The sequence below is a fragment of the Pelodiscus sinensis genome, chromosome 3, assembly GCF_052426305.1.
Source record: "Pelodiscus sinensis isolate ZL-2025 chromosome 3, ASM5242630v1, whole genome shotgun sequence".
Classification (NCBI taxonomy): Eukaryota; Metazoa; Chordata; order Testudines; family Trionychidae; genus Pelodiscus; species Pelodiscus sinensis.
The window spans coordinates 141,321,033-141,385,913 of NC_143054.1; the positions used below are offsets into that span (position 1 = coordinate 141,321,033).

The following is a 64,881-nucleotide window of genomic DNA, read 5'->3' on the forward strand; positions in this document are numbered from 1 at the left end:
TATTTGTCGACCACCCAGGTATACCTCATCCCAGGAGGCATACCTGGGTGGTCGACAAATACCTTTGATGTCGCCACCCACGCGTCCAGACTATAGCGCTGAGCCGACAAACAGCTGATCAGCTGTTGGTCAGCTCAGCGCGGCAGCCATGTAAATTTAAATGAAGTGGCGATTATTTAAATCGCCGCTTCATTTTCCTATGTCTGGTAGCCTAATCTACATGTCTCTTGTGACAGAGGCATGTAGTCTAGACGTACCCTTACTTTTGATGATAAAATTACCACTTTGTACAAACTCGGGGTGGGCAGGGAGTAGCCTGGTAGGCACTCAAAAGAACTCAGGAAAAGCCAGGGGTCAGAGAAGCCTTGGCAAAGGTGTATTTATCATTTCAGTACTGCAAACAACAAATTGCCTTGTCCACCAGCCTGAGTTTTCTTACTACGAGGGTGACTGTATATCCCCTATGATTCTATAATAGATGGATTGAATGTACATGCAACTTCCCCATCCTGGATGGGATACATTTGACCTGCTGTGTATATCAGTGCCGCCTTATCTGAACTGAGAAAGCTGTCTTCAGCTCATCAGCTGAGGTCCTGTATTTTTGTAGTTTAAATTGAGTTGTATTCCATGAATGCTGCCTTCCTCATGTTATGCATAGTTCAGTCAAATACAAGTGATTAGGCTCAATCAGTGCTTAAATTTAGCCAGAGTCATCTGGAGTGGAGCTCTGGTAAATATTTTCAAATCTGCAGAAGACTCAGAACCTCCTGCAGGTCTGAAAGCCTGAGCCCTTGAGTGGCCCCATGACACTGAAGCCCCAATATATCTTGTGGAACAGAATCCCAAACCCCTGAAGGTCCCATGGGGCAGAAGCCTCAAGATGTGATGGAGCCTCCTCTGTGGGTCTGAAATCCCTAACCCTGGTAGCCCATATATGGGGCTGATGTCCCGAATCTCATGCTTTCCCTGAGAGGCAAAAAGGCCCGGTGCCCCCCTTCACAGAGCTGAAGTGCCAAGATGTCTGTCCCACAGCTAATGCCTGGATCCTCAAAGGGGGGAAGGGAGCAAGAGAGAGAGACAAGGGAGGCTCGAGGAAATAATCTCTGGGAATTTAATCTCTAGGCTCATTACAGTGGTAACTGGAATAAATTCTCTGGCCTACTTATACTTGATTATCCTCATGGTCTTTTCTGGTCTTAAAATCTATGAATCTGACAACAGGTAATTGTGTATGAACATGACACTGTAGAGACAGATGTTGAGAAACAATTAAGATGAGGGGAGCAGGAGCAATATCTGGGAAATCTGTGAGGAAACTAATGGGATTTGGGGAAAAATTGTCTGATTTCTAGGTGTTTTTTCTGAGGGTGGGAGGGGAAGGAAGCCTGTATTTTTGTATATGCATCCAGTGTGCTAATTAGGCACATATTTAAAGAATTCAGATTCATTAAGATGCATACATTAAACCCTTTCCTCATAATTCAGCCTCTTAATGGCTGCGTCTAGACTGGCATGATTTTGCAGAAATACTTTTAACAGAAAAGTTTTTTCGTTAAAAGTATTTCCGCAAAAGTGCATCTAGATTGGCATGGATGCTTTTGTGCAAAAAGTGCTTTTGCACAAAAGCATCCATGGCCAGTCTAGACGCGATTTTGCACAAGAAAGCCCCGATAGCTAAAATGGCGAGCGGGGCTTTTTTGCGCAAAACAGTTCTTCCCTGTCTACACTAGCCCTCTTGTGCAAGTATTCTTGCGCAAGAGGGCTTTTTCCCGAGCGAGAGCATGAAAGTATTTGCACAAGAAGCACTGATTTTGTACATTACAAAGTCAGTGCTCTTGCGCAAATTCAAGTGGCCAGTGTAGACAGCTGGCACGTTTTTGCCAGTCTAGATGCACCCAATGTGTTTTGTTGGACTTATATGAATTCTGGTAAGGAGGTACCCAAAATGCCACAAAGTATTTCAGAAGCAGTTGCAATGGAGCTGTTTGGAGTGAGATTATCAATTCTCTACTCCAGGATATAACATTTTGTGTGCACCCCAACATTGCATTGACCTACTTAGTTGCTGTCATTTTGCCACACTATGTCTAATTGACTGTTCAATCAGCCATACATCCCTTTCAAACATTTCCACTTTCCAGGAATTCCAGGTTTCTCCTTCCAATTAAGAATCTGTTGCTCTTCTCCAGATATACTAATTGCATTTTAAAAACTCAGTTTCGTTTCTACCTCTTTTTATGTTTCCTCCTTTGTATTATATTTCTCTAACCTGACTAGCCAGTTGCAACACCTTCCAATGAAGCATCTGAAAATTGTATATTCTTTGGGATTGTTGTTTTGTGTTCTCAGAGTCCTAAATGCCAAAGCTCTCTGATTTTTATTGTTTATTATCTGCCTTGTTAATTTGATGTCTCTGTGTCTATTAACTTGATGGTATATCCTAGCAGGCACAGATTTCCTTAACTGATTATTAATGTATGCGATTACTTTGCATTGCTGGATGTTTATCTTCTGAATGCCTCCCGGGCTATGGGGAGACCAGATCCCTGTGGGTGGGCCCATCCATCCCCACAAAGCCCAGCTGAACTCAGGAGATCTCTGCACCAGCACAGGGGTCTGCTGCAGGGCCGGGGTTTCTCGTGGTCTGCACAAGGAATAACTTTTTGGAACCACCATTAACCCATAACAACTTGCCGGAGCTCACAGAGACCCGGTCTGCAAGAGGTCAGCCGCAGCGACAAGCGATCAGCACCTACCCACGCTGGGAGCCGGGGAAAGACCCCAGCGTGGGAAGCTGTGCATGGCGCATAGGTGCTTCCCCTCCTGCCCCATCACACCTCCTCACTGGGGACCCATCAGGCTCCGTGCTGGGACTGATACCGGAGCGGCTCAGAACGCAGCAGCGCCAAAGAGCCGGGTTTGTGCCTCTTGGCTCGCCGTCGCGAGGCCTCATAGCATGGGACGCGGCCGGGTGCAAATGGGAGCGGGCTCGTCCTCGCCAACCCAACAGAGGCGGGGACGCGCTCAGGTATCGCGGGGCCAAGCCTCAAAGTCCGCCGGCGGGAGGAGAGGGGAAACCGCAATCAATGACGTCATCCGAGCCCCTGGCTCGTGGGACTGGCGTGCCACAACCGGGTGACGAAAGCGCGTCCGCCCCCCCCCCCCCGCGAGCGTGTGAGGCTCCGCAGGGGACCCCTGGGTCACGTGTCCTTTTGGGCGCCCCTCCCTCAACAGCCTGTGGGGCCGGTGGAGCCCGGCCGCCCCTCGGGGGAGCGGGAAAGCGCCCGAGAAGGGCGGAAGGTGCGAGGCAGGGAGCGGGCCGGTGTGTGGTGGGAAGGGGCCTGTCGCTGCCAGATTAGCCCGTCTCACCCGGCCAGCAAGGGCCGCCCTGCTGCCCGCCCGCCCCCATTTATTGGTGGGTGCTTAGACCCGGCTAGTGACAGGGCTTTCCTCTGCCCCGAGGCCCTCCTGCCGCCCCTCCCCTGCCCGGAGCCCCGCCTTTGCCTCGCCCCTCTGAGGCCCCACCCGGCTCCTCCGGCCCCGTGTTCTCCCTCTTCCTCTCCCACGCCCTGGCTTACTTGCTCACAGGCATCGTTATCGCCTGGACGAGTGTTTTATGCTAAACTAGCTGGAGTTCCCCGGCATTGCTCGGGAAACCGGAGGAACCAAATGTAGAAAAGCAATAGTCCATTATCTTTTTCTGAATGGTAGAAAAGTTGCACTGATTTCTATAGGGATTCAAATATAGGTCCACGTCATCCCTGGCAGGGGGGGGGGGGGTGCGACCCCGGGTGGAGAGGAAGTTACACGTGGGAGGGGTACCCCAGCTTGCGCCTGGGGCTGCAGGTTCCGCAGGGGGCAGGGCGGGTGCCCAAGCCATTGTGCGCAGGGCCGGCCCAAGCCATTCGTGCGCTCAGGGCCCCGAGAGCATGGCCCCGCTCCCGGGTACCCAGCACGTGCGCAGTCCCGCCCCCGGGCGCTCGGAGCATGCATGGCGGTGCTTAGTGCATGCCTGGCCCTGCTCCAGGCACATAGTGCATGTGTAGCCCTGCCCCCAGGTGCGCAGTGCCCCCAGGTGCGCAGTGCCGCCAGGCACCCGACAAAGCACGGCGCCGCCCTGGGCGTGTGGAGCATGCACGGTGCTGCCTGGCCCGGCAGCCCTGCACGGCAGTCCTGCACAGCGTCCCCTACAATGGGCCACCCTGGGCAGTAGCCTGGTCAGCCGGTAGCTTGGGCCGGCTCTGATTGTGCGCGTGGGGGTCAGGGCACTGCGTGCTGGCACGGGGGGGGGGAGGGAGACGGGGAGAAAAGAGGGTTGCTTATGTAACCTCGCAGGCGGGAGGGGGCGAGTCCCGGACAGCACTGGGGGCTGCAGGCATCGGGCATGGGACCTAGGGTGGGCGGAGCGGCCCCTGCAGTGCAGCGCGGAGGGTTACTTTTTTATTTTTACAGTTTGAGCTCAGGCCATATCGGGTCCAAAAGTACCTTAAAACCTTCTTCTAGATGAAAGGTTATCCCATGCAAAGTTTGGTTGCGGTAGCTCTTATCTTGTCCAAGTTATTAGCGCACAAACATTCTCCTTTATATATTAGCTTTAGGTTTTATTTGTTACAGGATGCTACAGCTTGCAGCAAAATAGTCAAAGGGGTAACTTTAAAAAAATGAAATTTCACCAAGGTTTTCCTGTTTCTTTTGCTTCCTCTCCCTGTTTTTTGCAACCACCTCCTTGTATTTTGTTGGCTAAAGTTATTGTCATTTTATGTGTGGAATTAGGACTAGCTGCAGTGGATCCATTAAAGATCCGTTTCTGAAGCCCAGCTACAAATCTATATAGCACAATCACAGAGAAATGCACCTGTCTAAATACCTATATATCTAAAATCTGTAGAAACTGACTCCCACATCTCCATGCAGATACACATGAGTATTCATATGCACACATCTAGCATGCACTAGCACATATAGTTCCACATTATTATTACAAGAAGGGTGCGTCTAGACTGGCAAGATTTTGCGCAAAAGCAGGCACTTTTGTGCAAAATCTTGCCGCCTGTCTACACTGGCCGTGAGTATTTGCACAAGAACACTGACTTTGTACTGTACAAAATCAGTGGTTCTTGTGCATATACTTTGATGCTCCCGCTCAAGGATAAACCCTCTTGCGCAAGTATTCTTGCACAAGAGGGCCAGTGTAGACAGGGAGGTTAATTTTTTGCGCAAGAAAGCCCAATGGCTAAAATGGCCATCGGAGCTTTCTTGCACAAGAGAGCGCCTACACTGGCATGGATGCTTTTGCTCAAAAGATGTCTTTTGCGCAAAAGCATCTGTGCCAGTGTAGATGCTCTCTTGCGCAAATACTTTTAACGGAAAAACTTTTCCGTTAAAAGTATTGCGCGAAATCATGCCAGTCTAGACGCAGCCTAGGTGTTTAGTGCCTAGAGACCCCAACTAAGAAGAGGGTTCCAAGGTGGTAGGTGGTGGATGTGCACATAAAAAGAATGTTTGTCTGCAACAATACAATTATAGCTAATGTATAGCTACACAAAGATGGTAAGAAATTTACTATAAAATTGAAGTAAATCTAGAAAAACATTGTTGTGAATTGAAACATTCAACAAAATGTTTCATTTAAAAATATCAAAATAGAATGTTTTGATCTTTTGAGGATTTAAGGGAGAGAGAAGGGGGAATTTCAATCAAAACAATTTTACTTGACACAAATTCATTAACTGTTTCCATCAACCTGAATGTACACCTTTCAGGAAAAAAGTTTAATGTGAAAGATTTTACGTGGCTCTAGTCATGGTTGAAATTAACCCTGTGCATGACTTATCTACTTCACGGGGATGAGGGGATGTCTAAAGTGTAAATGTTAATAAAATTGTTTGAGATCCTTATAAAAAGGGACCTGCAGCATGGCCAGGAGTTTTATTAATAACGGAGGAACCTTCTTTTACTATCTTAAATTGTGTTTGATTTAGTTATGTGCCTAACTCATTCTCTTTCCTTTTTTTTCTCTAGGAGCTCATCACTGTTGCAGTTGGCTCCTAAAAGAAGATGGAAGAGATCCTGGCTGATCTGTGTGGTACCAGTCCGGAAGACCCACTTCCTGTGTGGATCCATGGTAGTGTTGGTCACTGCTTTAACCAGCTGATTTTGAATGTTGTCCCTCATGTGATCCTTGCATTAGTAAGTGCCTGCTACCTCGGCACTCCAAGGTATGATAGCCATCTGTGTCTCTTCTTCTTTGTAATGAAGAATGTGGGAAAAGTCTCCTGAATGATGGAAATAATTTCTCTTTGTGCCATGTGGCAGCTACCTGCAGGTAACATTCACAGTCTTGAGTTTACTTCCTTTTGGGCAGAGTGCTTGAGCACATGCAGAGTGAAAAGCACTATTAGGCTCTATTTAATCCATCCCTATCTCTGCCTCAGGGCCAGTGCAGAATCTGGCCCTACAGTTTATTCCCCAGGGTCCAGTTTCAGATACTCTAGCGTGTGAAGACTCTACTGTTTCCATTTAGGAAATGATTCCAAAGCTTAAAATTGTCCCTAATATTTCCTGATAGTCAGCTGACACATTCTCTTTTGAAAAAAGTTTTATTTATCCTGGATTGGTATTTTGTTACATTATACAAAATAGCTAAGCCAGTTGTACTATTTTCTCCTTCCTCCTACTTATATATTAGGTGCCACCCTAAACAATTCCTCATCTACCTTTCATAATTATAGGTGGTTATCATGTCCCTCCTGAGTCATTTCTTAACCAAGCACATATATTCTCTGTATCTCATTCCCTTTAGCCCCTTAAGTTGTATTATTATTTTTTAAAACAAGAGTAGTCCTAAATGTCACTTGGTTCTAAATTTACTGTAACCTCTCAAGAGAAATACTTGTTTATCACTGTAGACAGCTCACTGAAAACATCTGCTCAGTTTGCAGTAACAGGTAGTTAAACACATTCATAATTCTGCGTAAGGGACAAAATAGAGAAAAATACTATAATGCCATTACACAGAGCAATTTCCTCACCTGGAAATAGTGTATATAGCTGGATCACAATATCTCAAAAAAGATTTAGTAGAAATAGAGGGAGTTCAGAGGCTAATACAGTAATAAGAATGATTAGAGGCCTGGAAAAAAAAAACTTCTGAAGAGAGATTTAAAAGATTGAAAATATTTAGGTTATAGAGGATATAAATACAAGGTGACATTGAGACATTATATAAAATAATTTCTCTACATCATTTATTACATTAGTTTCTCCTATTTACTCTCATAATTAACAAATTACAATGTTCAATGAAATTGAAAGGCCATAAATATATTACTGATAAGGAAATTGTTATGCAGTGGATAATTAGCCAGTGAAATTCTTTGTCGCAAGACATTGCTGAGGTAAAACGTTTAGGAGGGATTAAGAAAAAATTGATATTTGTATGAAGAATGTGAACATCCAGAATTATATTAGGATAAAAATATATGTTTATCAGGGATTTAAACTATTATGGGTCAGGACTTAATTCAACCGTCAAGTACCACAGGTTAGGAAGAAGTTTCCTCATGGGAAGGTTCTTCCATAGTTGTTAACTGTGGGGTTTCTTGCATCTTTTTCTAAGGTATGCTCTATTGGCCACTGTGAGAAACAAGATACCAGAGTATATTAACATGATCTGAAAAGCAGTGGCAATTTTTGTCATCCTAAAAAGCTCTGGATAGGACAAAGAGCCTGTTGTTATCTGTATGGGCGAGAAATAGGAATGACTGGGTAATGGTGGGAAGAGCAGAGGGAGGAAGGAGAGAAGTGATCACAGCTGATGGAACAGTAGCTGGCTCACTGTGAAGCTTTCACCATCTTTCTCTCCACTAGATCTGTCCCAGGGGCTTCCCACAGACCTGGCTGGAAATGCAGAATCACTGCCTCCTTCATGCTCACCGTCCTGCCCATCCTTGGTATAATCTCAGCAGCCATCTCTCAACAGGAGTTGGGCACCCTGTACCTGACAGTGATGACAAATGGCATTGCCATGCTGGCATGGCTCACTCATAGCCTGGCACTCCTCATGCTTTATAGGTCCACATATGGCTCTTCCCGTGGCCCTGCAGCCATGGTGCTGCTAGCCCTCTTCCCTATCCCTGCCCTTATCATCACACTAGTATGGTGCTGCAAGAATGGGTTGGCCGGGCCCTACCTCCATGCTGCTCATATCTTCAGACTCTCCATCCTCTGCCTGCAGTTGGCCACTCTACTTATCTATGTGATTGGCTATATTACTCCTGTTGCCAGCAGGCAAGATTTTTGCTCCATCAATGACTTGGGGCAGCATGAACCTCTCATCACAGAATCAGGGATCCCAGTGTCTACCTGGCAGGGAGTGGCAGAAGATGGTGAAAGCTGGCTCTCACGCTTCTCTTATACTTGGATGAACCCTCTTATGAAACGTGGTTACCAGTGTATGCTGAATCGGCCACAGGATATCTATCTGCTACCTCGACGTCTCCAGGCTGCCAGGGTCCGTGACCACTTCTATTCGTGTTGGCAGGAAAAAGCAGCTCTCAGCCGAAAGGAGGAAGATGCAATGTCTTCCACTAGCCCAATTATCACCAGAAGTGATGGGACTGGGTATGCCTTCCCCTCTTCAAAGAGCCCTTGTGACACCCAGCAGGCTGTGCAACTCCTCTCAGTACTTCATGCAGCCTTTGGGCTCCGCTACTACTCCCTAGGGCTCCTCAAACTGGCTGGTAGCCTGTTGGGCTTCTCAGGTCCCCTGCTCCTGAACCTACTTGTTGGCTTCATGGAGTCACACCAGGAGCCTCTGAGCCATGGGGTGCTGTACGCCCTCGGCCTCTTTGCTGGTTCCTTTCTGGGTGCTCTCTTGCGGAACCAATTCAACTATGAGGTGAACAAGGTGATGCTGACAGTACGTGCAGCAGTCATCTCTGCCATTTATCGCAAGGCCCTGCGGGTTAGTGGCAGCAGTCTGGCTGACTTCACGATGGGTGAGATTGTCAATTTTATGAGCACAGACACTGATCGGCTGGTCAACTTCTGTGTCAGTTTCCATGAGGTATGGAGTCTCCCTGTGCAGTTTGCCATCACCCTCTTCCTGCTCTACCAGCAGGTGGGGGTGGCCTTCCTGGGAGGCCTGGCCCTGGCCCTGCTGCTTGTGCCAGTGAACAAGGTCATAGCAAACCGTATCATGGAGAACAACAAGGAGATGCTGAAGTACAAAGACACACGAGTTAAGGTGAGACCGCCTTTGGGTTTATTGCTGCATTTTCTTCCTGATCATTCTTAGAACTGTGGCTATGTACTTTGGAACCCAGTCAATGAGGAAAACCCTAATGGGAGTGCAGAAAGGTCAGATACCTGAGGGGTACAGCACAAAGCATTGTCATTATGATTCCACCTAGAAGGAAGCTGTTCTGTCATGTCATTTTATGGTGTTTATTGCTCCCCAGGCATGTCCAGTCTCTCCCATAGATGCCTGTCCTGTGTGTAGCAGTTACTGTGAAACCCGTGGTCCCATTCCCTCGAGACACTCTTCCCATTGATGCGTATTAATCTTGGGAACCCTGCCCACTGCTGATTCAAAGTGCCTATGTTTAACATTTTTATCGTGGTTATGTGTCTCTCTGATTTGGCACCCTCAGAATCCATATCATTCTGTCTCTTGCTTCTCCACTGACTCTTCTCCCTTGGGATTACTATCCAAGGGCACGTCTACAGAACAGAGCTAAAGCCGAAATAAGCTATGCAGCTTGAGCTACGTTAATTTTGGTGCTGTCTATATAGCAGGAAGTCCAAATTAGAGCACTCTTCCCATACATCTTGTATAATGAGGGTTACAGGAGTCGGAGTAAGAAGTCCTCCAGCTTGACCTTATTTTGACATTCTGTTGAAATAACTGCTTGTAGTGTAGACGTGGACTGCTGTGTAGACGTACCCTTAGTGTCCTGGGCTCCAGTATTATAAGATTGTATGGTAATGTTTTAACCTAGCATCTGCAGTGGTGACAGAGGTTTTTCCAGACCCACCAATTTTTTTGCAATTTTCCACCCATATTTTAGAAACATAAAAATGTAAGTCTCATTCCTATATGCATTGTACATCTATAAGAGCATTTGCAGTATGTTTCTGGAAGAAGTTATCTCTAGTTCTACCCTCCCCCTCCCGCCCCAGGATGGTCTTCTCTAGATAAGTCAGAACCACTCTGCCGGATGAATCTTCTGTGAGGATTCAGTTGTCTGGCTTAGATTTTAAATACTGAATGTTTAGTTTTACTTCAAACACCACAGAGCTCAAATAGGCAGGGGCAGCATCAGAGAAGATGGATCAAAGTTCTTGACTGTTGCTACTGCCAGTTGTAGACTAGAACATGTCTCTGTTTCTCCACCTTTTATCCCCCTCTGTCCAATCTGTTTTGGCTAGTGTCTGGTGTAACATGGCTCTGGAGGGCAGAAGAGACTGATCTGGGTCTGTTCTGCTTGCCTCTCTGCCCACAGCTAATGACAGAGTTCCTCTGTGGCATAAGAGTGATCAAGTTTTACACCTGGGAGCAGCACTTTGGTGCCCGGATAAATGCCTGCCGAGCCAAGGAGCTACAGAAGCTGCGAGCCATCAAGTATCTGGATGCCGTGTGTGTGTACTTGTGGGCAGCATTGCCAGTAGTCGTCTCCATTGTTATCTTCATCACCTATGTACTGCTGGGGCACCAGCTCACTGCCACCAAGGTGAATGACAGAGGACACTTGTGCAAACTCATTTCTCTCCTCAGACTGATGTGGGAGGAGAGTTTTCAGAATCATCCTAATTGGAATAACCATGGGGCTTCACTCCCTTATGGGATTCCATTGCTCTGAGATCTCCCCTGGGAACAGAGCTCAGCCCATACTGCTGAGTGCAGCTGTAGAATAAAGTTCAGTACCCATCTGTATGTTGTGACCCTTCCCCAGGTGCAAGGACATCTGTCCACGTGGTCTTCCTCCTCCCCATCATGATCTCTAATCTGGGAAATGTATGGAGGGGTGCCAGAGGCTTACTATCCCTCAGTTGTTTATTGTATCCCTCTCTGCCACAGGTGTTTACAGCCTTGGCGCTTGTTGGGATGCTGATTTTTCCCCTCAATAACTTCCCGTGGGTGTTGAATGGAGTCTTGGATGCCAAAGTGTCTCTGGATCGCATCCAGCGTTTCCTTGAACTCTCTGACCAGAACCTGCAGGCTTATTACACCATAGGTATGAAGACAGGAGCTGGGACACAAGCAGGAGTGGGTGCTGTGGGCCTTGGGGTGGAATTTCCATGTGTGGGGTGTGAAGAGAATGGAGAAGTCTGAATACTGAAAGTGCTTGTGCCAGAGGGCATAGGTCTAAAGGAAACGGGTTCGCTGACCCTAGTGCCGTTAGATAACTGCTCCGTAACTGAACTCCATAGGGTGCTGAGCAGTGCGCTGTGCTCCTTTCAGTCAATCTGAGGGAAGCACACGCTCTGGATCTGTGGAAGTGTCCCCATTAGAGAACAGGGCAACAGCATCGCTCTCCACCAGCACCAAACAGACCATTTCTGTGCCTGCTGATTCCTGCCTTTGTATATTCCCAAAGCAAAGGCTGTTTGCTCATTTCTACAAAATCTCCCTCAACACTGAAGCCATCAGCCCTGTTGGCTTTGGTTGGCAGAATGGGTGGAACCTCTGCACTCTCTTCTGTGATACTTCCCTCCGCCCCCTTCCCCTGTTGCCAGCTCCCTGCTGTTTCTTCCACCCGCAGACATAGGAAGTCCAGTTTGTTTTTAGAATGACTCCATGAGCTTCCTGCAGGGATTCAGAGACAGGTAGAAGAGAGAGGTTACAACAGGGTAGTGTCTCGGTGTCACACAGTGGCATTGTACAGCCGAGTGGAGCATGTCTGAGCTGTGTCCTTGTGTACTCTAGGAGTGGAGCTAATGGTGCTAGCAGCATCCAAGGTTGTCTGGGCTGCTATCCCTCAAAAACATGCTGCAGGAGTGGCGGAGCCAGCCTAGTGTCTCCGTTGCATTTTCTGACCCTTTTCTTTTGCCAGATGGCCCCACAGACCCATCCTCTGCACTGGAAATGCATCAGTCTGCCTTCTCCTGGTCATCGGCAAAGGAGGAGAGCACCAGGCAGCATCTGGCCAGAGGGTCTCTACAGATCTTCATTCAGGACCTGGCAGTGGCAAAGGTGAGTGGGGGTGCAGGGAATATAGAAGAGGGAGCCATCACTAGAAGGGTCAAGTGTTAATACATTACATCTGGCTTCTGCTTCTTTCCCTCTGCAGGGGGTGCTGGTGGGAGTTGTTGGGAAGGTTGGCTGTGGGAAAAGCTCTCTGCTTGCAGCAATTACTGGAGAACTCAACAGGTAAATAGCCATATAAGACATCTCAAACTCTCCTCCTGCCCCATCTCCTACCACCTCTGCTACAAAGGATTTTCCATGGGCTAGACCCATATACCAGGCATGCACTCCCTGTATTGTTTTTTCTCTTCCTTTGCTGCCTCCCTATTCTTTCCGGCTTTGGTGTGTTTGCAGACTTGGCGGACAAGTGTATGTCTGGGATCTGGAGCAAGGATTCGGCCTGGCCACCCAGGAGCCCTGGATCCAGTTTACTACTGTCCGTGAGAACATCCTCTTTGGAAGGGACTATGATGCCAGGCTCTACCAGGAGGTGCTTGAGGCTTGTGCACTTTCTGATGATCTGAACGTAAGTGCCCTGTGATGTGCACGTCCCACCAGCTTCCTCGGGTCCTGCCCTGAATCTGAGCCTGAATCTTAACTTCTCAGTCAGGGCATAGAACCTATTTCCCCAGCCTCTCCCTCCTTCCTAAGCCAAATGCACCCTTTGTTCATTTTCATTACCGGCATTGAGTCACTCCCTTCCCTTCCTTTGGGCTGAGGCAATGCTTATACTGTTTCTTCTAAGGCTTATCTTGAGCAGAAAGATCTGAATCCCAAGGAAGGGAGAGGTTGTTCAAAGCTGCCCTAGTATTCCCATTAATAAGCCGTCAGGTTCTGGCCATAGGGAAATGATCAGAAGCCAATACTTCATTGGAGCAGACAGCCCTTCCCTGGGATCTGGTGGGGCTACGCAGCAAGAAAAGAGTGTTGAATTTTCATCCTCTATGTGGGACTGCTGGTAGTATCAAGGCAGCAGCCCCAGATGTCCCAAGGAACTGCAGTGCAGACTCCTTTTGTAAAAGGAAGCAGAACATATCTCTGAATAGGCCTGATGATACCCCACATCTCAATCCTAAAGAGAGCTAAAAGGAAAGAATTTATCATCTAGGTTGATTCAAACTCTCACCCTTCTCCAATCAGTAATACACATCCCATCTAGGAAGCACATTAGACACATTAGTTCATGAACCCTCCTACAATCTCTGGGAGGGAAGGATTGTTCTTCCGTTACATAGACAGGGAAGCAAAAACACACAGAGGCTAATGGTCTGGTTTTTCCAAGATGGTGAGCACTTGCATCTCCCTTTGACTGCAGTGGGAGATGTGGGTGCTCAGAGTCTCTGAAAATCAGGCCACTTGTGTCTTGTCCAAAGTCTCTTAGGGTATGTCTACACTACCCCGCTAGTTCGAACTAGCGGGGTAATGTAGGCATACCGCACTTGCAAATGAAGCCCGGGATTTGAATTTTCCGGGCTTCATTTGCATAAGCGGGGAGCCGCCATTTTTAAAACCCCGCTGGTTCGAACCCCGTGCAGCGCAGCTACACGGGGCTCGAACTAGGTAGTTCGGACTAGGCTTCCTATTCCGAACTACCGGTACACCTCATTCCACGAGGCGGCTCCCCGCTTATGCAAATGAAGCCCGGGAAATTCAAATCCCGGGCTTCATTTGCAAGTGCGGTATGCCTACATTACCCTCCTAGTTCGAACTAGGAGGGTAGTGTAGACATACCCTTAGTGAGCTAGTGTTAGTGCCAGGAATAGAACTCAGGAGCCTTGATTCTGCATCCCTGATTTCACTTTGCCTCTGTGAAGCAACTTTGTAAATGGATCATCTTGTGTGTTTCACTTCTAGATCTTACCAGCAGGTGACCAGACAGAGGTGGGTGAGAATGGAGTGACACTCAGTGGGGGACAGAAGGCTCGAATCGCCCTCGCTAGAGCGGCTTATCAGGTAAATAGAAGAGTGACCCTACAGAGGGCCAGTTGTAGCAGGTGCATTGTCCAAGAGCCAAGGCTGGGCTAGAGAAGCAGGAAGTACCCAACTGCCAGAGCTCCTACAGCACAGTATCCAGCTCCTCCTGTCCATCTAGGCTGGGTCTAAAGGAGCTGAGAGTTTCCCTAAGCCAGTGCACTTGCACCATTCTCTACAGCACAACCTGCTGTGGAAGCTGGTACTGAAGCAACGTAGGAGATGTATATCTGTCTTTTCTTCCTCAGGAAAAGGAGATTTATCTGCTTGATGATCCACTGGCAGCTGTTGATGCTGATGTAGCCAATCATCTTATGCAAAAATGCATCCTGGGATTTCTCAAACACAAGACCAGAATCCTTTGCACACACAGGACGGAGTTTTTAGAGAATGCTGACACCTTGCTGCTCATGGACAATGGCAGAATAGTCAAGATAGGTACTGTGGCACACCTGCTTTGTTTCAGACTGTGTACCAGAGGGCTAAGAACTCCATCCCAGTCTTATTAGACAGACTGATGAGCTGTGAATTCAGATGGAAAATGGCCATATGGAATCAAAGCAGACAGTTGCAAAGAGGCTGGAGTAAATTAGTGAGAGCCCAAGGGAAGAGGCCTCTGGATAAGCTGGAAGAACTGGGACATGTTGAATGTACAATAGTATGAATAAAATAGACAGATTCAGAAGAGATGGGCATTGGGGTAAGATGGAATGGAGGGCCAGGAATCTGTGGAGCAATAGTTACAGGGTTGCGGGTACTAATAGAGGAATAGGAGGGCAGAGATAGAAGTAAATTGAGCCGTCTTGTACCTAATAACTGAAACTTCCACAGCTAGTATCTGCTCCTTAGGATCTCTGCAGTGTATAAAACACTCACACTCTCTCTTTCTAGGGACCCCATCTGAAATCCTGCCACTAGTGGAAGCCACCCCAAAAGTCAACGAGGAGAATAAAAGGAGGCAGAATAAAGGTCAATATATGGCGGTTTGAGTGGCATTGCTGAAAGTGGGTGGGGTCCCTGTGGCTTGGGATAAACATCCATGTGGAACTGCTTTCTGCCGTTATCTGATCTCCAAGCAGGAATTCAGGACAGTTGTACTAGTGGGGCAGGGTGGAGTAGGAAAACAACTAACGGAAATTGAGGGAGACAGAGGAAGGGACTTGCTCAACATCACAGAGTGAGTTGGGATTATTAAACTCCTGGTTCCCAGCTTTTTGCTTGGTCTGCTGACAAGGCCTTGCCTCCTTTTCATGGCAAAAATAGAGCATATGATATATGTGGAAAAGGTCTCCATATACAGGTGTCTCTGAGTCCCCCTGGCTCCTCAGTGCTAATTAAAAGCTGAAATGGGGATAATTAAATGGATAGCTTTGGAGCTTGGAAAAGAACTCCCATTCCCACACCTTTCACAGTGGGGTATTTTCCGTGCTTGGGATGAAGGGGACATTGGATACTGGCGAGGAAGCAGTGTACTGATGTGCATTCCCATGTGCCACAGGACTTCCTGATAGATGCCTATGGTAGAGGGTACAGCTTCATGAACTCTGTTGCAAAAGAAAGGAAAAAGGAACAAACCTTAGAAAGCCTTCTAAGAGTATGGCAAAGCTTTCCACTTGGCATATACCTGCCCTGTTTACAGTAAGGAGCTGGTCCTATCGATGCTGCGCTGACCTGTGCCTTTCCTCCTACAGTCTCTTCTGAGCAAGGCCAGGAGGAGGATATGGAAATACAGACAGAGGAACTGGGCCAAGCTAACTGCCTCCTCCAGCGGGAGGAAGAAAAAAAAAAGGGGGCAGTGGCTTTCCAGGTGTATAGGGCATATTGGCTGGCAGTGGGCAGTTGCCTAGCATTGTCCATCCTCTTCTCCCTATTTCTGATGCAAGGTAAGGCAGCAACTCGCACCACTCTCTGTTTGGGACATTCTCCATTCTTGTTCTCTTGCTGTGTTCCCCAGCTATATGAGGGGTCCTAAGGGTGGCAGACTAGGTTTACTCTCTCCATACCCCCTGCAGGAGGAAGACCCAGTCCTCCTAATCTTCCAGACAGGGTTCCTTCAGTACTTTCCTGCCCATGAAGTCGAAGGATTTGTCTGGCGCCCTTAGCCAATGTGAGAGCAAGACGTTGTGTCGTAATTTGTGCCCCTGCTATCATGGGGAACACTAAGGACTGTTTTTCCCCAGGGGAGCTGTTGTACCTGGCCTCCTTGGCTGCTGGCTATACTTTCTACTGCTCAAGTAACTGCAGTGGTTAACGTACTGATGGCAGGGTATAGATTAGGCCAGGTAGTGAAGTGGTAAGGCTAGTTCCTCGTTCTAGCCCCAGCTCAGCTCCATTTCCTGCTCTTCTCCCTCATGTTGCCTGAAGCAGAGTCTAACCCTCATCCTGCTCTGATTCTTGTGTATCTCTGCAGCATCCGGGAATGTCTCAGTTTGGTGGCTGTCACACTGGATTTCCAACCTGCCTCAGACAGCAAACATCTCCACAAGGCCCCTGTCAGCTTCTTTCCCTTCCCCACAGCTGCTGCTCTTCTCCCTTGCAGGGCTCATGTAAGTGTGCATAGATTAGCTCAGGCGCTGCTGTGGTCTGACTGTAGGAGGAGCAATGGTCTCCAGTCTTGCTCCTTAATGTCCCTTTTGCAAAGGCCTCTTCCTGTGAATAGAAGCTGGCTATTCCCCCCCCTCGCTCCCCATTGCACAGAGGCAGTATGGCTTTGAGAGCTAGATAGGATGAAAAGGCCAGCTGAGTACAAAGGGATAACGAAGAAGCACTGCTGGATTTGCTACCTGTGGCAGATGGGAATCCTCTTGGCTTCACAAGGGTCTCGGAGGAGTGGAGAGAACCTGCAGTTGGAATTGTAGGCAATTTGTCTGCCGCAGCTGGTGAACAGCAGGAAGAAGCTGGTATCCCACGCTGGGCTAAGGACTCCTGGCTTCTCCCCCACCCTGGCCTTGGTGTTTGCTGTCTCAAGGGCTCTGGGTGTCACCTTGGCATAGTGCACACAGTGGTTGAAGTACTTTGTCTCCTCTCTTCCAGCTCCCGCATCCAGGTGTTGGGCACAGCTCCAATCTATCCCAATAGCACACTGGATGTGAACTTCTACCTGACGGTGTATGGTGGCATAGCTGGAGCCAACTCATTCTTCACCCTCCTGCGGGCCTTCCTCTTTGCTTATGGCACCATCCGCGCTGCCACTGTCATTCACAGCCGGCTGCTCCAGAGAGTGATGAAGGTCATAAGGGTGGGGCAGGGTGAAGTCCCAGGGGCTCAGTTTAGGGAGAGAAATGGGGGCAACAAGGGGAACAGAGAGAGCCACAAATGGATTCACTGGAGTGCTGAACTGCTCAGCCAAGGAGGAGCATAGGTCAGTCGCCTACCCCTTGGCAGCAGTCATTATGTCTGTCTCTCAGCTCTCTGCAAAGGGGTACCTTGAAGCCACTTCATTATGAAGGTAGCTGGCTGTGTCCTATGAGCTGTGTGTTGCTGCTGGGATTGGGGATGCCTATTCCAGCAGGGCACCTCCAAACTGGGGAGAGGGGTTTGGAGTCTGGATGTGCTGGGCCAGTGCAAGCTGGGAATTCCTTCCTTGTCCTTATTCAGTTCTGCCCCTCTTCGGAGCACTATTCCAAATGGTGGCTGCTTGCTGGACCACCTGCCAGCCAAGCTATAGCTCCAGGACACTGCTCTCCCTTCAAGCTAGTCCTTGTCCCTGGCTCTTACCATCCGGTTTCTATGTTGACAGGCCATGGTGACCTTTTTTGACGTTACGCCGACGGGCCGGATCCTGAACCGCTTCTCTTCTGACCTATACTGTGTGGATGACAGCTTGCCCTTCATCCTCAACATTTTTCTGGCCAATGTCTTTGGGCTGCTAGGCATGCTGGTGATGATAACCTATGGGCTGCCCTGGATTGGCCTGATTTTGTTGCCATTGGCTGCCCTCTACTTTTCCATCCAGCGCTATTATCGGCGCACCTCCCGTGAGCTCAAGCGCCTCTACAGCCTCACCCTGTCCCCCATCTACACCCACTTCTCAGAGACACTGACTGGGCTGAGCACCATCCGAGCCACCCGGGCCACAGACAGGTGAGGGCTTTCACTCTTGTAAGGACCTATAGGTTCTGGCCCAGTGACAGATGAAGGGCAGTAGGCCCTAGGGCTGATTGTGATACTAACCACTGCATTATGTCTGGACCAGATTTGAGGCAGAGAATCAGCTACGATTGGAGCAGAACCAGCGTTGCCTCTTTGCCAGTAACACTGCCATGCAGTGGCTGGACATCCGCCTGCAGATGATCGGAGTTGCTGTGGTTACGGCTATAGCAGGAATCGCCATCATCCAGCACCAGAGGCAACTGGGAAACCCAGGTATGCTGTAAAACTTTGGAAGTTCACCCAGACCAGTAAAAGATTGTGTCACTGCCTGCCCAGTAACCCTGGATGCTTCTGTGCTATGCTGTTTTGGCTGAGAATACCGGCAGCCTGCTCACAGTGCAGTGATCTAGGTTGCCTCTGGCTTCCCCAGCCTGGTAACTCCTTGTAGAGAGGCACATTCCAGTCCCAGGTCTCCCCACAGTCATCTCCTCTGCAGTGCTCAGATCTACTCAGTGTAGTACTCTCAAAACTTGATCAAGTTCTCTGCTCCTTTAAAGAGACAGCACCAGCCTATTAGGTTGACTGAAGATTTTATTCATCAGTTGGAAACACTGCACTGAAATGGTTTGTAATGAAAACAAATTAGGTTTGTTAACAGGGAATAGATCCTTACTGTACGTGCAATATGCCTCGGGTGCCGTGTGACTTGAATTCATCACTGAATTGGGTCTGCAAGTTGGACCATTAGCTTGTCCAGGGCAGGTAGTGACAGGGAGTGCGAGATTAACACTAATTCATGGTCCAAACCCTTCTCTGCAGTATTTAAGTGATACCTAGTAGAAGGAATTGGGATAGAAATGGTTAAAAACAAAATATGCTTCTAAAACTACAAAGTAATTTAACAAATTTGAGTCTCTTGTTCAAAGTAGTTTTCTCACCACAGTCATTCTTCCTGCACAGCTGGCCAGTCCTTAGTGAGGATCCAGCACAGAGCCCAAGCACTTGGTTTCAGGCCACCCTGTTTCCTATCCCAGAGCTGCAGCTCTGTCTGTCTGTCCAAAAGGTAGCTAATCAGCCTTATCTCCTTGGAAGCTGTATCACTTCTCTTTGTCTCGCCACCCAGAACTAGGTTGCCAGTTTATATTCCTCTCCTGGTGCTTTGGCTCCTTCGAGAGAAAGAGATGTCCTCGTGGGTGCTCCATATTAGGTCAGTGCACTGCCGCCGAGCCATTTCTTCAGAGCAGCGTCCCTGGGGCCGTGCATGCGTGCACCTCAGGCCACACACTCCTACAGCGCAGGCATTGCGCATGCGCAAGCTCGCCCCCCCTCCGCCCCACAGTTCCTTCTCTACTGCCTCCAGTCACAGACAGAGAGTGCAGCGTGACACCTACACCTCAAGCTGATTTTACTTGAAAAATCGCTAAGACCAGCTTCAGATCTGGGTCAACAATCAGATAAGCCTTGAGCTCGAAAGGACAAAACATCTTCAAAGAAACACGCCTCCTCATTGCCTCAGGAGCCTCCAGCACCTAAACGCTCATCTCCAGTGCACATGGTACCGAGAGTGTCTCTGGCACCATGTCTGATTACCATGACGCACTGGGCATGTCCAGCACTGCCATGGGAGCGGGAAATGCAAAGCCCCACTCCGAGGCCACAGACTTGAAGTTGCCTGCCTCGAGTGTCGCTGCAACTACCAGCACCGACTTTTCATTGCTGGCACCACAACTGCCTTTGATGCCAAGCACAATATCCAGCACCAGTGTGGGCACTGACCCAGCACCAACCATTTCTCCTGGCAGCTCGGTGCCAAGATATCACACTGCATCGCAAGTAGCATTGGTGCAGCCAACAAATGGCATAATCTATGCCAGCGCAGCCATATACACAACATAGAGATCTCTTGGTCTCCTCAACTTTCAACTCACTCTTTCTTGGCACCAACATTTCTTCCAGTACCTCGGCACCAAGACCAGATGCATCGCTAGAAAGGTTTTCTAGTGACTCTGACAAGGAGGTGGATGTGATGATCTCACCTAACTCACTTTCTATTCTGTCTACTCGGCTAGGACCCATCCCCCACCCTTCAGACACCATTATATGCCCTCTTGGTATAAAAATCTATTGGTACCACCTCCCATGGCTTACCCACAATGCCAGTATTGGAGTCCTTGGCAGCCTTGCTGTAAACAGCACTATTCACGCAAACCTGTTTCTGTGCCTCAACACTCCCTTCCTCCGCACTACAATCTCCGTCTCCTCAACAGCAACGTGCTATACAAGGGGACCAGTCTGACCCCTCACCAGACACCTCACCTGACACTAATGAATTGTCCTCCCCAGATGAAGTGGTGGTGCCTCCTGCACCTAATTCCCTGGTGGTGGAGGCAGCACACCCAAGCATACATCTACACCGCAGTGGAAGATCAAAATTGCTGCTGTCAATCTTCCAGGGTTCGAATTAGCGGTTTAGTTAAGACAACTAATTCAAAGTGAGAGGGGCACTCCGGTCGATGCCAGTAACCCTGCTTTCACAAGGAGTAAGGGAAGTCAAAGGAAGAGAGTGTTCTTTCTTCGACTTCCTGCAGTCTGGACAGCGCCAAAAGGCGAGCTGAGCTACTGTGACTTCAGCTACGCAACTAATGTAGCTGAAGTTGTGTAATCTTAATTCCACACCCTATAATGTAGATATAACCTAAAAGACTAAGCTGCAGCACTCTATAGCCACCCCTCTGACTGTGACAACAAAAGGCTGGACCTCTGAATTGAAAGTCTACATGTCATCAACACTACAATTCCAAGTCACGATTATGCAGCGCTACTAAGCAAATACAACTATCGGAATTATTCCAATTTAAATGATTTTATTTCAGACATTGCTGAGGCCAAGAAGCAGCAGTTCAAAGCAGTGATTGTGTAGGGCCATACAATCTCAAGGACAGCCCTACAAGCCATTCTAGATGCAGCTGACACAGTGGCCCACTCCTCGTTACAGCTGTCGTGATGCAAAGAGCCTCATGGTTCAGTGTTGCTGCCTTCCCTAGATAAATCCAGTCCATGGTAATGGATCTTCCATTTGATGGGCAGAAGCTGTTTGCGGTAAACACTAACGAAGTGCTGCATTCTATGAAAGATTCTCGGGCAACTCTCAGATCTCTTGGCGTTCATAATCCTGCAACAGCAAGAAGGCGGCAATACAAGTCCCATCCGTACCCCAGGTGCAGATACCCCTAAAATACTCAACAATATAATTGGCAGGACCAACATCAACAAACCTGCAATAGAGGCAGGAGCCAATGACATTGTCAACCATCTAACAACTTGCAGCAATCACAGCAGTTCTCTAAGCAAACTGGAGAAATATGTCGAGGGTTGTGAAAACGTTTTGCCAATTTCAATGCCAACCATACCATGTAAACTATTCCAACATCATCTGTTAATGTTTTTTAACAATTGGAGAAGGATAACATCTGATAAATGGGTTCTCCAAATAATCATGATTGGATATGCCATTCCCTTTATATGAAGACCCCCACTCATCCCCTACTCAGTCCCTCTTCAGGAACCATCTCTAACAAGGAACTTCTCCAACAGAAGGTTGACTATTGCTTACAAGTGCAGGCAATTGAGTTAGTCCTCACTCATTAAAGGGGGAAAGGGTTTTACTTCCACTACTTCCCCATGGAGAAAAAGTTGGGACGATGGTGACCCATTCTTGATCTATGAGCGTTGAACAAATTTGTTAAGAAATACAAGTTTAAGATGGTAACACTCGCCACCATTATACTGGTGTTGGAATGAGGTGATTGGTTTTCGTGTCTTGACTTGCAAGATACGTATTTTCATATTTCCATCCATCCTGCTCACAGGCAGTTTTTTTCGATTCATTTTAGGTACCCAGCACTACTATACAAGGTCCTACCATTTGGCCTTTCTACAGCTCCAAGAATTTTTTCAAAGGTGCTTTCAGTCATTACAGCATATCTGCAGAAACAAGCCATTATCGTATTTCTACAGCTGTCTCCTCAAAGCGCGCTCCGATACTCATCACTCCATCTCAATCACAAGACACATCTTCCAACGTCTTGGTCTATGGATAAATGAAAGCAAGTCAAATCTGATACCCACTCAGAGAATTCAGTTTATTGGTGCTTGGCTAGATTCCACATCCGTTCTCGCTTCTCTTCCTACGGATGATTTTCACAGAATTGTGGACCTGATCAGGATGCTGTCATTCTCCCCTAGAACAGCGGCTCACAACTGCCTACAACTCTCAGGTTGCAGCTTTGTAGTCAGAAATGCACGTTTGTACATGAGATGTCAGCAGAGGTGGCTCAGGACAGTTTACAAACCCAACATTCACCCACTGTCAAAGTTACACCCTCCGTGAAGAAAACTTTTCTCTGGTAATTGACACCCACAAATCTCTGTTCTGGGTCCTGTTCCTTACCATAGAACCGTCCGTTTCATTGACAACCGATGCATCCTTCAGGGGCTGGGAAGCACACTTGCAGCATCCTATGGCTCGGGGACTGTGGTCCAACAAAGACACAGGTCTCCACATCAATGGAGAACTGCAGGCAGTAAGATATGCTTGTGAGCATTTCCTACCTTTAATCAGCATCACGTGAGACTATACATAGACAATGTTGCTGCAGTGTTTTATATAAATTGTCAGGGCAGAGCCCGATCACATGCCCTATGTACAGAAGCAGTTGTACTTTGGAATTGATACTTGAATCATTGCATATTTATCACTGCCATTCACCTTCCTGGCAACCTCAACACCATGGCCAATGCACTAAGGAGGGCATTGCATGAGTGGCAAATCAACCCAGATATCCTCTTGTGGGTTTTCCAACAATGGGGTCACTCCACCATAGACCTCTTTCCCACACAAAACAACAAGAAGTGTCTGCAGTTCTGTTCCAGAGCCAGAATGGGGAAGGGTTTCTTTGGAGATGCTTTCCTCATTAACTGGTCACATCATCTCCTATGCACCTTTCCCCTAATACTCCTCATAAACAGGGTCATAGTCAAAGTGCAGGCCGACAAAGCACACTTAATTCTCATAGCACCCTGGGTTCCCTTTCTGCTCAGAATGTCTTGAGTACCTCAGATCCCTCTGCCTCGCAATCAGGATGATCTCTATCAACCAGGAAATCAGACCATTCATCCCAATCTTCACATGATGAACCTGAATGTATGCACGCATTCTTACTAAGACGTTTATCAGTGTTTGTAAGGACTTTACCCAGATGTGGTCCCACCAGCACAACCATGGGACTGCCACCTGGTTTTAAATACTGTCACCACATCTCCAGTTGAGCCAATGGCTACATGCTCTCTTTTGCACCTTTCTATGAAAACAACTTTTCTTGTAGCTATTACCTTGGCAAGGCAGGTCAGAGAGATCGAAGCACTGATGGCAGATCCCCCACACACTACCTTTTTCAAGGACAAGGTCTCCTCATGAACTCATCCCAAGTTTTTACCTCTTTCCATCTGCATCAGACTATATCTCTGCCGACATTCTTCCTCAAACCGCACATTAGTGTGCTTGAATCAGTCACGCACACACTGGATTTATGCAGGGCTCTTTCCTTTTATTTACTGCTGACAGGACCTTTCAGGATCTCTCCTAGGCTGTTTTTCTGTTGCTAATCACAATGAAGGCCAAACCACCTCAGCCCAGCGACTCTCTCACTGAATTTCAGACCGTAAAAAACTTTGTTACTCTTTATCAGATGTTAACCCTGCTTACAACATAAGAGCACACTCAACTAGAGCCATGGCTATCTCTGTGGCCTTTCTCTGAATGGTCCCGATAGTGGCTGTGTTAAACGTCTGCTACCTGGTCATCAGCGCACACATTCACAAAGCATTAAGCACTTTCTCAGGGACTTTTCTCTAACTCAGATTCTCTAAGGCTGTCCTATCTACTGCATTCATGCCAGCTCCGAAGTCCCTACCTCCTTAAATGGATATAGCTTTGTAGTTACCTAATGTGGAGCACCCAAGGGGATATCTCGAAGATGAAGAAGAGGAGGCTACTCACCTGTGCAGTAGCTGATGTTCTTCGAGATGCGTGCCCCCCTTGGTGCTCCACAACCCTCCCTTCCTCCCCTCTACTTTGGAGTGCTGGCCTCCTTGACGGGCTATATGCTTCAGGGGTAGAGAAGGAAGTGAGGAGAGAGGGGGCTCCCACATGTGCTATGTTTGCACTGTAGGAGTGCGCAGCTTAAGGCATGTGCATGCATGGCCCCTGGGACCTACTATGAAGACTCTGGAGAAAGGGCTCGGCAGCAGCGCACTGACTTAACGCAGAGCACCCACAGGAACACTCCTCTCGAAGAGCATCTGTTACTGCATAGGTGAGTAACCTCCTCTTCCTTGTCCCCCTCAATCCACCCTGACTGGAGCTGCTTTCTCCACTCCTTCACATGCCTGCCATGATCTCTTATCATCTCAGGTCTTGTGGGCCTGGCCCTCTCGTATGCCCTGTCTGTCACAAACTTGCTGTCCAGCCTCATCTCCAGTTTCACGCAGACAGAGACCATGATGGTGAGTGTCGAGCGAGCAGAGGAGTACTCCACCGATATCCCCATAGAGCCCCAGGAGCAACTGATCCAGGTAAGATCTGCACTCAGCCCTCCAGGCCTGGCTTGCATCCTATCTCATGGATCTGTTCTTTGCACTGGGTCTCCTTTCTGTGCATTCTTCCCCTCTGCTCAGGTATCCCATAGGGTCCTGATGTACTGGTGACTGGTTACAGCCATCTAATGAGTGGGTGCTGAGGACTGCCAGTCAATCTACAAGAATTGCTCCGTGCCTTTCCTAATACCCCTTTCGCTCCCCCCTCAAGGTCATGTGCAGTGGGAGGAGGGGTGGGTGGAACAGGGCTGGGATGCAATTAGGTGCACAGGGATGGTCAGGAATTGAGAAGCCAGGCAAAGAGACAGGAAGCAAATGGGACAGATCCTGGTAGTTGATCCTGGTCACATTTCTGCCTCTTCTTCATTTGAGGTTGCCCCTGACTGGCCGAGCCAGGGCCTTGTGGAGTTCCAGCAGGTGGTTCTGGTATATCGGCCAGGACTGCCCAATGCTCTGGATGGGGTGACCTTCACCATATACCCGGGAGAGAAAGTGGGGATTGTGGGACGCACTGGATCCGGCAAATCCACCATCTTCTTGGCACTCTTCCGCATGGTGGAGCTGAGAGGGGGACACATCCTCCTGGACAATGTTGACAGCCGGCTGGTGGGCCTGGAGAGTCTGAGGTAAGGTGGGCAGAGCAAAGGTAGAAGCAAATGGCATTTAGGATTCAGCCAAGAGCCCTTCCACCAAACACAGGACTTTGGTTCTAATGGTTGCCAGCAAAGCAATAATGAGGGAGTTGGTTCTGGCCTCTTCTGGCAGTTTCCTATCTGATGCTCAAATATTTCTGAGTCCTCTCCCCTCCTTCCCCCTCCCCCCAGTTGTGTACGCTGAGGCTTTCCAGGCTGAGAAGAGCTCTGCCTGGTCCTTTGTGCATCTCAGATGCCTTGGTTACAGTGCCTGTGGCTGAGATCGGCCCAGTAGAGTCAGGACCAGCCTTGTTACCACTGGCTCCAAGGAAAAGCCTTTTGCTTCCATGCTGTTCCCACCTGCTAAACCTTCATCTCTCCACTCCCTGCAGATCCAAACTGGCCATAATCCCCCAGGACCCATTTCTGTTTAGTGGGACAATCCGGGAGAACTTGGACCCTCTGGGGCAACATACAGACTCTGACCTGTACCAGGTGCTGGAGCAGTGCCACCTACAGGAGGTGATTGCTCAGATGGGTGAGTCCAATGCCAGTAGGAGATGAGGAAGCTCCGGTAGCAGGCAGAGCCAGTGAGTTGGAGATGATAGTTATGGGCCTAAATGCAACAAGGTCTAGCATGGGAGGGTGAGATCCCAATGGGATCCAATGGATTGGCAGCTGAGGCCCAAGCAGAATCCTGTAACTTCCAGTGGAAGGACATGAGCACGTGAGGTATCTGGTGAGGGTGGTGGGCAAGGCTCTGGCAGGATCTGACTAAAGGAGGCCGGGCCCTAGGGGATTAGAGTGTGGGGGAAGGATAAGGGCTTCCCAGTCTCTCTCACCTGTCTCCATGATCCTAGCAGAGGGTACACCTATAGTGTTAGTGACAAATCTTGCTTCTCTGAGTCTAAAATCCCCAGGCTTTGGGCTGGGGCTGAGCAGAAATGAAGTTTTGAGTACCACCTGGAAGCTCCTGGTATAGGCAAGCTGTGCAGGGTTCTAACCAAAGATTTGCTGGGTGAGGGCTTATCCTTGTCTCCCTGCAGGTGGACTGGACTGTGAGCTGGGGGAGAGAGGAAAGAGTCTGTCAGTGGGACAGAGGCAGCTCATGTGTCTTGCAAGAGCCCTCCTGACCCAGGCCAAGGTGAGCGCTTCTAACTCCCACTGGAGTCTCCCTTCTCAAAGCAGGGCAGTTACTTGTTTGGAGAGTGGGTGCCTGTTCCTGACTCTGGGAGTAGTAGGGCAGGACCGGGAATCTGTGTCTGGAGGCCCTAATGAGGAAATGGAATGTCAAGTGGTTAAGACTCAGGGCTGTGAGCTGATTTATGCTGTCCTCTGAGGTGTATCTCAGGGCTGGGAGCAGAGATCTTTTCCCATGGCATGGAGATACCCTTCACTCAGTTGCTGTTTCACTGACAGGTGCTGTGCATCGATGAGGCTACAGCCAGTGTGGATCAGAAGACCGATCAGCTGCTACAGCAGACCATCCGCCAGCGTTTTACTGACAAGACTGTGCTCACAATTGCTCACAGGTATGGCCAGCTTCCCCTCAGGCCAAGGGCATGTCTCCTCTGCACTGGGGAGCAGCCTCTCCACTAGGGATGTAAAATCCTGTTTAATTGGAACCAGTTAAACCTTAAGTTAATCATTTAAATCTGGACGGGTGGAGGGAGTACTCCACCCCAGCTGTGGGAAGGGGCTGCTCTGGCCGGTCCTGAGTGCTCCCTGCCTATAATGAACCATGTGGGGTTGGAGCAGCCCCCCTGCCTCTGGCAGGCAGGAAACATCTCCAGCCCCACTCCTACTCTCAGCCCCACCCACAGATCTGTGCTAGAGGGGCTCAGGCTAGCCCTCTCAAAATACTTGTGTAGATGCTGCGGCTTGGTATAGAGCTCAGGTTCTTAAGCCAGAGTGTGGGGTCTTGAGACCCTGAGCTCCAGCCCAAACAATGGGAAACATCATCTGCACAGCTGTTTTTAGAGTACTAGCACAAGTCTTTCGCCCTTGGCTGGGAGACTGGCTGCCAGGGGCAGCGAAGAGCCTTCTACTTGCCTTATGGAGAGAGAAAGGGGCAACCCTCTGTTTTTAAACTCATTATGCCACACCTTCCCCCAGCCACACCCAGTGGCCACACCCACAGTCTCAGTAATGTGACTGCCCCCCACTTTGATATTAGCTCCATATGTGAGGTGAGTCACAAAATCAACATGACAGGATTTTTCAAGTGCAAACCTGTCTGTTTCCTTTTGCTGCTCCGGAAGGAGTAGGCATTTACCATCCCCCTTCAGCATCTGTCCCTGGGCCCCAGTCCGCCTGACTTCGTCTCCAGGAGCATCTGGATACTGTCCAAAAGTAAACTGTTCCCTTTCATAGGTGCCAGGTGGAACCCAGCATGTTCTGTGTGTCACTGGAAGCTGTCTGAAAGGGACTTGCTTTCCTACCAAATAGAACAGGGGTACTGCAGCTTCAGAAGGTGAAAAGGGGTTGAGAATGCAGAGAACTGATAGCCTGACAATTGTACTCAAAGCTCCCTGCCATCATGGAGAGCTGAGAGGTGCTGAACATGAAACAGAGCTGGTCTTGCCCAGTAGAGGGCACTGCAGGACAGCCAGAGGATGAAACTGAACAGCCATCTCTGGGCCAGAGATGGATGCCGTAGCTCTTCAGATGGGGGGCCATTACCACTAGGTTAAAAAGATCCCAGGGAAAGAAGAGACTGGTGGATAGGGAGAACACCTTGCAGCCAAGCCATCTTAGGCTGTAGACTAATCTGATCTGGTCACAATATCTCAAAAAAGATGCATTAGAATTATAACAGGTACTGAGAAGGGCAACAAAAGTAATTAAAAGCCACAAGGAGTCCAGTGGTACTTCAAAAACTAAGATATTGATTAGGGTATTTGAGCATAAGCTTTCATGAGTGCATGCTCTAATACCCTAATGCATTTGTTAGAATGTAAAGTGCCACCAGACTTTGTTGTTTTTGCTGAAACAGACTAACACAGCTTCCTCTCTGATAATAATAAGGGTATTGAGCAGCTCCCACCTAAAGAGAGATTAAAAGTCGGGAGGACTGTTCAGTTTGGAAAAGAAACAGCTAAGGAGGGTGTGATAGAGGTCCATAAAATCAGGAATGGTGTGGAGAAAGCAAATAAGAGGGTTATTTAAGCCTTCACATAACACAAGAACCAGGCATCATCCAGATAATGAGTAGGCAGCAGGTTTAAAATAAGGATGTAAGCGACTAGTTGTCTATCCCATAAGTATAAGCTTATGGGATAGTTGAGTAGTCACTTGATTAGTCGCTTCACCCTCCCCTTGCTGCCTCTATCAGAGAGAGGCAGCAAGGTGGGGAGCAGGAGCCGGTGCTGCGTGGGGGGCACGGGAGGCAGAGGCGTCCCTGCTGCTGCGCCTTTCCCTTTGAAGAGAGAGCCCGCAGTTCTTGTACATTTCAAAGAGAGAGGCGCAGTGAGATAGCAAGCACCCCCCCCCTTATCGAATAACCGAGTAGTCGATGGAAATTCCATCGACTACTTGATTTGATTATTCGAAATGTAACATCCCTAGTTTAAAACAATCCACAGGAAGTACTACTTTACACAACATACAGTCAGCTTGTGGAACTCCTTGCCTGGGGATGTTGTGAAGGCCAAAATTATAACTGGGGTCAAAAAAAATTAGGTAAGTTCAGTGATGATAGATCCATCAATGGTTATTAGACAGAATGGTCAGAGTTACATCCCCATGTTCTGTCTGTCCCAAGCCTCTGACTGCCAGGAGTTGGGAGTGGACAACAGGATGGATCACTTGATATTTGCCCTGTTCTGGTCATTCACTCTGAAGCACTTTTGAGATAGATGGGTTTTGGAATTTTTTGTTAGATGGATCTGATCCAATATGGCTAAGTCATTGCTTGGATGGGAGACCTTTAGGGAAATCCAGGAGATGCAAGAGTAGTTGGTACTTTTCTCTCCCAGTCAGAATTGATGCTTATACCCTAGCCTGGCCCCAACGGTTATGGGAGGTGCTGTCTTTTGCAGGAGATGTAAAACTGAGATCATGACCACCGGGGGCCCATATAAAAATCCACCGTTACTTTCCGTAGTGGTTGGGGCATTAATGTCTGTTCTGATCCAGTTGCATTCCTGTAACATCACACAGCTCCATGCAGTTTAATATTATACAAGTTGAACTTCTTTAGTCCAGCAATATCCATGGTGTGGCATAATTTTAGTTAGCTGGCTGTCCAGTTATCAGGGCTCTGGCCAAGTTTCTCATAGTCCCATGAAGTTTGTTTACAGCCACCAGTCCTGGCTCTCAGTCTTCTGTGCTTTATTTACCTTTAATTTACCCCTAAATGCCTTCTCAGAGCTCAGTAAGCAGTGGAAATGTTGGTAATGCTGCTAGACAATGCTGACCTTCCATGGCTCAGCAAATTTTCTGTTTTGGCACTGGTCAAGTCCTGAGGGTTCTGGACTAGAGAGGTTCAAGCCGTACCCATTAATAATACTATATCCTCCCACTGTATCTGTGTGCTTTAGACAGGAATGAATGTAGGCTTCTCACACCCTGAGAAGTGAGTATTACTAGTCCAATTTTACAGATAGGGAAACTGAGGCTCAAGCTGGAGAAGTGACTCACCCAAGTTCACATAGCCAGTTAGTGGAAAAGCCAGCAGGTGCCCCAGGAGCTCTGATTCCCAGCCTCCCTGCTGTCACCTGGAAATGCTATCTTACTGCGCTCTTGCCCTGTTTTAAAAGTTGTTGTGTAGTGTTCCTGTTAAACAGCTCCCAGATTCGTCCCCAGAGATGGCTGCATTTCAGCACTGAAGGAGTGATCCCTGTATGTAAGTGCTACCCCAGCAACTGCTATGAGGGGCTCTGTAGAAATGTGTGCTTGTGAGTGGGGGTGTCCCAGGCGTCTGTGCTGCTGAATTGATTTGGTATGTCTCTCTGCACAGACTATGGCACTCCTGCCCCTTATGTCTGTGGTTATATTTGCTCTTACCAGGCTGAATACCATCCTGGATTCGGACCGTGTGCTAGTGATGCATGCAGGGAAGGTGGCAGAGCTGGATTCACCTGCTGCCCTTAGCAAGAGGGAAGATTCCTTGTTTCAGCGACTCTTGACCAGTGGGCAGCAATGACTTCCCTGTGCAGAGAAAGCAACCAGTAACCAGCACCTCCTCGCTGCACATCTGCAAATCTCTTATGTGCTGGACCTCACAGGCTGGTGAGTGCAGGCACCCACTTCCTGCCAGGCCTAGAGCTGCCATATGGGATGCAGTAGCCTGCACAAAGGACAGCAGAGGGTGACACTGGCTCTTGGCTCAGAATTCTGCTCAGAGTGGACCATATTTCAAGTGGGAAGTCATAGGAGGATGAGGCGCTGTTTCCTGAGCAATGATGGAGCGAGACCAAGACTTACTAGTCTGCATCAAGAGTCCTAAGATGGGGAAACATGTTTCTAGCTTGTGGCAGCACCCCCTTTGGTGTAATGAGGGTTTAGTCTCTACTGTCAGGTAAATCGGTGGCTCCTAGTCAAAGACACGTGATTCTACAATAAAGGGCAAATGTTTTTCTTAAGCTGCTTGTTGTTACTGCTCCCCTTTCTCCAGAACCAGGCCTGCTCACAGGCTCCCTCCCAGACAGAAGATTCCCTCTCACACACGCTGTTTTCAGAGACAGTCTCCTCAAGGCAGCCCAGTGACTCTCCATACTGACCCCAGTGACAGGCAGGGGCTAGGAGCCATGGTTCCTCTCTCCCTACATCTGCTGAAGTAAGCCCTTATGCATGTTGTGAGCCCAGCACAGGCTGCAGATACCTCCTCCCATGAGCTCTGGTTTCCTTATGCTACAGCCTCACTGGACCGATTAGTAGGCATTGGCATCATTAATATGTAGAGGTATGCTAGTGCTCAGAGATAGTGTCAGTGTTGCATGTCGTGTTCATCATGGCTGCAAGGGGACACCACACCCTTCAGGTGTTTAAAAGTCCAAAGTTAATCTAGGGAGCACTGTTCCAAATGAGATGTCATAGCTCTCATCCCCAGCTCCATAGCCTCTTGGGGCAGGATGCTAGAGAACTCTTCTCAGCACAGCTCTGATTCTAGCATGACTATAGAGGACCTGTATTGAAGACTCGAGCCTGGGGGTCTCACATGGCAGGGTAGAGACTGCCAACCTGAGGATGTGGACAGGGAATGAGGGGGCAGCAGATCTAGGCTTTGAATCCATGTTTCCCACACAGTCAGATTGGCCTGTATAAGCTGAACCTCCCCATGGATGGGTGTTTGAGCAAATGTTGCCCAAATTACTTCCAGGTTCCCTCTCCCATCCCCCCGCTGCCAGTAGCCAGGCTAAACAGGTTCATAACCCATCTCACTCCCTCCTAGATTGTGGCTTGGGGAGCCTGCCATCACTGCACAGTCCAGCCCCTCTCCAGCACTCTGAGGATACCCATAGCAAAAGCAACCCTTTTTCCAGGCTGTCCTGAGATACAGATGCCACTTCCCTGCACCTGAGGCTGCAGGATCTAGCTGCATCCCTGCGGGGTGCCCTGGTTCCTCTGCCCATTGTGTTGTGTCTTTCTGTCTTGGGGTGATGGGGACTTCTTAGTCCTAATAGGCCCCATGGTTGAGAGGGTCTCTCTGGGGTGCAGCACAAGGATCAGGGATTGCAGAGCAGCTCCTCCAGCAGAGCTCGAGGGTGGACTTGACCGAGAGCAGCAGGGAGACCACCACCAGCAAAGGGCTCATTTAGCCGCTGAGCTGGTTCTAGTATTTTATTTGATAAAGGTACATCATCCATCGGTGTATTTAAAAAAAAAAATCTTGCTGGTGAAACCCTAATCCTCTCTCCCTCCAACCCTTTTGTCTGTTCTGCCTCATACCCAGGCCGGAGCCCTCCCTTCCACCTCGGGCTCTAGCTCCTTTAGCCTGCCTGGGGAGCGGCCTCTGTGGACCCTGCCTGAATCTAACATAAGGTTGCAGGGCAGTGGGGAGAAACAGGGAAACTCTCACCACCTTGTTTGTGGCGCTGTGTCTAGCCTTATGCAGGGTCAAAGGTGATGAGATTGTACCCGACAGGAGAGGACCTAGATTCATGATTAAATGTCCCATTCCCTCTTCTGTCCCATTCCCTTGTTGTAGGGATCAGGTGTGCTTCCGACTGCAAGGTGCACAATGGCTGCTGGGCAGGCAGGGCCACCTTTCTGTTCCTGGAGGGCGATCCAAAAGTTTAATCTGCCCCTGCATCCCCCAGAGAGAGCCTTGCCTGCACTTTGTATTTCAAAGCGCTATCAGGGCTGGTGATCGGCTACTCCCAGCTCTGTGCCTGGGGTTACTGGGGAAGACAGTTGAACTGGGACATGGACTACTACTGAACCAACCAGAGCTCACTTCCAGCCTCCTCCATATTCAATTCCTCCTACAGGGACACATGGTATAGGCCAGTCCCATCCTCCTCCACACATTGGGGAGCTGCCTCTGGCTCTCCCCCTTAGCGAGCGGGAAAGCGGAAGCATGTGCTATGGTTGGGAAAGAGCTTTTTGAATTACTATTAGAACACACACAAACCAGCCCAGACTCTTTGGTTAAGAGAAAAGAGACCCAGGGATCATTATCAGCAAGGTACAAAATATTCTTACAATCCCCAATCCAAGAAGAAGGGACATGGTATCAGACAGAAAAGGGCAAGATGGGCTCTCATGCCACCTCTGGAGTCACTCCTAACCAGCTCACAGCACCACAAGGCTATGGAGGGAGTCTGTCTGCTCAGTTCTTGGGCCTGTGCAGTTTGAAATGGGCATACTATGGCCACCAAAGAGCTGAGAAGCCCACAGTGTTACAGAAGGGCCACAACAGCTCCAGAAGCCCTAGCCCCAGTGTGAACAATAGGCCAAAGCTGGCAACAGTGGCCAGCACTAGGAATTACTCAGCATCCAGGAGCCTGGCAGAGTTTGTTTCACAGAGGATCATGCCTCTCTCCTGCTCTGGCACCATCAGTCTCATGTCTAGCCTGGGTTAGTATAAGTTGGTACCAATGTCTTCTGGTGCTAGCTGATGAAATCCATGTGCTGTCGCTTCCAGGAGTGGGCTGGTCTGACTCAGCCCTTGCTTTGGACTCCTAGGTACGCCTGGTTGATGAAGATGGATTGGATCCAGAACAGATTGGTCACGCCCTGTTTGAGAGCTGTGTCTTCAAATACAGATTTTCTGCCCTGTGGAAACCCCCACCCCACTGAATCACAGGCTAGGTTGCACCAAAGACCATTAGTACTTTGGAGATACTCAACCAGCATGGCTCCCGGGGCACAGTTTAAAGGGTTCATTGGCATGACTGCCTGCCAGGACCCCACTCAGAGTGCCAGAGTCCTCACAGCTCTGTTGTCTTCCTGGGCTCTACCATGACTGTATTTAACATGCCCATTTGACATTCTTGTTCCTGGAGCTTCCTTGCAGCCTGTGAGGGGCTTTGGCACCAGTTTGACCTCCGACGCCCTCTCTGCCAGTTCCGCAGCATTAACAGTATGGTCACCAGGACCAGTGCGGCTGTGAGTGTCCCAAAGACCAGCACGGTCACCAGCTGGGACTCACTCAACCCTGTGTCCCGCTGGGTCACCACCTCTTTCACAGAAATTTTCAACAGCCCTCCCCCACTGGCTTTCTCACTGTGGTTGGCAACCCGCTTTCCAGTAACCACAGTCCTGACTGGCTCGGGCTGCGTAACCCAGAGATACTCGCTGGTTGTGCTTTTCAGAGCATCATTGTTCTCCTTGTTAGCAGAAAGGTAGAAGGGGACCCAGGTCGGTTCCGGAGCAGAGGCCTCACACGTTTTGCCAGTAAAACCCTCAGGACACAAGCAGTCAAAATCATTGATGCGATCGTAACACTTTGCCCCATTTTTGCACGGGTGGCTGGCACAGTCGTTGATGTTGATGGTGCAAAAACGCCCCTCAAAGCCCACCTGGCACTGGCAGGAAAAGCGGTTGATACCGTCCTGGCAGATGGCACCATTGGCACAGGGTCGCATCAGGCAATCATCTACATCCTCCTCACAGAGGGCACCGACAAAGCCAGCCAGGCACCTGCAGGTGAAGTTCTTAGCAAAGCCGTTCTCGTCCTGGCACTGCCCACCATTCCTGCACGGAAACCTGCAGGCAGAGAGCAGGGACAGATCACAGGCCTGGACAGGACGTAGCTCTGGCCCCAGGTTGGCATGCGGTCTCAGGGTGACACATACACATGGGCTCAAGTGGTGCTCAGGCCATGTGCTTGCTTTCTGCACGAGGGGGAATTGCACCCTCAAGCAGGTGAGAGTAAAGGACAGATGTCTGGGTCCCTCCTACACAGAGGAGAGAAAAGCCTCCATGATGCCTGGATGGACATACATAGATACACCTGGAGCACAGGCCCCTCCCACCCTTCTACAGAGTGTGGCCAAGGTACTGGCCAATCCCACACCAGGGAAATCCTAAAGCCAAACTTTACAAAGGGGAAGGTTGGCTCCCAGTAAGTTTCCCTGAGGGCAAAGCCGAGGCAGTGTCATTGGCTCCGTCTACACTGTTTGGTTTTTGCAGAAGAGGAAATGCAAATGAAGTGCTCATTTGCAAATCTTGCACTCATTTGCATAGTCTCTGCCAATCCTTTTTGCGGAAGAGGTTTTTGCGAAAAAAACCCCACAGTGTAGATGGGGCCATTTTTCAGAAAAAGAACCTTTTGTGCAAGATCCCTTATTCCTCAAAAAATGAGGTTTACAGGATCTTGCGCAAAAGGGTCCCCTGGCATGCCCCCGGACGTGCGACCCCGCCCCCGGGCGCCCGGTGCGTGAGTGGCCCCCACCTCCCGGGCGCCCGGCGCGTGAATGGCCCCCACCTCCTGGGCGCCTGGGAGCCTCTAAAGGTTGGGGACCACTGAGCTAAACCAAAGCTTGCCTAAAGATTAGGAAGGTTTTGGCTCAATGCCATAGACATATGGAAATCCACAGCTAATGATCCAAGTTTGGCCATTGATTGGTAGAGTAGAAGCTGTAGCTAATGCCTTATGTAATCTCTGCCTGCCCGGCTGCTCTCACCCTGCCTTTTCACATGGCCCTGTCTTCCGCTCACAGTCCTTTCCATGAAAGCCCTCAGAACACAGGCAGGAATACTCCCCGTCCCCATCGTAGACGCATCCAGCCCCATTCTGGCAGGGGGGGTTGTGTTCGCAAATGTGTACATCTGAGGAGAGAGAAACAGGAGGCATTTGGTGAGCTGAGCTGATGCCAACAAGAACTGTCAAATCCACCCCAAAGGGAGGAAATGAAGCACGATCTGCAGCTTCTCCCAGCCTTTGCAGCCTAGCTTTTACACAGAGCGCCTCAGGGTACAACACAATCAATTCCCTGCCATCAGGGGAGCTTACGGAATTGCTTGGCCCCTGGGCAAGGTGGGGCGAGGTTGCTCTGTGCTCCTGGAAGGAGCAGGGCCTCAGGTGGAAGGGGCAGCCAGCCCTCAGAGCCAGTGGAGCGTACCGAATGGCACTCCAACTGCAGCAGCGTCTGGGAACCCTAGGCCCTTTTGAATCACTGGGCCCCTGGGCAGTTGCCTCCTTTGCCTCCCTCACCCCTTCCATCAGTGGGCCTGTCTGCCATTGTAGGGGCTGACCTCTCTGGCCCTCCTGTTCTCCACTTGTGGCACACGCTAGTTTAGCTTTCTGAGGGCTGCAAAATTTTGGTCTAATTCTGGTGGTTGGGCTTGAAGTCAGGGCAGCTGAGTAGTGTTTAGTGGCTTGTGGCACAGAGGGGTCAGATCATCAAGATGAGCTGGTTGTCCCGACTGGTATTAAATTCTAGAACTATGTCTACACTGGTGGCTTCTTGCGCAAGAACTCTTTTGCAGAAGAATTCTTGTGCAAAAAATCTTCCACAAGAGCACATCCACACTGCCACGTGCTTTTGCACAAGAGCATCCATGGCAGTGTGGACGCTCTCTTCCGCAAGAAAGCTCCGATGGCCATTTTAACCATAGGGGCTTCTTGCGCAAGAAATTCATGTTGCCTGTCATGGGAGAGCTTGCACAAGAGGGCTTATTCCTCGTGGGGAGAGGAATAACTCATCCGGAAGAAGCCCTGTTTTACAACGCTATACTGTAAATTTACTTGCGCAAGAATGCACATGCAGTGTAGACAGCAGGCAAGTTTTTGTGCAAAAACAGCTGTTCTTGCACAAGAAGCTGCCAGTGTAGACATAGCCTAGGACTCTTCAGCTGAAGCTCTCAGTGCATGTTTGCATTGTTCTGTAGTGGGGGAAACCTTTGCTGCTCTGCCTCTGAGCGCTGTGGAATTACTGTATGCTGTAGCCTGTACTAAGCATGTTATATAGCGTGAAATAGAATAGTCATGTAACCGCATCAAATGGTACATGACTATTCGATAGTCCCCAGGGGTGGGGCCGGTAGCCGGTGCTCTCCGAGCCTCCTGCTACCCTGCACTGCTGTCTCTCTTATCAGAGGCAGCAGCACAGGATGGCAAGTGGGAGCTGGTCCACAAGGGAATCCAGTTTAAAAACCAGCTTCCTGCATAGACTAGCTCCTGCCTGCTGCTCTGCTCTACTGCCTCTGATACAGCAGCGCAGAGTGGCAGCAGCCCCTGACTGCAGAGGGTCTAAACTCCCCACGGACAGGGGCTGCTGACGCTGAACAGCCTCTGTCCGTGGCAGGCCCAGGCTGTAGGAGGCAGCAAGGCAGGTGGGTCCATGGAGCCTGCATGCAGAGAGAGTTGTTTAAAAGCCAGCTTCCCACACGTCTCGGCACCTGCCTGCCCCTTTACCTTCTGTGCTGTTGCCTCCATGAGAGGCGGAGACCAGGTGGATCTGGTGCTTGTGGGGAGCCGGCTTAAAAGCCAACTCCCCATGGACATCAACTCCCGCCTCTCCCGCCTTGCTGCCTCTGACATAGAGGCAGCAAAGGGGAGGGGAAATGCATGTAGATGACAGGATTAACCAATAAACTCATGCGTATCAGTCAGTCGTGTAGTCATCTACACATAGACATCCCTAGTCTGTACTCTCTCCAACCTGAAGAGCAGAGCCCGAAGATCTCTGGCTGGAGGACAGATTAGCTACGCTGCCATGAAGCTGCTTCCTCACTCACTCCCATTTGAAACTGACTGAGTGGATCCCACCCAGCTGGCTTCCAAATGCAGGAAGTGCAGCTGGAAATAGGAAACAACTGTCAGCAGTCCCAACCGTGAGAGAAAGCCAGTGAATACTGTTAATGTCACAGCATCACTGGCCCTGCAAACAGGGATCAGAGTCCAGCCGCCTAACCACTTTCTGTAGAAAGGAAAAGAGAGGGGCCAAATCTCTGATGGAAAGATAAGACTCCAGCACACGTGTCACATGAGAAACAACTGGTCACCTAAACAGCTGCATCATCCTTCCCTTTAGGGGATGTGTGCTGGGCTTCGGCCCTACCCATAAAAGAGTAAAAAGTACAATTTCATGGGGATACACTCAGGCAGCTGGATTGACACCTGGTGCTTCTAATCCCTGTGCCCTCCACATTCCCCTCCTCCGCTCTGCAAGGCAGTTGGACTCTCCCCACACCACATTTTCCCCATCTGGAGTTCTTTCTTGTAAACAAGTTGCCTGTTGCTGAAGCAAGCTGATTCCTGTCCAGCTGGTGGAACTTACCTTTGTCACAGAACTTGCCAGCCCAGCCATTGTGACAGATGCATTGCCACGGCTGATGGCATGTACCATGGAGACAGCTCGGCATCCGCACACACTGCTCGCAATATTCTCCTTCCCAGCCTGGGTCACACCTGCAAGAGGTCAGTCTGAGCACAGCAGTCTTCCCCAACAGCAGCACAATACAGGCAAGAACTTAGTTATATAATGGCTCACACAATTCTGTTTTCACACAACATCCTGCACTTGCTAGAAGTGTGTGGGGGGGGGGGGAGGCTTGGAAAATCCGCTCTCAAAGCGCTCTCCCGAGGCAGAAAATTGTTTCTTCTGAAAGACCATCAAGGCCGACGAAGAAGCAGAAATGACAAATCCTGGACATGTCTACACTATGATCATGAGGTGTAATGGCAGCTGGTAGATGTACCCAAGCAAGCTTTATTGTAGCTAGCTTGGTACCAGCAGCAGTGAAGCTGGGAAGTACTAGTTGTAGAAGCTTTCGTGGAACCTTGGGTAATTCCTCTGTAGCTAGCAGGTGGTGCCACAGAATGACTGCTCCAGGACTCAAGCTAGCAAGATTAAAACTAGCTTTGCTAGATCTGCTCGGTTGCAATCACACTCACAACTACTGTGCAAATGTACATCTGGGCTGGTAACATGGCTGTAGTGGCTTTTTGTGCTTATACGACAAACACTGCTACTATGTTTATTTTCTCCCATAAAAGCTGGAATAGCAGCACTCGCTTTGCACTCTTCATTGTTAAAGGCCTTTTCCAACACTTAATGCCTTAATCCTCCCAAAGGGTGAAGGTAAGTATTATCCAAACTTTACAAATGTAGGAACTGAGGCAGAGAAGAAAAGGGATTTACCCTACAAGGCTACACAGGATGGCAGAGGCAGAGCTGGTAACAGAACCCCAGACATATGGCCAGCAGCCTTGATTTTAATTGCAAGTCCACATTATCCTCCTCTCAGTAATCTGCTCTGTATCCAAGTATCAAATTAGACAGAAAGAAAACGCCTGTATCTTTCCAGCCAAGTTAAAGGGCAGGTGGCAGGCACCATCAGGAAAGCAGAATTCCCCCAACGGCTTCACAGCTTTATGCATTTTATTGCCGTCTTTTACGAGTATAATTTGTCCATTTCCTTCCTGCAACAAAGTGCCATCTTAACACAACACGCCCCCTCCAGGCTGGCTCCTGTGCTAAACAACCCTTGCCTCAGTTTCCCCTACTGTCCTCTGGCCTACCTTAGCCATAAGATTATCCTTGCCCCCAGCCAGACCAATTTGCAAACTCCTGCCCTCACCTCAGTGGACAAAAGAAATATCAACAAAACCAAACCTTCAGATGGCCTCCTCTTCCTCACAAGTGTGCATCATCTCCTACAGATTGTTCTCATACCTTATCTCCGGCTCCCATGTCTTAAATAACCCACTGTCCAGGAGGTAACACATTCTTCCCCCAGCCCCTCAGAGGTTCAGGCAAGCTATAACTCCTCAGGGTCCCTGTCTCCAGTCCGGCTTCCAGCTCACTCCTGCAGTAGCTAGCTGGCCTGCCCCACTTCTCAGCCTCCTATCAGGCTGCTTCCTATAGAGGAAACATTCTACTTCCTCTCCTCTCCTCTCCTCTGGGTCTCTCCTCACTAAAGCTGTGCCTAGACTACACAGTTCTTCCAGAAAAGATATGCAAATTACGAACCGTCTACACTGGGCCAAATGTCGGGAAAAAAACCCTTTTTTGGAACATCCCTTCTTCCTCATAAAATGAGGTCTACAGGGATGCCGAAAAAACACGTCTGCTCTTCCAAAAATATTTCAGAAGAGCAGATGCATTCCTTGGATGCGGCAGAGTTTTTCCAGGATACTGTACCTTAACTGGGCTCACCCAGCTCTTTGTAGAAACAAGCCCTTTTCTTCCCCCAGTTGGGCTTTATCTCTAATTAGGCCTGGCTGCCTCTCCAGGTATGAGCAGGCAAGTTAATTGGTCCTTCAGGCCCATATGAATCCTTGATCAGCACATGTGGGATGGACACCCCATTACACTTCCTGAACTGTGGAACTCAAGAACCTGTACAATAATCCAGATGTGAAACAATGCACAGTACCCCCGATGGGGTCCCTGTGTTGTATCAACTTATTCCACAAGCTTCCCATAAGAGTGTGATGGAGAAACCAGTCACAGCAGTACACAGTAGCATTCTGGATCTCAAAGGATGAGGGGGGGCACTGATTGTAAGTGTTCCCTTATTGGACAGTGCCTGCCTCTCCCATGGGAGATTAGGTGTCCAAGAAATAGATCCCCTGGAAGAAAGCAAAACTGAGCTGAGGTCACAGAATGGGGGCTACAGCTACTCTTCCCTCTTTTGCACAAGAAAATATGCAAATGAGGCAAAGCCATGAATATCGCCGTGCCTCATTTGAATACTTAATGAGCCATCATTTTGCGCAAAACCCCCCTCTTGCACAAGAGCCGTTCTGCTGCTATTTTTCAGGAAGAACTGCTCTTGTGCAAGAGGGGGGTTTTGTGCAAGAAGGAGCAGCGTAGATGGCTCCTTTTTGCGCAAAAGCCCCTTGTGCAAAAATGGCAGCTCATTAAGTTTGCAAATGAGGCGTGATATTCACCACTTCACCTCATTTGCATATTTTCTTGCGCAAGAGAGGGCAGTGTAGCCGTAGCTGGAAGAAATAAGAATTGGACACTAAACGTACCACAGTATTAAACCTCACCAACTCAATGCAGTGCCTACAATTCCGAAAGATCCCTGCCGAGTTTTCAGCTTCTCCGCTTCTGTAGGAGGCTGAAGGAGCATGTGGGCAATGAAAGCTGGCAAAGCAGCATAGGCTAGCCAGACTCTCTGAGAATCAGAGGGTAGCAAGAAAGGGCTACCAAGCTGCAGAAGGATTCAAAGAACAAGTGGAGACCTGAAAATGGAGGCAAGAGCTACCACCTCTATGTCCACCACAACAACTCGCAGCAAGGTTCACAACCTGACTAGCACAGCACCCTTGTCTTGATCTTGCCTCCTCTCGCATCCCAAAGCAGCCACGTCACCATCTTAGATGCCATCCCCCAGTCCCAGCTGCAACAAGTAGCACAGACAGAGTACAGCTACTGTTACAACTGTACCCTCTGCCAATATTCAAGCCAGTGCTGCTCTTTCTGTTGTGGGCATCAAAGCTATTGTGTATATTATGTTTTCTGCAAGTGCCCATGTTGCACAGATGCAGGAAGACAGTCCCTGCCCCCAAAGAGCTCACAGTCTAATTTTAGCTGCTTACCGTTAACCTTTTGCTGCTGCTGCTGGGGTGGCTATCCACCACCATATAGCTAAGCCTTGAGGAGCCCTGAGGATCCTCTCACAAATTGCTGTGCTGCCTCTCAGACTGCTGTTGAGATTTTAGGGGCCACTTTGCCTCTGCAGAACTCTGCAAGTTAGTTGTCTTCAGGTAGGATCTAAACGCACTGAAGCAAAGCCCACAACAACGGACAGAGGGACCCACACTTTCCCACCAACAGCATGGTCTGTGCAAGCAGCTGTCGGAGTATGTGACTCTTGGAGCCTGGGGACTGAGATTTGGGTGAACTGAGGAGTAGAACGAGCCCTTCTGCATCCCTTGGCCTAGGAAAGGGTTTAGCTATCCTCCAGAAATAAGCTGTGATGCAAGAGAGCTGCTGTCCTAAGAACGTTTACTGTTCCCCACCAAACACTGTACCTGCACTTGCCGTCCTGGTCACAGGAGCCGTGGGCCAGGTTACAGTGCTCACTGCAGTCATCACCTGCAGTACAGGTCAGAGAAAGGCAGTTAGTGCACAAGGAGGTGAGAAAAGCAAGCCCTTGCTAACATACACCCGTGCATGAAAGCCCCAGGTTCCAGGTCTGCTCATGTCAAGGGCCTATATTAGGTCACCTTATCTATGGCACTTTCCTACGGCTCTTCTGGGAGGGAATGTGCATTACTTGTGGGTTTACAGCACCCAGGCCAAGAGGGCCCAGTCCTGACTGGTACTCCTAGAACATAATAAATGATAATGAGAGTGAAGTCTGGGACTAGCTTCTGAACAGTAATCGGAGGGGTTTAAGGCCCATTAGAATGTCTTCTATTCTAATGAGTCTAAATTTCTGTGTCCTTTGGGAAAAGCCGCATTGCCCTGGGATGTGAGGTGAGTGAAGCTGGACTGGCACCATCTCAGTCCCCAGCAATGCCTCCCCCCGTAGGGCTGCAGATGCTTTCAGAGTGCTACTCAGGTAGGCTGTGAGGCTCTGCCATGGCCAGGCTGTGAGCAACAATCTCACTCTTTGTTGCAGAGAAGGCAAGAGGGGGGCATTATAACCTGACGGGTGTCGAGTTCTGTTTATTTATTTAAAGGTCCCAACGGCTGTAACTGAGCCACGGTCTGGCCCTGCTGCTCCTCATCGAGTGTCTCCTCTCATCTCCTGCCCTCTTCCTTCCTGTTCGTTGCTCTCTGACTCCCTCTCTCTCTGGTAACCTTTTCTTTCCTTCCTGTTCACTGATTATCACTGAGACAAACTGGCTTTGCAGGGCTCAGGAGTGGCCATTAGGCCAAATTCAGAGCTCTCAGTCCCGCATGTGGGGGGTCTGGGACAGGCTGGGGGAGCGCCACTCCCAATCATGGTTAGTCTTCAGCTTCCAGCGCCATGGGTATTAAGAAAGCAGCTTCTCAACCTGCCCCTTGTCCAGCAGGTGTCACTGCACACCTGAAACATGGGGTAGAGGCAGACAGACCAGAGCAGGAAGGGAGACCTGCATGTGGTAGGAATAGGAGAGCAGAAGCAAATGTCAGCCCCTGTCTTGGAGATGGAGGACTGCACAGCGATGGAGTCCATCTCTACGGCCCGGTATAAGGTCTAGAGTCCCATCAGCAGAGCTTATGTCAGGCTGCCAGCAAAAGAGACTCTCTAAGCTATACCACGTGGAACATGAGAAATCAGAGGGGATGGTGTGTTCTCCTCACAGCATCCTTAATGGCCTTCACTGTAAGTGGGAGGCAGATGTCCTATGGCCCAGATCAGAACTAGAAACTCCCATAATGTGCCCTGGCTAATCTGGAGCAGCATGCGGGGCCAGGTCAGCCTGTGGCTGAGTACTGTCTTGTTGCACACCTATAAGCACGCAGCCACGGAAGGTGCTTTGTGGCCACTTAACTGGGGCATATTCAGGATCCAAGCTGGCCTGTTGCACTCTCCCTGCCTTTCTTTGCCTCTTGGAACTGCCCTGCAAAGACAACTTGTCTCAGCGATAATAGTGATAATCCAGGCTTTCTTACAGAAAGGGAGTGAGCTTTGTATACAGCCCAAGGGAGTCCTGCGTTCTATCCCCTTGGGCATTGCCTAGTGCTGCGCTGGTACGACACACTGGGAAAGCAGAGCGGGGAGCCCGTCTGATGGCAGCCAGTCATGCACAATATGCCTACTGGCTAAGCAGAACCTTTGCTCTCGTCCATCAGATCCGCTTCCTTTTCTTTGGACAGCAGGGATGTAATGAGACTTCAGCAGCGCCCTGGTGGGCTCAGAAGGATGGACACAGGAGGAAAAACACATTTCTACAGAGCCTTACCTTGGGCAAGATGATGATGGGCCAAGAGGATCCAAACCAAGGACATGAGCTGAAGACAGAAACTTCTGAGCATGGTCAATGTGGCCCCACCGAGATGAGCACCTACAGGGACATAAAGAGCATGGTCAAAAAATCCTCTCCACCCACCCCTCTGCAGCCTTGCTGGGTTTGGCTCAGACACCCCTTTCTCCCTGCCATCCTCTTTCTGTGAGTTCTGAGTTTACATGCTTTCTACAAGGGCTGTCCATTTGTCACAGTCTCACTACATCTCTTCACCTGGTCCTTCCGCACTCCCTCCTCTCCTGGGGACAACCAGAGCTACATGGTCCAAACAGCCTCCTTTAAAGGTATGTAACAGAACTATAAATTGGTGTCTAATGGCTAGGACTATTAACCTGCAGCCTATCCATGTATCTCAGCCTTCTCCTCAAGAAATCCCACTTCCCTAGCATAAGGGAACCATCCCCTTTTTATTCAATCCTGAAATCACCCACATGACTCTAGCAATGCATCATAACTGCATTCCAAATGGATGGGTCACATCCTGATTAAGGATTGGTCCTAGTTGGGGTTGATCTTGCTTTGGGCAGGGGGCTGGACTTGATGACCTTCTGAGGTCTCTGCCAGCACTAGGAATCTATGATTCTATGATCCTCTGAAGTGCTCAGTCTATGCTGAAGGGATTGCTTCTCAGTCCTCATACTGCTGTCAGTTGCACTTTGTGTCCTCTCACTAGACTCAGCTGCAGCTAGCAAACCTAATAAAGCTGAGGGCTACACAGGGAAACTGCTTCTATCTCTGCCAGACTCCAAGGAGAGGGGAGGAAAATAACTCTGTCCCACTCTGGCAGGTGGTCAGCACTGCCAGGAGTAACGTTTGCAGGAAGTAGGAGTGGGATAGAGGCCCTTAGACATGAGGTTAAAGCTTGAAGAAGCAAAAGCAAATGTTCCCTTTCTTAACTGATTGCTGTTCATTTTTCCTGTTTCTCCTGCCTTCCTGCACAGCCACTGGTGGTCCCAATGTTTCTGAGTCCATTTATTTTCCATCCGCTGCTTGTTCTCCTGGAGCAGCATTTTACTATTTCTCAAAAAGGCCTTGTTCTTTCACAGCTTTCTGAGGCATGTTAGGACTGTTGTGGGCAGGCAATTGTAGAGTGCCACCATAGGGACAGAAATACAATAAGATCAGAAGGGTCAGTCAATTTTCCTAGGAGAACAATGAGCATAAAGAAGGACTCTACCCAAGTGTGTGGATGAGAAGGACGGGCTGTTCTACCATAAGGATGGCTTGCAAGCTTTGCAGTATTGGGCTGAATTAATATGGATGGGAGATTTCCTAGGATTTGGGCAGCAAACTCTTTTCAGGAAGTAGCACTGATAGAAGGACTGGACTGTCCTGTTGTCTTAGGGGTATGATGCTGCTAGAACAAGAGCTGGCAAGATGCGGCCCGCAGGCTGGATCCATCCTACCAAGCCTTTGAATGCAGCTCACCCCACCTGGGCCTTCAGGTAAGGAGCAGCCCAAGGCCACTCAAAGCAGCTGGCTGCTCCATATGCCTCTCTGCACTGTGGTGGGAGGGGGGAGGTTTCATGGACTGCCCTGCCCCCAGCACAATCTCTCAGCTCCCATTTGGCCAATTCTGACCAATGGGAGCTGAGAGATTATGCTGGGGGTAGGGTAGCACAAAAAGCCTCTCCTTCCCCTCCTCCATGCATAGCGCAGAGAAACATATGGAGCAGCCAGCTGCTTTGAGTAGCCCTTGGCTGCAGCAGGCAGGGAGCCTGCCTAAAGGTCCCACTAGGCTGCTCTCTGTGAGCCACCTAGGTAAACGCCTCCTGGCCAAAGACTGCCTATGGCACCCCAGCCCCTCCCTTGCCTGGGTCACCACCCAAACCCTTTGAACAAACTCCTCCCTCGGGTCACAAATACTTTCCAGACCTTGCACCCCCTCCTACACCTTTCCCCCAGGACAGAATCCTTTCCTATATCTATATCCCCTCCCAGACCCTGCATCCCAATTCCCTGCCCCATGCCACAACCCCCTCCTTCACCCAAACTCCCTCTCAGAACCCACACCTTCTCCTGCACCTCAGTCTCCTACTCCAAGCTCCCTTCCTCAACCACCCTCCATCCCAGACCCCACCTAGAAAAGTACAGCCCTTGGCCACTTACTAAAATATTGGAGTTGGGCCCCCATCAAAAATTATTGCCCACCCCATGCTTAGAAGCATCTTTCAGCTGAGCAGAACCACGATTCTAACCACCTGTGATCATTAGTGGTCCCATGGCACTTCTGATTAGCCTGACCAAATTCCACCTCCCTGAATTCTCCTGCAGTTACATTTGGGCACTGGATTCCCCTTCACTTCCTGTCCCAAAATGCTGTGTAGTGCTAGTGTGTGCTGTTGAACAGCTGCTGCATTTCAGGAGAGGGGGAAGTGATTCCTGTGAATCTTATAAAATAATTTAGGGATTATGGCTGAACAGTTGGCAGCCTGCTCCTCCGGGGCCGTTAGGAGCTGAGCCTCACTCCACATGTCATTGAAAAGGTCATCTTCCCTTAGATTTCTCATGAAGTCTCCCAGTTTGAGGCATGACCTCTCATCTTAACCATAATGTGGGTATTACTCCCAACACTGTACCTGCAGTTAAGGCAGCACCTCCCAGCACTGGTGGGGAGGCAGCCTGCAAAGACTGTGGGATCCTTTGGAGCGAAAGGCTCTAAATAAACGTAAAGTGTTCTGACAATGCTGAAGGTGGTGTGAGCGGGATTGGGATGGGGCTAGGTCTTTATTCCAAGCCCTGGGTCACTCTCATGAGCTGAGGGAACTTTCTTATTTTGATACTCCTGTATTTATTAGGCTAGCTGAGTAGGGATTCTGAGGGCTAATAGACCAGGGGGTTCTGTGCCTGATGGGGGGTTGGTGTCTCAGGTTTACTGGATCTGCTATGGTCAAACCTCTAAAGCTCTGCTCTTCACCAAGAGCTGCCCTCCTGACCTTTCTGATCCCTTAGCATTGACTTCACAAACACACCAGTTTGATCTCCCAATTGTCCTACTTTCGGAGGGGGGGGAGGTCTCCACAGCTCTGTTTTAGGACAGGGGGTTAAGCCTAACCTAGCTGTAAATGAAGACAAAGCACCAAGTGGATCAGCTGAGAAAAGCAACCTCCTCAGAGACAAGAATTGTGCCCTGCCCCCAGAAGCTGTTGGAGGGGATGCCGCTGAATCTCAGACCTTGATATTGCTCTAGCTCCACATTCTGGCTTCCTGAGGCCAGGGCCTGACTCCCCCTGGCAGGATGGAGTGTGCAGGGGTGTTCCCCTCGCGGTTCAATGCCTACGTGGGGGGCACTGTCAGCCTCTGAATCCCCCATGACCTGCCTAGCTCCCCGGCGTCTCTGAATTCAGCCTGATCCTCAGCCAGCGAAGGGTAGGGCGCTGTCCCGCGGGGGATGGGGCTAAAAGAGATGGCCCTGGAGATCAGGTCTCCAGAACCGCTGCGGTCGCCTCCCCTCCAGCCCCCGGCTCCCGGGCCAGCTGCAGGGGGCTCGCGTAGTGCGGACACATGCTGCCCCCACCCCAGCTCAGCCATATCCCCCCCCCCCTTCCCGAGCGCCTGCTCGGCCCCGTAGGGGGCGCCCCCCGGCAAAGGCCGCCGGCACCGGGAGTCCGACGCCTGGACCCGTGCGGTGCGGTGGGGCAGCTGCAGCTCCGCCGGCTCCTGCCCCCACCCCAGCAGCTCCTCCGCAGGCAGCCGGATCCTCCCTCCCCTCGCGGCCCCCCACCCAGCCCCGCGCCCCCTGCGCCTTCCGCAGGCCGCCCCAGCCCCTGCGCCCCCCGGGGCCCCTGCCGCCTCCTCACCTCGGCGATCGCAGGGGCTCCTTTGGTCTAGCGCGGGGAGCGGCGGAGGGGGGCTGCCATGCCCGGCCCGGCCCGGCTGCGGGGGGTTCGGTCGGCGCAGGGCTGCGGAGCTGCTGCGAGGCTCCCCGCTCCGGCTGCTCCTCCCGCCGCTGCCGTGCGCTCAGGCCGGCTGCCAGGGGCTGCGTGTGGCTGCACATCCCCGCGCCCTCCCCGGGACATGCCGCCTCCCGCAGCTCGACTGCGAGCGGGAGCCAGGAAACCCAGCGCCCCCAGCCGCAGCCAGCCCCCCCGGCCCTGCCCCACTCACCTCTCACCTGCTCCGGCCCGGATGGTGGCGGGGAAGCTACCTCTGCCTGAGCCGAGAGCCGGGCTGACGCCTCCCTGCCCCCTCCTGGGAGATCTTTCCCCCTCTGGCCTCCACCGCAGAATCTGCCCCAAGGGCTGTCCCTGTTCCTGCTCACCTAGGAGATGGGGGCAGCTGCACACCAGAGCAGGGGAGGGGAGGAGGAAGGAAAGAGCCCCCTTACAGACTCAGAATCTGCCCCAGTCCTGGGGGAGGATCCCCTTGCACTGCAGCCCCCTCTGGTCTGCCCAGGAAACACTGAACGGGCGTGAGGGGGCTGAATAGCCAACCCTTCCCACCGCTGGGGTGCTAAGGTCCCCTAATGTATGAGAAAAACAAGGGGGAAGGATATACAAGGATTAAAAAGCTAAGGAGAAACCACTAGGTGCCAGGAACCGACCCCAAAGAGAAACATGGAGAAACATGTGAAAGAAGGAGAAACTCCCAGGCCAACTCTTGGGTTACCCCACGTCACAGGATGCTGCTGGTTGTGGAGATTTTAACTCCCCACCTAGTTCTTGGCAGGCAGCCTAAATCTGCTTCATGGAGACTGACCAACAGATTCTCAGGGATATCAACACAAGGTTCCTGCTGGGAATGAGGGATGAGAACCAAGCAGCTTCAGAGCCACATGGTGAATAGTGAGGGACTCCCATAATAAAACATAGTTTTGGCTGCTCTGACCCCTAGTGGCACTAGCACCAGTGTGGCTCCCGCACAGTCCTTGTGCGAACCACAGAATACCACATTTTAATCACTACATTATCTAGGTCTGCCTCCATCAATTATTTCTGCTCACGCTTGCTGCTTTTTTTCTACATGTACTTTCATTGATCAGTGCTCTTTCTCCCATTATTATCATCTTTTGAAGAACATCTCCATATTCTATTTTGATGTTTATATTGGACATTCATGCTGGATTGTCTGAGTTAAAGTTGAAAGCGCCTCCTTCACCCTTTCCTGTCTATTTTAAAGGCTGCCCTACAAGCTCTGCCAGTTTTCAGCTCAAGGGATTGCCCATTGCTTAATGTAGAGTGATCTTGACAGTCACCTTCCATCAGAAATCTGAATGCTCTGTGAATCCCAACCCCCTTCTTCATACCCATCCACAAGCCATTAACTGAGCTTCAGTAACTACCTTCTTCCCTGCCCACTCAAGATTGCAGGGCTCTCCAGGAAAGTTACTCATGTGGCAACCTTATCTTCAGTCAGCTGTTTGCTTGTGTCTGCATGTGTGCCTGTAACAAGGATCTTTCTGTGTGGTGACAAGGACCCCGGGGGAGCATCTGACTGTTTTAACTGCATCTTCAAGCCAACTTGCTCCTCTACAATCTCTGTTTCCTTGCTCCTCCAGAACCCTCCATTCCATTGAACCTTCCTAACCTCTTAAGACATCACCGGGGGAGGTGCTGATGTCCCAAAGCTCCACCAGAATTAGACAGAACAATTAGTCCTCTGCAAGGCCTCTCTCCCATCCAGGAATTTGCCTTCCTGCCTATTTCTGTGTAACTCCGAAGGCCTTTTCAGGTTTCACTCTTCAGCATTACCAGTCTGCTCCGCCACCTGCACACTTTCTCCTCTTCCCCTTATCTGCCACCCAGAGCTTGCCACTTCTTACCACTCCAGAATGGCATCAGTTAACAATAGCATCACAGCTACTAATGCTGCCCTCCTTGTTTAGCCTCCCCCAATACTCCTGACTCGCCATCTCCACTCTCATCATGTCTGATTGACTTCTCTAGGATCATGTCCTTGTCCCTATGCTGGCTCTGCCAGCACTATGATTACCCATTCATTTCTTTAAAAACAACAAATAGTCTGGTAGCACTTTAAAGACTAACATGAATGAATGGTACTATCTACATGTTTTGTTAGTCTTTAAAGTGCTACCAGACCATTTGTTGTTTTTTAAGTTTATCCTGTACTGACTAACTCAGCTACTTCCTGCAGCTTTCATTCATTTCTTGGCAGCTCTGTCCCTACTGCACTTGAAGCTGCAGCATGCCTCAAGAAATTCATGTTTGACCATAGTGCTGTCAAGCGTGGCCCCAGATCCACCGTACTCTTCAAAGCAAAATGCTATCAAAAATTATTTCAACAACCCCTTGCTGCTCTCACAGCATTTGTGGTCCATTTCAACTGGAAGTCCAGAACACTGAAAGCACTCTTCTCAGGGCCCAGATTTCTCCCCTTTTTCAGTTAGGCCTCCCACACACTTGACCTCAGGGTAGCATTTGACATGGGCTACACATCCCCCTTGCGCTTCAGGCTGGTATGTCTGCTCCCTAACTACCTGATATCAAACCTGACTTTATAACTGGCTCACTCGCTTCAAGATATCATTCTCTTCTCTGTCCATCTCTTCCCACTTGGCACATCAGTTCATGTACCTCAGATACTATCTTTGTACTAATCACCCTCAACTCCATCTCCTTGCACCTCCTTCCCTTTTTGCAACACCTGGCTTTTAACATGCTCCACTAAAACATCAATAAGACAGACATCCTTCCTCTTGGATGAAGAAGGACTCTTAGCTACAGTCACAATTCAATGACCTCTCTTTTCTCGTCTTGGACCTGAGCTCCCTTAGGGTATGTCTACACAGCAACATTATTTCGAAATAATGTTGAAATACTGTCAAGCTGGAGGATTTCTTACTCCGACTCCAGTAACTCTTATTGCACGAGTGAGGGAAGTCAGAGGAAGAGTGCTCTATTTTGAAATAAGTGCTATGTAGACACTCCCAATTTTGAAATGAGCTCTTTCAAAATAAGCTACGCAATTGATGTAGCTCAATTTGCATAGCTTATTTCGAGTTAAGCCCTGCTGTATAGACAGAGCCTTAGACTCTGAGCAAACCTTTGCACTCCAGTCTATCTCCTAGACCAATGGTCACCAACCAGTCGATCGGGATCTACAGGTAGATCTTGGAGCCTCTGACAGGTGATTCTGTCTGGTTTGGCCAAGAGGCTATTATAAAGCGCAGCACTTCAGCTTCCTCCCCACACTGCTGCGTATCTCCTGCCCTTTCCCTTGGAGCTGCCCCTCCCCGGGAGCCTCCTGCTTGCTGTGCAGAGTAGGGAAGGCAGAGGAGGATGCTGATGTCAAGGTGCCCCCTCTCCCATCCTGTATCCTATCTCCACAGAGCAGAGTGGGGGGCACAACAGGGTTTGGAATGGAGGGAGTTTGCTGACTGCTTTGGAGGGTGGTGCAGGGCAAGGGCAGGGGTAAGCCTGCCTTAACCTCACTGTACCACCACCCAGGACCCACCTGAGGTAAGCAGTGTCCAGCTGGAGCCAGCTCTGATCCCCTGCCCCACCCACTCTTGCACCCCAAGTCCTTGCCCCAGGCTCAGCTCAGAGCCCTTCTTACATTCCGAATCCCTTAGCCCAAGACCAGAGCCTGTGCCCTAATCCTCTGCCCCTTCCTGGTGAAAGGGAGGGAGGATGGAGAAGGGAGGGAGGATGGAGTGAGCAGGTGCAGGACCTTGGAGAAGGCAGGGGAGGATGAGAGTGCCACGGGGCCCCGGGCAGCGAAATTTCACGCCCCCCCCTTTGACATGGTGCATGCGCCGTGGCGCCACGGCGCATGCGCGGGGCCTTGGGAAGCGCGGGGCCCAGGGCAGCCGCCCCGCTTTCCCTGTCCTAAATCCGCCGCTGGGAGAAGGGGCATGAAGGAGCAAGGCAAGATTATTTGGGTTTGAGGTAGATCCTGGATTGCTCTTAAATTCAAAAAAGTGTTCTTGTGCTTAAAAAGGTTGGAGACCACGGCTCTAGACCACTGCTGAATTGCTCCCTTCACAAATCAGGTGTATGAGCACCCATTTCCATGGTCTCCAGAGGCCCTCAGATCCAAACCTCAGTCTCTTGGATGCTTCAGCCATCTTCTCAGATGTTCATGGAGCAGAACTGCTCCATCTCTATCCTGGGATGCCTTCGCTGGTTCTCCATTTTCTATAAAGTGACTAGCTTCATCTCTGTTTCATCAGTAGTAGCATAGCGCCTAGGAGATCTAGTCATGTCCCAACTCAGTTGACAGCTGTGACACTCTTCTCTTGATTCCAGGCATAACAGTAAAGAGAAGCAGAGAGGAGAAGAGCACATCTCTTCTTCTGCTAAAAGCAGGAGAGCTCCCCCCTCCGTGGCTGGTGCTTAGGCTGCTCACCTTCCTTCCTCATCCTTCAAACAGTACTACTTGTACCAGCTTCCTTGGGTGCTTCTCTAGTGAAGCAGGCACTTGCTATTGCTCACCCTTCATATTTCTCCCAGTTCCCCGTCCTCACCTGCACTTCTAAATTCTTACTGTGATATTGCCCTGGGATTAGCTACTGGGCATTGCAAGGCTGCTGTGGGAACAGTGTCCCATACAATCAAACTGTATTTTTCTTAGTTAGAGTTCCAGTGCCATTGTGTATGCTGGTGGACCAAATGTGTGTGCTGTGTATTTGTGTAGCCATGGTGGTGTCAATGTATGTGTGTGCTAGGACAGAGTGTGAGTATGTGTGTGTACCTGTATAATGAGAAGCACTTCTTGTTAAAATGAGTGTCTGCATGTACATACAACTGCCCAGGGTCCGCAGGAGGGAGAGACAGCCTTAAAAGTGCTGCAAGGAATACAGTACCTAGAGTTTTTCATTCTGTTCCTTTCAAAGGTGAGTGAGAGTTGTAGCACTGAGTGAGTGTCATCAGGGTATAGGAGGTGACACTTGATCACTAGAGACATAAAATTGCAGGCAGTAGGGTTGGGAACAGAAATTTCAATATCTGAGGGTGGACAAAATGGGTGAATTTAAACATGTGACTTTTCCTTTCACTTTTTAACCATGGTCCTTGTGTGATTCTTTAAGAGATGGGGAAAGGGAAGTAAAGGAAGCGAAGGAAGGGAACAGAAATTAAAAGGAGTGGGAGAATACTTGCAGCTTCTTGTCTAGCACTAGGGGCTCAGGATGAACATGCAGGAGTGAAGGGCTCTCATCCAGTCCCTGCAAAATCCTAGGTCTTGGACTTGCTATAATGATGCCCAGGCTTTTTGAGAACCAGTCTGGAAAAACAGCACTTTCTATAGCCCCTGAGATTGGGAATAAGGATTCCTTCACCCTGCTGCAAGCTTGGACGCTGCTCCGCTCTCCTCTGATCTCTGCCACTTGCATTGAACAGCTGCTAGGTCAGAATTAGGAAGGATTTTTTCTGGCCATAAGAATCTGTTCGGAGATTTTCCCTTTTCAAGGAAATCCCACAAAGTGGGAACATGGGGTTGGAATGAAGTGACCTGTCACCTGTCTGCTGTATTCGTGTTTTACTCCCTTAGCGCAAGTCAGCCTAAAAGCCCCTCCCCAGCCACTCTTTCAAAGTGCTGTCACCACTCGCATACAGCCAGAAAAATTACCTGTCAAAACCAGCTGGACCTGCTTCCCTTTCTTTCGCAGTCTGGAGCCTGCTCCTTGGAAGCAGCTGGACATCAGTGGCATGAGGCAGATGCTGGGCTAAGGGAATAGGTGATGCTGTCACTTCCCCTCCACTGGGGGAATTTTCCCTAAAGCAAAGAGAGAAAGAAACACTTTTCTGTGCAGAAGCCCAGGGAGACTCTTCCCTTCCTCCTGCCCCCTCTAATCTCTCCAGGGTGACAGGGGAGTAGAGGAAACCAGCTGGAGAGAGACCACAAAAACCACTGAGCTGCCAACTCAATTTAACGTCCCATAGCTTGGCTCTTGCTCCAGGTTTTTTACACACACACACACACACACACACTACACAGCATAGCACAGCACAGCACAGCACCAGGCAGCGGTTTATATATTAAAACAAATGTTCTCTCCCTCCCCCTCGTTTTTCCCATTCCATCCTGGCTCACAACAAACACCCTCAGCCCACTGGCCCTGCAGCAATGTAACCCAACCTCCTACCATTGTTCCCCCTTCCCCAAGGTCTATATTTGACTCTGCTGCAGCAGCACGTGTCTGTGTCTGTGTGTGTGCGTGCACACGCACGCTCCGATATTTGTTCAGAGTCTCATTCCCCAGATGCCCGGGATTGCTTAGAAATAGCTTCCATGGGCAGCAGAGATATGTGTGCGTGTGTGCACTGAGGAGATGGGGGTGGCAGAGAGAGGGTTAAGGGCAAAGGTGAAAGAGCTTCTGGCTCTTCCTGTGTAATTTTCACCATTGCAATGATCTGTCACCCTGTGGAGAGTGCCTGTGTTGAAATACAACTATGCACACACTCGACAAGTGTGGTTCAGACCTGGAGCAGATCCTGGGAAGAAGAAGAATGGAAAAGGCTTCGGGGGTAGTACAAACTCCTTCATATGGCCCACATTTCCTCAGCTGCTCTGAAAGCTGGCCTCTGATGGAATAAATTCAGTCTCCAAGGCACTTTTAGTTCTTCCTTGGCCTCTCTGCAGAGGCTTCCATGGAGGACAAGCAAAGGGCAACTAATGTCATTAGCAATAGTTTGTAATATGTGCACTGGCATAAGAGGAACTGGGCTGGGACACCTGCTGATTCAGCGCTGCATTACCTGCTAGCTTAAAACTTCCAGACCAAATAATGATATAATGATACGTGGTCTGAGGTAAATAGGATGAAGTTCAATAACAGCAAATGCAAAGTGCTCCACTTAGGAAGGAACAATCCATTTCACACATACAGAATAGGAAGCAACTGTCTAGGAAGGAATACTGCAGAAAAGCATTTAGGGTCATAGTCAACCACAAACTAAATATGAGTCAACAGTGTGACACTGTTACAAAAAAAGTAAACATCATTCTGGGATGTATTATCAGGAGTGTTGTGAGCAAGACTTGAGAAGTAATCCTTTTTACTCCGTGATGACTAGGCCTCAGTTGGAGTATTGTGCCCGGTTCTGGGAGCCACATTTCAGGAAAGATGTGGACAAATTGGAGAAAGTCCAGAGAAGAACAACAAACATGATTGTCCATGGAGGTCTAGAAAACTTGACCTATGAGGGAAGATTGAAACAACTGAATTTGTTTAGTCTGGAAAAGAGAAGACTGAGAGGGGACATGATAACAGCTCTCAATACCTAAAGAGGGGCAGAAAAATTATTCTCCTTAACCTCTGGTGATAAGACAAGAAGCAATGGGCTTAAATGCAGCATGGGAAGTTTAGGTTGGACATTAAGAAAAACTTTTTTTAACTGTCAGGATAGTTAAGTTCTGGAATAAATTGCCTAGGGAGGTTGTGGAATCTCCATCATTGGAGATTTTTAAGAACAGGTTAAATAAACACCTGTCAGGGATGGTCTAGATGGTGCTTGGTCCTGCCATGAGTGCAGGGGTCTGTATTTAATGACCTCTCAAGGTTCCTTCCAGTCCTATGATTCTCTGTATCCCAAAACCTTTGTGGATGTGATTTGAATCTGGCACTAGTGCCAGATTCTCTCTGATTTTAGGCGATGTCTTCATGGACTTCAAACTCAGCACTGGAATCAATAGCTCATGGGTCTTCACATCACTTCACATCACTGCTAGATTTCTAGTTACCCTCTTATGCCATACAAAAATAAAGGGATATTCCTGTTAAAGGCAGTATATTAATAAAAAGTAATTCTTTTTCACACTCAACACAAACAACCTATTAGGTGTCTATTACAAGAGTGGGTGAGGTTCTATGGCCTGCAATGTTCTGTAAGTCAGACTACATGATCACAATGGTTCCTTACAATCTTAAAGTTGTTAAGTCTATCGCCCCTGGAACTCACTGCCACAAGATCTCAAGGCAAGAAGTATAGTGGGACTCAGAAAAGGATTAAACATTTACATAGATAAAGAGAGCAAGCAGAGTGATTATAAGGTTTTAAAAAATATTTCTAGGAGGGATACAAACCCTTCAGTTCCTGGGCTCTTAAGCCACTCTCTAGCTCAGAGAGATTAGGAGGAAGCTGCCCATATAAGTAGGTTATTCATAACTGATCAGTAGGTGATTCTTGTACCTTTCCCAGAAGCATGAGGCACTGGCCACTGTCAGAGACAGGATTCTGGACTTGGAGCAAATTCATCCATATGCTTGCATAGGTGCCAGGGTCTGAATGATGGGGAGGCAACTTGCAGTTCTTATATTCAGAGGTCGTTTGGACCAGTGGTGATTAAATTACATCCCTGCTTCAGTGTCCCCATATAGCTTTGCAGGGGTGTAGAATGACAAGTGCAGATCTGTTCAAGTTATATCTAATCTTCCCTCCTCTGGCCTGCCCATACCCATGTTCCTCTCCCTTATATCAGCCACAGGGGTCTCCTCTGCTAGGGGGATTCCTTCTGGGGATTTATGTCTGTTCTCTGGATTCTATGGCTGGCAGAATCCAGGTGACAATTAACAGTGCCCTAGATGGACCTCTGGGTAGATCCCATATGACAGTTCCTACATGCCTGGGGAGGATACCTGTCAATAGTGCAATGGACCTGCTTGCTCAATACTGGGTAACACCAACTCCTACTAGAATGAGCTGTAGTGAAAGGATTGGGTCATAAGTCATTCTGAGAGGGGCAGAGGCAAGGCCCTAGATTCACTCTAGCCAGGAGAGTGGGCAAAAAACAAAGAGGAAGTGTGGGGCCCAGAGGCTCTGGCTCTAGGGCTACGTCTACATTGGCCCCTTCTCCGGAAGAGGCATGTTAATTTCCAACTTCAGAATAGGGAAATCCGCGGGGGATTTAAATATCCCCCACGGGATTTAAATAAACATGGCCGCCGCTTTTTTTCCGGCTTGGGGAAAAGCCGGAAAAAAGCGTCTAGACTGGCGCGATCCTCCGGAATAAAACCCTTTTCCGGAGGATCTCTTATTCCTACTTTGAAGTGGAGAAGGGGCCAATGTAGACGTAGCCTAGGAGTGAGGCAGAGGGTCATAGGAAGCCTGGGAGCTGACAGGGAAGGGAAGCAGTATTTCTCAGCCCAAATATGAAAAAAAAAATCACACATCCAACTGAAAAAAAATCACAAGATTTGCCCAAAATTAAGGAGTTTTTTAAAAAAATATCATATTGTGGTTTTTGCTTTGTCTTTTTCTTTTTGAGTTCCCTCTGTCCACCCACAGTGTGTGTGGGAGACATTGCTCTTGCTGCCACTTTCCCAAAGGTACAAAAGCTTCAGAGGGAGAGCCAACTTAGTCTGTAATTGGAAAAACTTCAAAAACAACAGATAGTCTTGCAGCACCTCATGAACTAACAAAACATAGATTCCCTCCTCCCCTTCTGTGAATAAGGGTGTGTCTACACTACACTACAAAGTTAACAGCCGTTAGTTCGAATTAACTTTCATAGGCGCTACACATGCAAACCGCTAGTTCGAACTTAATTCGAACTAGCAGAGTGCTTAATTCGAACTAGGTAAACCTCATTCTACGAGGACTAATGCCTAGTTCGAATTAAGTAGTTCGAATTAAGGGCTGTATAGCCACTTAATTTGAACTAGTGGGAGGCTAGCCCTTCCCAGCTTGCCCTGGTGGCTACTCTGGGACAAACCAGGGAAACTTTAAAGGGACACAGTCTGGCTACGGTGCTTGTGCCAGGTGCAAGCTTGCCAGCACCCAGCCAGCAGACCCTGCACCTGGCACGGCATGAGCCAGCCACCCGCTGCCACCCAGCCCTCCGCCTCTTCCTGGGACCAGGCTGGCGGCTCCCAGGAGCCAGCCCGGGGCCGCAAGAGGCGGGCGCCCACCTGGTCTAGTGCGGAGATCGTGGACCTCATCCAGGTTTGGGGAAAGGCCTCCAACGTGCACAACCTCTGCACTAGGCACAGGAAAGCGGCTGTCTAGGGCAGGATAGCTGCCAGCCTGGCCACCAAAGGCCACATGCGACCCCAGGAGCAGGTCTGCATGAAAATCAAAGTGGTCCGGTGAGAACCCCGACCCTGAGCCCTGAGCTTAGAACATAAGAACATAAGAACAGCCGTACGGGGTCAGACTAAAGGTCCATCTAGCCCAGTAGCCTGTCTGCTGACAGCGGCCAACACCAGCTACCCTGGAGGGGATGGACCGAAGACAATGACCAAGCCATTTGTCTCGTGCCATCCATCTCCAGCCTTCCACAAACAGAGGCCAGGGACACCATTCCTATCCCCTGGCTAATAGCACTCCATGGACCCAACCTCCATGACTTTATCTAACTTCTCTTTAAACTCTGATCTAGTTCTAGCCTTCACAGCCTCCTGCGGCAAGGAGTTCCACAGGTTAACTATTTGGATCGTGAAGAAGAACTTTATTTTATTAGTTTGAAGCCTGCTACCCATTCATTTCATTTGGTGTCCTCTAGTCCTTCTATTATGGAACTAATGTAGAACTTTTCTTTATGCACCCTCTCCACGCCACTCATGCTTTTATAGACCTCTATCATATCCCCCCAGTCTCCTCTTTTCTAAGCTGAAAAGTCCCAGTCTCTTTAGCCTCTCTTCATATGGGACCTGTTCCAAACCCCTAATCATTTTAGTTGCTCTTTTCTGAACCCTTTCCAAGGCCAAAACATCTCTTTTGAGGTGAGGAGACCACATCTGAACACAGTACTGAAGATATGGCGTACCACAGTTTTATACTTCCCCTCCTCCTTCTTCCCCTGGCTTCCCCCTTCCAGCTCCCTCCTCCCAGGTTTCCCCCTCCCCTCTCCCACCCTCTCTCTTCCCCTCTACCACCTCCTTTTCCCAGTTCCCCAGAGGTTAATCCCTCCCCCCCAGTTTTGTTAAACAAAGAGAGTTTCTATTTTTGAACACACGTGTCCTTTATTTTTTACATCAGGAAGGGGGGCTAGGGAGGGGTAAGTGGAAGGAGGTGAGGGAGGAATGGGGTACGAGCCCCCGATGGGGAGGACTGGGGTGGCTCTGCGGGCTCCTCGGGCTGGAAGTTTTCCTGCAGGGTCTCCTGGATCCTGACAGCCCCCCGATTGACCTCCCCAGATGGCAGCCTGCGGCAAGTGCAGCCGGGCTGATGGCCGAGTGCTGTGATGTGTTGAGTGTCCCATTCCTCCCTCACCTCCTTCCACTTACCCCTGGCTAAGAAAGGGGTTTGCCTGGATGGTGATCTGGTGCCTCCCTGCCACCACTGGACTTTTGCTACTGACCAGACACTGGTAGGTCCCCTTTTCAATTGGACTTTCTGATTGAGAACCAGACATCCTAAGTGTAGCCCATCTCCGCCGTGAGGGCTGGTAGGAGCGTCAGCTACAGTAGTAGATGCCATGGTCTCTTCCTCCAATTGCAGCTTCTGCATAGAAGGGCTCAGAACAGACACTGCGAGCAATAAGGAGGAGCCCATCATTTCCAGCCAATGTTCTAGGGGTGCCCAGGCCTCGGGGGGTGGAGGTGGGGAGGAAGGCAGGAAGCTGATTCCAGACTGACTGGCTCCTTGGCCGCAAGAGCTCTTGCAAAGCAGGGAAGAAGCACACTCAGCCACGCGCCAAGTGTGTCCTAAGGAAAGGTAATTCCTTCTTGGCCTGCCTGGGCCCGTCCCTATAAACAAGCAGAGGGCTCCACAGGGAAAGCAGTGTTGCAGATTTCATAAGAAACATCTCTTCCAAGCAGGAGGAGTGAGCTAGGGATGGATTAAAATTAACACAGATTCTGTTTCCTCAGAGGCCTAGGTAGCCACATACCCTTGTCTGATAGATGCTCAGGATAGATAAGGACCAGAGCAACCTCTGGACCCCTGGGTCTATGCAGGGATGAGTGTATGGATTGCCCACTTTGCAGAATAAAATCATCATGAAAGATGAGCAGCATCCCCCCTCTTTCTGAGCCCTCCTCTCTCCCTGTACACAGAGGGAAAGCACCCCATCTTCCTGTACCCACAGATGAGGCTGTTCCTGCTCTACATATCCCCAATACACAAACATATGTAGGAGATGGCCTCCCCCATCTTTGCACACCCACAGTGAATCCTCTGCTCCACCTAGAGGTGCAGCCACCTTGTGTATGCGTACTAGTGAGTCCCACCCCCATACCCATACCTCAGCCATCTCCCCACACACTCAGGGGAGAACCCCCGTGTGCTGTGAAACCAGTTCATTGCAAACACTTTATTAGCAGGAGAAGCTAAACAAGTTTTCACAAAAAGTAACAAATTCAGAACCCCTGAATGCTCTGTCTGAGGCAGACACAATCTCTCCTGTCTCTGCCCAAAGCAGGTCTTCACACTGTAGTTGAGGCTTAATACCCTGAAACCATATTCTGTGCCCTGTGTTCTTTATTCAGTGGCAGGTTACCACATATTACTTTAGTGTTACTATTTGCATTGTAAAAGCACCCAGAACCCCATCTGAAATCAGAGCCCTATTGTGCTGGGGCTGTACAAACATAGAGTAACACAAAGTTCCTTCACTGAAAAATTAACAAGTACCACAACTGTACTTGTGTGGGTAGACCGCTAAGTCCTATTGACTCCAACAGGGCTCTGCGTAGGTGGAGGAGTCCAACTATGCAGAGCTCATTGCAAGATCGCAGCCTCATTAAAGGCAAGATGGAACAAGTGAATGTAACCAACAAGCAGAGTGGTGGGGAGGCAGGATATGGGGGATGGTAACAAGATCACATGGTTACAGAAGGCCTGGTTTTCTGTTGCCCCACACCTGGTGGAATGATGCACACCAGCACAGAGTCGGTGTAAAAAGCAGCCCTTCAGACCTGATAAGGTTTTGCACTCACTGTGTTGTAGTTACTATTTATGCAGGGTATCACCATCATGCTCAGTTATCTACAAGTTCCTTTATTAAATCCTAGGGTTGCCAATGGTCCGGTTTTGAACTGGACAGTCCAGTATTTGAGCTTTATGTTCGGGAAACAAATTGAGAAAATATAAATGAGAAAAGATAAATGTCTGGTATTTTCTAAATAAGATATAATGTAGATTGTGATGTAATGTCAAGTGCGTCCGGTACTTTTGTTGAAACCATCTGGAAACTGTACTAAATCCAGAGGCCAAATGCTATTTGTACAAGTGCTCAATAATAAGCCTAAATAAAAAGCAATTTATTACATCCAAACAAAAATAAAACATTTATAAACATTTGATCAATATACTTACAAACAGGCTAAAGCCAAGGATGTTCAGACCCGTATTAGTCATCTCCAGTTTGGTCAGGCAGGTATTTGCAATGCACCCTTTAAGAAATTACTTTTTTACCCTCTTTAACAAACAAGTGATGTAATTTCCAATTATTGGAACTTAGTTAAGGCCAAGTTGAAGAAATTTCTTATATAGCCAATTATTTACTGCACCTTATAACCCAATTAACGGTGTTTTATTTCTATTACAATTTTTTTTACTATTTTTACTTTACTAGTTTATTTTTTATTTCTATTACTTTACATTCAGACCTTAAATAAGATAACACTGGTATGCTGAAGGGTCACTAAAAGCTTAATATAGCAACTCTTCTTTCTCATTGATTTAATTATTTCTGGCTACATGTTTTGGGCCTATTTTTCAAGCTAATGTTCCACTCAATTTAAAACCATAGTTCATCCAAATCTAATGGGGGCCTATATTCCTGCATTCCCCACCCTAAAAACCTATGCACTAATATGGGTTTTACTATATGAAGCATTTCAAACAGACTTCTGCAATTTTGCAAACTGTTAATATAACTGCTAAATTCTGCAATATAGCATCAACACACTAATCACCACAATAATATTGATAATTACCAAACCTTCTAATGATAACCTTCACCATAGACATAATCCCACATTATAAGATTGCTCTGCTTTTAAAGCACCTTTCTGCAATTTTAATTTTACCTATATTTCAATTACATTATGAAAAACTAGTACAAAACATGTTTTTCTATTTATTGCCATGGGAAGTTCTGGTGTGAAACTGAACTTAGGGCAATTAAAATAATATTTGCAGGTTCCATATAGGAAGAGGTCCTTTCTAGTCAATAGACGATATTTGCCATTCCCAGCATATTTCCAGATATTACCTCACCCACCTTGTCTCTTTAATTCCTAGTATTGGTAATTCTTACTTCACCAGCTTCCCAGTATTTCAACCGCACTCTGCAATTTGGAGACTGTTCTCCCATAGTAAAGCTAAATACGGGCAACACTGCAAGACATTACATCTGCAAGTGTGAGTAAAAAAGCGTCCATCCATTAGATGCAAACAGCCGTACAAGTCTGGGGCTGTCCAGACCTTGTTATTCTTTGCAACAGTATGTGAGATGGCAAAACAAATTATTTCCACACCATATTGGTTGCAGTGCTATCAAGTATTTCACTTGTAATACTCTGACCAAAGCTTATTTGATAAACTTCATGGTATTGGACCCTTGTTAATTTATTACCCTGTACCAATTAGCATTACCTCCCTTGTACCAAATTTGTAATTTTTCTCTGTCATTTAAGACTGATTTCACAGTATATAGCATGTTTGTATCACATGCTATTCATGTGTATTATTTTTCCTTTTTTTTACATTTCATGATAGTAAATTAATTTTAGCTTATATATTTAAAGATCATTTACAGCATCATGCATATAAAACACTTAAAAGTGCTTTCTCAATCAGTGCTCTGCTTTACTGATTTTCAAAAATGTAATTATCTAGATGCTAATTCTTGCTAAAAAACCTTGCTTATTTAATACAGCCAGTGTTTCGGTTAGCATCTGTTAAAAGGCTTGGTCATGTTCCCACAGGATCTCTATGTCATCTTGGGTTCAGAGTGACATACCAGTCCCAAACAGTTCATCTTCCATGCTATTTCTACTAAGTCCTCTCTTGTTCCGTTGCTGCCCCACCTTGGCAGGTTTATGCATCTTCAATGTCTTTTTAATAGCTTTTAAATCATTTTTGGCAAAATTAGTGAAATTCAGTAACATTGATACATGAATAAACTGAACATTGTTATACAATATTTCTTGAATAGATGTATCCCTAAGGCATTATTTGGACCTGTTTCCAATCTAGGACATTTCACTTTTTCTCTTTTTTCATTTTCTTATACAACCGACCAAAATATTTATTTTTTGTTTTAATAAAGTTATTCTTTTTCCAATTATGAAACATATATTTTTCACTCCCTGCATAGCATTTACGTCACATCACAGCTGAATACAACTTTTGAATAGGATTTTTAATTGTTAAAGCTCCATTTCTTATATTTGCTGAAAAAGAAAACACAACTTACTCTGGCTCTTCTTTGGAGCTTTTATCGGAATTTAATTAAATAACATATCAGGTTTTACATTTCTATTCTTTTACATTTCATTTCCAGTATAAACTGCATATTCTGTGGGAACACACATTCCTTCCATAGTTTGACCCCAGCCTTTATTTGCCATAAAGTCGTATTAGCCATATCACTTTTCACATGAAGTGGAACTGTTTGTTTTGTGCTTACAGAGTTACCCCACCAAAATAACTGTCTGATTATTCAGAGCCTCCTTAAGGCTCAGTGTTCTTAACATTGCTTCTCTTCTGTCATCCTCCCTTCTCCCCTGAGGTGCACTGTGTCTTTTCATTCTTCTCCTGCTGCTATTTTTGCTGATGTTTTATTACTGAAAATGGATAGGGCTCTCAGTCTCCAATATTTTGGTTTTAACCACCTGTGCCACAGTCAAGAAAGACCTTATCCTCTAATGTTTATTTAGGAAGAGCTTGAACTTTATAAAAGCACTGAGGTACCCAAGGGGTTAAATGCCATGCACCCTTTAAGAGTTTACTTTTTTATATCCTTTAACAAATGATGTCATTGCCAATTATCAGACCATAGTTAAGGCCAGCTTGAAGGATTTTCTTATATAGTCAGTTATTTACTGCATCTTGTACCCAGTCACCGTGTTTTATTTCTATTACTTTGGTCCAAACCTTAAATAAGATGACATCTGCACTACAGCTCTTGTAGTTGTACTGAAGCAGCTGTTCCACTGTAGCGCTTGTGGTGGAGATACTCTAAGCCAATAAGAGGGAGCTTGTCTGTTGGCTTAATAACTCCTGCCTCTACAAGAGGCAGTAGCTATGTCAACATGAGAAGCTCTTCTGCCAACATAGTATGGTCCACATAAGCAAGTAGGTCAGTATAACTTACATCACTCAAGAGTGTGGATCATTCATTCCCCTGAGCAACATCAATTATGCCAAAAAAATCTTGTAGTGTAGACAAGTTCTGGTATTTTGAAGGGTCTATACAATTTTAACACAACTCTTCTTTCTCATACTCTCATTCTGTTTGATTCAATGATTTGGGCCTATTGCTTACTAATATCCTAACAAGTTAAAATGATAGCTCACCCAAACCTAACATGGGTCTATATTCCTACTGTCTGCACTAGGATAAATAATGGCCCAAGGTATAGGGCAAGAGATGATCAGAGTCACTATGGGTATGTCTACACTACCACCCTAGTTCGAACTAGGGTGGTTAATGTTCCACGAGGAGTAACGGTAGTTCGGAATAGGAAGCCTAATCCGAATTACCTAGTCCGTGCCGCGTGTAGCCACGGGCACGGAGTCCAAACTAGCGGACATTTAAAAATGGCAGCGCCCGGCAAGATGCAAATGAAGCCCGGGAAATTCAAATCCCGGGCTTCATTTGCAACTTCGGTTGCCTACATTAACCACCCTAGTTCGAACTAGGGTGGTAGTGTAGACATACCCTATGTTCTTTTCTTTCTGGCTATTTAGATGGCCAGTTGGGACCACTGAGACCTGCAGTATTGAATGGAAATGAAATGTAGTGCCAAGGAAGGCTGAAGAACACTGAACTGCCATTTCCAATTCTTTATCAGTTGTTTTATATCAAGTGGCAGGGCAAGATCAAAATTGAAGATATTCAAAGCTGAATCCCGCAATCACCTCCATTAGCAGTAGTTTGGTTTCTAGTTATGGACATATTATTAGAATGGAAGACCAATTAATTCTAAAGCATGTGTACCAAGGAATGCTGCTACATGA

The 64,881-nt window shown here is 48.7% G+C and overlaps 2 protein-coding genes across 4 annotated transcripts; one reads left to right on the forward strand and one right to left on the reverse strand.

Moving 5' to 3' along the window:
• The first annotated feature begins 2,889 nt into the window (after positions 1 to 2,889).
• On the forward strand, positions 2,890 to 31,284 carry ABCC10 (ATP binding cassette subfamily C member 10). 2 transcript variants are annotated; one of them, XM_075924988.2, is made up of 22 exons: positions 2,891 to 3,031; positions 6,025 to 6,221; positions 7,873 to 9,250; positions 10,509 to 10,736; positions 11,084 to 11,240; positions 12,060 to 12,199; positions 12,297 to 12,376; positions 12,548 to 12,719; positions 14,048 to 14,146; positions 14,413 to 14,602; positions 15,056 to 15,133; positions 15,856 to 16,047; positions 16,575 to 16,710; positions 17,198 to 17,393; positions 17,904 to 18,247; positions 18,360 to 18,529; positions 24,729 to 24,889; positions 25,283 to 25,536; positions 25,935 to 26,080; positions 26,589 to 26,686; positions 26,962 to 27,074; positions 30,553 to 31,284. In XM_075924988.2, the coding sequence occupies exons 2-22, from the start codon at positions 6,061 to 6,063 to the stop codon at positions 30,686 to 30,688; spliced, it is 4,629 nt and encodes a 1,542-aa protein (XP_075781103.2). In that variant the 5' UTR covers positions 2,891 to 3,031; positions 6,025 to 6,060; the 3' UTR covers positions 30,689 to 31,284. The 2 variants fall into 2 exon arrangements, with proteins under 2 accessions (XP_075781111.2, XP_075781103.2); XM_075924996.2 differs by lacking the exons at positions 24,729 to 24,889; positions 25,283 to 25,536; positions 25,935 to 26,080; ... (1 more) ...; positions 26,962 to 27,074; positions 30,553 to 31,284 and adding an exon at positions 24,487 to 24,690 and having other exon boundaries at positions 2,890 to 3,031.
• A 1,194-nt stretch (positions 31,285 to 32,478) lies between these two features.
• On the reverse strand, positions 32,479 to 48,204 carry DLK2 (delta like non-canonical Notch ligand 2). 2 transcript variants are annotated; one of them, XM_075924998.2, is made up of 6 exons: positions 47,957 to 48,204; positions 43,787 to 43,888; positions 41,924 to 41,987; positions 38,214 to 38,344; positions 35,616 to 35,760; positions 32,479 to 34,695 (listed from the first exon to the last, which is right to left on the reverse strand). In XM_075924998.2, exons 2-6 carry the CDS (start codon positions 43,857 to 43,859, stop codon positions 33,918 to 33,920), a joined length of 1,191 nt encoding a protein of 396 aa, XP_075781113.2. In that variant the 5' UTR covers positions 43,860 to 43,888; positions 47,957 to 48,204; the 3' UTR covers positions 32,479 to 33,917. The 2 variants fall into 2 exon arrangements, with proteins under 2 accessions (XP_075781113.2, XP_075781112.2); XM_075924997.2 differs by lacking the exon at positions 47,957 to 48,204 and adding an exon at positions 47,650 to 47,921.
• Positions 48,205 to 64,881: the final 16,677 nt, after the last annotated feature.

Excerpts from the sequence above, each read along its gene's own strand:
- DLK2 (XM_075924998.2), bottom strand. The coding sequence starts at position 43,859 with ATGCTCAGAAGTTTCTGTCTTCAGCTCATGTCCTTGGTTTGGATCCTC. Across the intron at positions 38,345-41,923 it reads GACCAGGACGGCAAGTGCAG|GTGTGACCCAGGCTGGGAAG; the intron begins GTACAGTGTTTG and ends GACCTCTTGCAG. Across the intron at positions 34,696-35,615 it reads GGGCCATGTGAAAAGGCAGG|GTTTCCGTGCAGGAATGGTG; the intron begins GTGAGAGCAGCC and ends CTCTGCCTGCAG.
- ABCC10 (XM_075924988.2), top strand. The coding sequence starts at position 6,061 with ATGGAAGAGATCCTGGCTGATCTGTGTGGTACCAGTCCGGAAGACCCA. Across the intron at positions 14,603-15,055 it reads TGGCAGAATAGTCAAGATAG|GGACCCCATCTGAAATCCTG; the intron begins GTACTGTGGCAC and ends CTCTCTTTCTAG. Across the intron at positions 18,530-24,728 it reads GAGGCAACTGGGAAACCCAG|GTCTTGTGGGCCTGGCCCTC; the intron begins GTATGCTGTAAA and ends TTATCATCTCAG.